The sequence below is a fragment of the Loxodonta africana genome, chromosome 5 (genome assembly GCF_030014295.1).
Source record: "Loxodonta africana isolate mLoxAfr1 chromosome 5, mLoxAfr1.hap2, whole genome shotgun sequence".
NCBI classification, from domain to species: domain Eukaryota; kingdom Metazoa; phylum Chordata; class Mammalia; order Proboscidea; family Elephantidae; genus Loxodonta; species Loxodonta africana.
Window position 1 is genome coordinate 159,822,002 of NC_087346.1, and position 71,640 is coordinate 159,893,641.

Consider the following 71,640-nt stretch of genomic DNA (forward strand, 5'->3'; position numbering starts at 1 on the left):
GTGTCCATAGCTCTCTGACTATCAATGGGGTTGATCTGAATCAGACCTCTGCTCAGACCTGCCGCTAGGGGTTGGACAGTACAGTCAGCAGCTGATTGGTCACCTCTACTACAGGACTTGAAGGATCCGTGTGCTCAGCATGGAAGAACTCCATGGATCAGATTTTTCTGGCTCCGGTCTTAGTGTTCGGGAGTTGCCGTGACAAATAACACAAAAAGGGTAGCTTATAAGAACAGAGATTTGTTGTCTCATGGTTCTGGAGGTTGGGAGTCTGAATTCAGGGTGTTAGCAGGGCCATGCTCTCTGTCTGCTCCAGGGGGAAATCATTCCACATTTACTTCCAGAGACTTCCTTGGCTTGTAGATGTCTCTTCACAAGATATCTGCCTTCCCCCTGTGTGTGTCCATTTGTGTCTGTCCTTCTCTTTTATAAGACACCTCTCAGAAGGGATTAGAACCTGCCTGACTCTGGTATGACCTCATTACCTTAACTGAGAACATCTGCAAAGAAACACCCTATTTCTAGAAAAGGCCATGTTCACAGGTGCAGGGGTCAGGACTTCAACATACATTTTTGGGAACACAATTCATCCATAAAAGGAAGGATCTTTCCATGTCTCCTCTGGCTTCTGGTGGCGCTGGGCATTTCTTGGTGTTCCTTGGCTTGTAGACAGATCCTTACACGGTCTTCCTGGTGTGTGTCTCTATGTGTCTACTCTCGCCTTCCGGAGACACCTCTTAGAGGGGATTAGGACTAGGACCTTCCCTACTCTGGTGTGACTTCATGTGAACCTAACTGATAAGATCTTCAAAGACTCTATCTCCAAACAGGAGCACATTCACAGGTACAGGTGTCAGGACTTCAACATATCTTTTGGGGGAACACCATTTGTCTTAGTTATCCAGTGCTGCTGTAAGAGAAATATCACAAGGATGGCTTTAACAAGCAGAAATTTATTCTCTCACAGTCTAGTAGGCTACAAGTCCAAATTCAGGGTGCCAGCTCTAGGGGAAGGCTTTCTCTCTCCATCGGCTCTGGGGGAAGGTCCATGTCATCAATCTTCCCCTGGTCTAGGAGCTTCGCAGTGCAGGGACCCTGGGTCCAAAGAATGTATGCTTCTGTTCTTCTTTCTTGGTGTAGGAGGCCCTCTCTCCTCTCTGCTTGCTTCTCTCTTTTATACCTCAGAAGAGGTCGACTCAGGATATAACCTAATCCTGTAGATTGAGTCCTGCCTCGTTAACATAACTGCCTCTAATCCTGCCTCATTATCATCATAGAGGTAGGATTTACAACACACAGAAAAATCACTTCAGATGGCAAAATGGTAGACAATCACACAATACAGGGAATCATGACCTAGCCAAGTTGACACTCATTTTGGGAGGACACAGTTCAATCCATAAGACAGCTCAATCCATAACAGAGTACTTGATACATTTTCCAGAAAATATCTTTCTCACTTAAAAATGAAGCTGCCCCTGAGAGTTGCTGTCCTGGGCCAGGTGGCCCCTGCTTTGTTGAGGAGGAAGGCTGCAGTCTGCTTCTTGAGAAGTGGGACCCCAGCCTGCAATGGGGGACAGGCAGCCCAGGAAGAGGCCCCGGAGTTCATCCTGAGTTCACACTTCAGTGGCATGTGCCTAAAAAGGTCTTGCCAGGCTGGGGTGCTCCAACCCCAACCCTGACTGTGGGGGAAGAGGGAACAGTGCCCCTTTCTTAAGGAATCTCCAGAAGCTTCTAGAGACTCTGATGTTTGAAATGACCTGTATTGGCCTGAGGCGGCAGAGTCTCAGCCAGTGATGAGATGGGTGGTTCTGGTGAAGCTGGTGGAGGCAGAAGGGCCCGAATCTCCGGTGAGAAGGCCATTCATTGATCAGAAATGGAAGCATGTATTTATTTGGTTAATGTTTACTGAGCACCTACTATGTACCAGGCACCACTGAGAGGTGGCCCAGCCTTGAAGGTGCTCAGTCTTCTGGTGGAGGCTAATGAGGTGGCCTCACATGTGATCTGTGCAGGGGCTCTAAGGAGCCCTTACTGACCCAACGGGGAGGTGAAGAGACTTTCTGTGTGCTGGCCCTTCTCCCCTGTCTTTGTGAAAGGGACAGGGATCCAGCAGGCAGAGGGCTTTCTCGAAGGCACAGCTTGTGAAGTAGCATGTGACTTAGGAGAACTGACAGGGAGATTCGATCATTGGAATGAAGAGTGTGTGTGCATGTGGGTGAGCATGTGTGTGTGAGCATGTGTGTATGTGTGTACTGCATGCATGTATGTGTGCATGTATGCATGTTTGCACGTGTGCACGAGTATGTCCATGCATGTGTATGCGTGTATGTGTGCGCTGCACGCACATGTGTGCACATGTATACATGTGTGTACCTGTGCACATGTGTGTGCGGTATGTGTGCATGTGTGTGTATGTATGCATGCATGCGTGCCTATGTGCATGTGTGTATGTGTGTGGAGTATGTGCGAGCGTGTCTTAGTTACCTAGTGCTGCTATAACAGAAATACCACAAGTGGGGGGCTTTGATGAACAGATAGTTATTTTCTCACAGCTCAGGTTAGAAGTCCAAATTCAGGGCGCTGGCTTTAGGTGAAGGCTCTCTCTCTGTCCACTCTGGGGGAAGGCTCTTGTCTCTTCACAGCTTCTGTTCCCTGGCTCCTTGGTGGTCTTCATGTGACCTGTGTCTCCCCCTCTGTCTGAGCTTGCTTGCTTAATCTGGCCTTCTATATCCCAAAAGAGATGGATTTCAGACACTCCCTACATGATATTTATCCTACACTAATACTGCCTTATTAACGTAACAAAAAAACATTCCCAAACGGGATTTTAACCACAGCTACAGGGGTTACGACTTACAACATATATTGTTGGGGTCACAGTTCAATCCACAGTGTGTGTGTGTGTGTGTGTTTGTGAGTGCACACAGGGTTGGTGATTCCAGATGGATTGGGGAGCAATGTTTCTCTCATGTAGGACTTTATATGCTAAGCCTAGGCCTTTTGAGAATTCCTAAAAGAGTTAATACAATTAAAGCAGGTCAGTTGGCTGCTCTGGGGCTCAGCGCCAACCTTCAGCCCCCAACAGGCCCCTGGTTTACTGTCTGTGCCTGGAACGCAAGCTGGGCTCTGGCAGCTCCAAGGCTCTGTGTGTCTAGGAGAAGAAAGGGCACGGCAGCGGCCGCCCACACATCCCCCACCCCCAGAACCCCATGTGAGGCTCTGGCTCCTGTGGGGCCTCCAGCGAGTTGGCAATGTGAGCTGGTGGAACAGAACCCTGTGTAACGGGACCCCGCAGCGCACCCAGTACAACACCAACAACAACCTCGCCTTTTAATTCTGCAACCAGAGAGGGGGTGGCAGGGACTCGGGCCTCCCCAGGGGGGTCTCGGGTGATATATTGATCCTTTGATTACAAATGTTGGTGACCCTGGGTGAGGGGGCTCTCAGCTGCCAGGCAGTTTGTCGGAAGATGATTCTAACTGCTGAGATACACAACCACTCTGCATAGCCAGCCCCTACTGCGCTGGGGAGCAGAGTGGGAGAAATCACCTCCTGTGTTCAGAAGCAAAGTGCGCAGTAGTTCTTGGTGGCGGTGGCGGTAGCTGCCCTGAAGTCGGCCCCCAACTCACGGCTTCCCGGTGCGCGATGGAGCAAAATGCTGCCCAGTCCTGTGCCATCCCCATGACTGGTCGTGGATTGGACTGTTGTGATCCATAGGGTTTTCATTGGCTGGTTTTCGGAAGTAGATTGCCAGGCCTTTTTTCCTAGTGCATCTTAGCCTGGAAGCTCCATTGAAGCCTGTTCAGCATCACAGCGACACCCAGATGGGTGGTGGCTGCCCAAGTAGGTGCATTGGCTGGGACTCGAACCCAGGCCTGCTGCGTGGAAGGTGAGAATTCTACCACTGAGTCAGCACTGCCCCTGCAAGTGTTCCTGCGTCACTCTTTAGAGGAAGGGTGGTGTGACGATCCTTCTCAACTGGCCAGAGACCTTCGACATCTGACCACTCGGGTGCCACGGTACTTGTGGTCAAGCCCAGATCTCCCTACTCCGTGACCCTAGGCGGTGTAGGTTATTTGTGGTCCCGAGCAGAGAAGACCTTGGCTCACATTTGAAGTGAGACGGTTATATATAGAAGGTTGACCAGGCTGACGAAGGCCCAGGCGGAGAACGGAAACTGCCGTGGTCCTCAGGCCCTCCTCCTAATTGCCGCGTGGCCCTTGGCCCCACGGCTGGGGTCTGGAGGAGCCGTGCTGGGTTTGAGCAGCTCTCTCCCTCTCTCCGTGATGCAATTCACCCACGAGCAGGGGCCAGCCGTGATACCACGTGAGAGTTGTTATGCAGGGATTCTGGGCCCAAACCGCCTCTGTCACTGCCACCGTTTGGGGATTCCAAGCCTTGGACTGTGGTGTTGGCAGAGAATATTGAATACACCGTGGACTGCCAGAAGAAGAAACAAATCTGCTCCTTAGAAGCAAAGATGGCACGACTGCACCTCACTGACTTCGGACACGTTCATCAGGAAGGACGAATGGATCGATTCCGTGGTTGGTAAAGTCGAGGGTCAGTGAAAACAAGGGGAACTCTTCATGACATGGGTTGACACAGCAGCCGCAACGATGGACTCAAACATACCAACAGTCGTGACGAGAACGGCACAGGTGCAGGCCGCGTTTCCTTCTGTTGTGCAGGTGGCCGCCGTGAGCCGGAACCGACTCGAAGGCAACCGCCAACGACAAGGCTCAGGAGCGTGGCCGCTGTGGCCTGTGGGCACTCCTTTCTGTCCCCCACTCAGCTGACCGGATTTGGCCCTGAGCCAGGTGCAGGCCAGGCCTGGAAGGCTGGGGAGCCTCTGGCCCAGCACGTGCATTTGGAGATGGGGAATCGAGACCAGCTCCAGAGGGAGGCTCCTGGGCCTTGCAAATTCCTGGGCTTAGGACACAAAGAGGCAGTGTGAGGGAGAGGCAAGTGCTGCCTCTCTTAGCCTTGGTTTCGTCATCTGCGAAATGGGGATGGTTTGCCAGCTGCAGGTGAACCCCCCCCAGGTTCCATACAACTGCTCCCATAGCCTGGCCTCCTTCCCTCCTCTCCCCTCTTGACCTTCCAGCTGTGGTCCTGGGCTTGCTCCACTTCCCCAGGCCTCCTGCCACCAGCCACGGCTCCCCCTCCTTCCTGAAATCCCACCCCTGCGGAAGCCCCAGGAGCACCTTTCCTGCCACTCTCAGCCAGCCGGCCAGCCTGGGTTTTACAAGGTTGGCAATTCTCACGCTGTCGTTGAACACTTACAATGTCCCACCACTGCACAGCGTACCCAACACCAGCCCCGCCTCGTGGCTTCCCCTGGTATCTTTTGCTCGGGGACACTAGGGCCCTGGGCTCACGTGGACCCATGCTGTGTCCCTCCATTCCCTATGGAAAATGGCTGCGGTTCTCCAGACTGGAGGCCCTGGGGCTTGGAGGAGGTGTCCGAGCTCGTGTGACCCTTTATTACGGGATGGGGCTCGGGGAGGCACTACCGTGTGTAAGGCTGATGTCGTCAACCATACAGCTAAAGCGTTTGGTCACTGGACACCTGGGCTGTAGGCGGGCACACACCTGGGACTTGGAGAAGTAGTGTGTCCTTAGGTCAACCTGCTTCTCCCTGGAGACAGGCAGGGACGGGGCGCCTGCTGGTTCCCAGGGTGCGGACTCTCATTCGTCAATGGCAGTGTTGTTGGGTGCTGTCACGTCAGTTTCAACTCACGGTGACCCTCTGTGACAGAGCAGAGCTGGCCCGTAAGGTTTCCTGAGTCAGCGGCAGCGCACCGCCACGCCTGTAGGGTTGCGGTGAGTCAGCGGCAGCGCACCGCCACGCCTGTAGGGTTGCGGTGAGTCAGCGGCAGCGCACCGCCACGCCTGTAGGGTTGCGGTGAGTCAGCGGCAGCGCACCGCCACGCCTGTAGGGTTGCGGTGAGTCAGCGGCAGCGCACCGCCACGCCTGTAGGGTTGCGGTGAGTCAGCGGCAGCGCACCGCCACGCCTGTAGGGTTGCGATGAGTTGCCATCGACTCGATGGCAGTGGGTTTGTTTTCTTTTTTGGGGGGGCCACCATGTCTTTCTCCCTTGGAGCTGCTGGCTGGGTTTGAACAACCAAACTTTCGGTTCGTGGCCAAGTGGTGCCAACAGGCCTTCTGGCGCAAGGTCAAACCAAAAAGACCAAACCCGTGGCTGCGGAGTCAATTCTGACTCATAGGACCCTATAGGGCAGAGTAGAACCGCCCTACAGGGTTTCCAAGGCTGTAATCGCTTCAGTGGCTGCAACAACGGGCTCAAATTCAACACCGATTGTGAGGATGGCACAGGACCAGGCAGTGTTGCGTTCTGTTGTATGTGGGGTCACTATGGGTTGGAGCTGACTTGACAGCACCTAACAACAACAACAATTGCTACAGAAGCAGATTGCCAAGTCTTCCGTGGAGCCGCTGGGTGGACTTGAACCACCGACCTTTCAGTTAGCAGCCACTTGCTTAACCACCGTGCCACCGTGGATCCTTCAATGGCAATAGGACTTCTGATTTGTAGCTGGGCCCTCGACCACCTGAATAAAGACCACGTTCCCCCAGCCCCTGCTTTCTTATCTACAGAGCGGGACAGAGGTCTTGGGAGCCTGCTTGGTGCTCAACAAGTGTGAGCCCCCCCAGGCCCCACCCCTCTTGAGGCAGGGCCTGCCCAGACCCCGAATGGCCCCTCCAGACCCCAGCTGTCCTGGGGCAAAGCTCCCCTGGACTGATTGTCCTGAGACAGGGCCCACCAGGGAACCTCAGGCATCTTCCGAGCCCAGGTGAATGACGGAGGCCTCGGTGCACCCGTTCCAGTTCAAACCTTTGACTCCTTGCGTGTCTGCCTTGGAGGCACCGGTGTGTGAGCACAGAAGGAGAAGCCTGGGAACCTTTTCCAGGCCTCTGCCCTCCAGCTGGCAGAAGCTGTCACTGTGTCCCCTCCTGACCTCGCCAGAGCCCAGGCCCTCTGAGCTGTCCTTCCCTGGGATCAATAGCCGAGCCGATCAGCTGGCAACGTGATACTAATGGAGGCAGAATTAAAACACGGCACGGAGGCGAGGCCCGTATTAATCTGGACAGCCGAAGGGGCCGGGGTGGGGCCAGCAGGGGTGGGGGGTGGCCTTTAATGGAGCCGTATTGACCAGTCAGGGACCACAGTGTGGATTGGATGTCACTCTGCCACACGGAAATTTGAGGTTTATGGATTTCAGTGTTTTATGGGTTTGAGTTAAAAAAAAGAAAAAAGTGACCTCTCTTCTCCCCCAGATCAATATACTCTTTTCAGCTGAGCGCAATCACCAATATTCCATCAGCGTGGCCCCAGGGGAGGTTTGTAAATATCTGTGTTGGAAATATTAATATCTGATCGTAAGCAGAGCCTTGGTGACACCCAGGGCCCATCAGTCCCCACGCTTGTGCTGGGAACAGGTTCAACCTCACTGCCTTCCGGACCCCTCCAGCCCCAGGCAGACGCGCCCTGTGCCAGTGTTGTCTGCTCCTTTTGGGACAGTTTAAGTCCTTAAAAAAAGGCAAGCCAGCTTCTGGCCACCAAGGGCTCCAGGTGGCGGTATCCACACAGCCTCCCACTTCTAAGGGACTCTGCCGTCTGCACCCTGCATGGCCACCCTGTGAGGGAGGCCGGCTGGGACCCCTGCTCCATGTTTCAAAGGGCGTTCTTACGATAAGACATGTGCAACCAAAACATTTGCCACTTCAGCTGTTTTTACGTGTACAGTTGAGCGGAGTTAGCAACATTCACCATGTACAGCCATCACCACCAGCCGTTTCTAGAACTTTCCCACCTCCCCACCCAGAAACTCCGTGCCCCTTAAGCGGTAACTCCTCTCTCCCCTCTCCTCAGCCCCTGGTGACCTCTATGTCACTAGGCATTTGCTGTGCTAGACGGTTGGTATAAGTGGGACCAGGCAGTATTTGTCCTTTGGTGACTGACTTACTTCAGTCAGCATGATGTTTTCAGGGTCCCTCCGTGCTGTGGCGTGCATCAGGACTCAGTTTCTCTTTATGGCTGAGTGATATTCCATCGTCCGGATGGGCCACACTGTGTACACCCATCCGTCGGCTGGTGGACGCTCGGGTTGTTTCCACCTTTGGGCTGCTGTGAATAGCGCTGCAGTGAACGCCGGCGTGCAGGTTTCTGTTGAGTCCCCCCTTTCAAGCGTCCTGGGCGGGTGTCTAGGAGAGGAATCGCTGGCTCCTACGGGAACTCGATGTTTAGCTTTTTGAGGAACCACCACGTTGTTTTATGTTCCCACCAGCAGAGGATGAGGGTTCCAACTTCCCCACACCCTCATCAACGCTTGCTGTTTACTGTTTTTCTGATAGTAGGTATCTTAGTGGTGGCACAAGAGGTTTGCGCTCAACTACTCACTGAAAGGTTGGTGGTTCAAACCCACCCAGAGGTGCCAAGGAATAAAGGCCCGGCAATCTGCTCCCATAACTATTACAGCCTAGAAAGCCCTATGGGACAGTTCTACTCCGTCACGTGGGATTGGCGTCAGTTGAAATCAGCTCAATGGCCATGGGGTTTTGGTTTGGTTAAGTGGGGGCGCTGTCACCCCATTTTAAAGATGAGGCCCAGGGTTCATGGACAGGCTGCCTGGTGTGTAAATTCTGGGGCTGTGATGAAGAGCAGGGGCTGTGAGGCCGTGTCGGCTCCAACACTGACTGGGAGAAGCTCCTGGAAGAGTCTCTCCTTCCTGACACGGGCTAGGAGGTGGGCTCGCTGTGGCCTGCGTCCAGCCTGTTTCCTCATCTCTGCATGAGGGTGGTGAGGCTAAGAAGTGAGGAAAAGGGGGCCTCAGACACTCTGAAGTGCTGTGGCAGAGGCCCCTCCTATGTGCTCTGCCCACATTCCCGCCCTCCGGGGCCGCCTCATCCCTCCGGTCATGATTCAAACCCAGGCCTGCTACCCCCAGGGTGGGTGTGCATGCTGGACTGTGCCCTAGGCAGGGGCCTGGACAGCTCAGGGCTCTGCTGTGAGCTGGTCCCCCACCCACAGACAAGTCCTCACCACCGCTCCGGCCACTGCCCTGTCTACTCTGTGATGTCCCTGCCCAGGCTACAGCCCAGCCAACCTCTCAGGGTAACTCCTGGGTTCCTGCCGGGCCCCTGCTGGGCTCTGCTCCAGAGGGGCAGTGACCCTGCCTGCCCCATCTCACCCAGAGCCTGGTCACACACAGGCTTGGAGCGGGGGGACATGTGGGGACAGACGGGGGGGACGGGAGGCAGTGGGAAGGGGCCACACAGTGTGCAGGGTCAGGATGAAGAGGAGACAAGCACGAGGAAGTACTGAGAGGCAGGGGCCAGACAGAACGTTCCAGAAATGGGGAGGACAGTGCCCAAGGAACCAGGGTGCTGGAGTGAAGCAAAGGGAGGGCACTGGCCCCCTCTGAGGCTCTGTGGGGGTGCATCCAATCTCTGGCTGCCAGGGTGTTCCTGTGCTGTGTCCATTTGGGGCCTGGCCACTCCAGGCCTTGGGCTCTCACTTGCCCTGGGCCAAGCTGCCTGGCTGTCTCTGCTGCCCATCCCACCCTCTCTTCTCCCTGTGGAGGGGCTGTGAGTGGGTTCCTGCTTCGTCTTCAAGGTGCACCCAGCCCACAAGGCACGCCTTACCCTCTGTGCTGTTCTGGAAATTTAAGTCGTGTTCAGTAAGCCAAGGTGGCAGGCAGTGGGTGCCGGTTCACTCCTGAGGGACACCCCCCACACCCACCCCCTCAGAGTGCCCAGGTGCCTCAGGCCCTGCCCCCAGGAACCACATACAAGGCCGGGCTCCCTCCGTGACCAACGGTCAGCGGCTTTACTTTTAGGTTCTGCCGGCAACTCCGTTCCATCTTGTGTGTTTCTGTGCCGTGTGCAGATACAGCCAGGGAGGATTCAGGCAGCAGGTCTGTGTGGGGACCACATGGCCCCTTGAAGCCTGCAGGGAGGGGACCAGAGATCCTTGAAGGGATGAGGACTGTCCTTCACCCCCAGGCCCGAGCCCCCTGCAGCCTGCTGTACCCGCTTCTCAGAGAGCATGTCAGAGGCAAGTCCAGGGGTCCCAGTGGCCACCACTTTGTAAGTGGGCTCCCACAGGACCCACTGGCTGAGCTCTGCCCCAGGGGGCCATGGGGACAGGGAAGAGAAGGGGCAAATGTGTGGCCAGGAGTAGGGCTTTGTCTGCCGCCTAACCCCCTTGCTGCGTCTCCGACCAAAGGGTCTACACCACTGACTGTGGCCACGTGTCCCGTTTGTGGTCATGTAGACAGGGTGGTCCTGGTTTCTAGCTCAGTGGGTGAGGGCGTTGAAGCCAGGAGAGCGATCATGAACCACAGCACGACCCCTCCTGGCTGCGGGACCCTGGATGAGACTCCATCTTTGGCCTCAGTGTCCCCGTGTGAGGGCCAGAGAGGTCTGTTTCTATGGCGGTCTAGGCTCTATCGTCTGGCCACCCTCCGAGTCAGGCTGTCCGCTCCCTCCCGTCTGCTAGCAGTTAAGTGAGTGAAACATGTTCGACACTGAATAATTAATTTTCATTCTGCCATAAAAACGTTGTCAATTGATTTACAACCCCTCCCGGCAATAAAGCTTTTCGATGGAAACCTGATTCTTAATTATTGTCCCAGGCCTGCCAGGAGGTGTGTCCAGCTGTGCAGAGCAGCCCAACTGTTCCCAGGCCTGCCTGGGTGTGGGGCCAGGTGCTGTCCCAACCACTCGCTCTGCCGTCCATACGTGATGGCACTGGTCACTGCCCTGCCCAGTCCTTGATCAGTGACTCTCAGGCCCAGCCTGGCCACTGGATGGAAACAGGTCAGGGAGGAGAAGTCCCTGGAGGGGATGGCACAGGGAGGGGAGCTATTGTCACCAGTGTGGTGGGCAAGGAGGGCCAGGCTCAGTGCAGACGTGGTGCCCAGGTGAAGCTGGCCAAGGGGGAACTGGCTTACCTCCATGGTCAGCCTGGCCATGGAGAAGGGGTGCCTTGGAGAAGAGATGCCATGGAACAGGCATCAGTGGTCTCTTGCATCCGGGAATGCTGGAACCCCTGTGCGTGGTTCTCACGTTCCCCATTCCTTCCCAAGCAAGGGCTGCAAGATGGACCCCAAGATGGGTCCTCACCTCGAGAGGGCATGGTTCTCTGCCCTTCACCTGCCAGGCACCAAGGGCATGTGGTACCTGATCTTTTTCCCTCAAACCTAGCCAGCGTGGAGGATGATACTCTCCTCCTAGGGTACCTGCACAGGTGGCGCTTAGTAAGTGCTCAGCACACAGGAGGTGCTCAGTGAGTGGTCAGCACACAGAAAGGGCTCAGTGGGTGCTCAGCACACAGGAAGGGCTCAGTGAGTGCTCAGCACACGGGAAGAACTCAGTGGGTGCTCAGCACACGGGAAGGGCTCAGTGAGTGCTCAGCACACGGGAGGGCTCAGTGGGTGCTCAGCACACAGGAAGGGCTCAGTGGGTGCTCAGCACACAGGAAGGGCTCAGTGGGTGCTCAGCACACAAGAAGAGTTCAATGGGTGCTCAGCATGCAGAAAGGGCTCAGTGGGTGCTCTATACACAAGAAGGGCTGAGTGGGTGCTCAGCACACAGGAAGGGCTGAGTGGGTGCTCAGCACACAGGAAAGGCTCAGTGGGTGCTCAGCACACAGGAGGTGTTCAGGGAGTCCTCAGCACACAGGAGGTGGTCAACGAGCACTCAGCACACAGGAAGGGCTCAGTGAGTGCTCAACACACAGGAGATGCTCAGTGAGAATTCAGCACACAGGAGGAGATCAAGGAGATGCTAAAGCTATGAGATGGATCTGGTCCCCCAGGCCTGGTGTGGAAAGTGCAGAGGTCAGAAGCACAAATCCTGGGGTGCTGTGATGTTGAGAAGTTGGGGAGAGGAGGAGGCCCAAGTCTGGGTGAGGGGCAGGAGCAGTGGTCATGAAGCTGAGTCCAGAGAAGCAACACCACCAAGAGTCCGGTAGGACCTGGAGTTGGCCCTGGATCCCTGGTGACCTCTACCTTTGTGGTTTCAGCCGAGTAGTGGGGAAGAGAGCCTGGCTGAAGGGGTCCAAGAGAGCATGGAGGTACAGGAGAGGGTGGGGCAGAGATGGCCATTCCCACTGGAGGTGCAAAGACCTGGGGGAGCTGGAGGCAATGTGAGGCCAGGAGACACCAGGAGGCTGGAAGCCAGGGTACTGAGGGACACTGGGCAAAGGGTCTAGGTGGGGATGCAAAAGGGAGGGGGACGGGCCACTAGGTGGACTCCAGGCTCACACTGCCCCCCTGAAACTTTGGCCTTGCCCCAGGCAGGTGACTTGGGTTCTCTGTGCCTCAGTTTCCCAGTTTGTCCTGCATGAGGGGTGCTGTGAGGAGCAAGCAAGGTTGGCGGTGATGGTGGCCCCCATCAGAGCCCCAAGGGTGGCTGAGGAATGATTCCTGACACCTCCTTCCACCCTTCCACCAAGTATCAACCCTGGTTAGCCCCCTCCCGGCCTCCTCTTGTGTTTGGCCAGAGGGACACCAGAAGGCACCGTCCACCTTCAGAACCTTGGTGCCTTACTGCCACAGGAAGATAGTGCCCCCCTCACAGCACATTTGGAGACCCCCCCTTGGAGCTCAGGGCTGAGAGCCAGCTCCAGGTAAGATGTTCCCTCCCAACTCCCTTCCCTGCCTGCCTCCGATGGCCAGCCCAGGGCCTTCCACCCTGCACTCTGCACCCTGCGGGGAGCCCTCAGTGTCAGGGCCTTCCACCCTGCACCCCGCTGGGCCCTCGGTATCAGGGCCTTCCACCTTGCACCCCCCGGGACTCTCAGTGTCAGGACCTTCCACTCTGCACCCTGCGGGGGGCCCTTCAATGTCCCTGGTGCCATCCTTTCACCTTCTGGGTCTGAGTTGAGCGCCCCTGCCCCAGCTTAGTCTCCCTGTGTTCCACCCCAGCACTCATCACAGCCTTTCTTACTCTCAGACCCCCAGTAGTTCCGGGGCGCCCACCCCTATGTGTCCTAGCCAGTGTCTGGGGACCTGCACAGCCTGAGTTGGCCTCAGCCAGAGCCTGCAACCCCCTGCAGCCCTCACTTCCCCGGCTCTCCTGCAGTGAGTGAGGCTGGATGAGACCTGACCAGTCCACTTTCCAGGATATTTTCAAATGTCTGTATTGACCTGGCCTGGAGCCTGGGGCGGGGGAGTGGCTAATGGCAGCAATTAGCAGATTTCCAGGAGGGGGTCTTGGTGAGGTCCTGGGGGAGGGGTGCCAGCTCTCTGAAGGACTCCTGCCAACCACCTTGCTCAGAGGTGGGGGGCACAAGGGCCCTGATGCCTGGGGGTTTTTGTCACCCTGGTGTCCCCGGCTCAGGGAGCTGATAGGGGCTGTGCAGGACTGCCCACATCCATGAGGTCCTGCTTACTGCTCACCTGCTGGACTCTACCAGGGCGGACTTCATCCATGCTGGGCTCTGGGTGGGGTGTGCTGAGGGGAGCTGGGACGGCTGGTCTGGGGACACTGAGGCTGCCTGTGTGGGGGCGTTTGTCCCAACACCACTCACCAGCCTGGGGCTCAGGGGGGTGAGTGACGCCCTCAGGCTTCAGGGTCTGCCCAGCCCAGCGCTTCCTCTTTCCATGAGGCCGTTGACCTGGAGCCTCATTCCCGGGGGGCCCTGAAACAGGAGCCAGTGACAGGCCACTTCCAGGGGCCCCACAGGACCCCAACCACAGCCAGGGACAGCAGAGAGCAAGTCTGTGCCCCTTGGGGGAGCTCGCACCTCCCTCTACCTCCCTCCACCTCCCTCCTGGGAGGCAGGAGCAGGTGGGGGGAGAGGGAGGAGGGGGGACAAGGGCTGGGGCCAGGGAGATGCCCTTCCTAGCTGGAAGACTTCAGTGGGGCTGTTCTCTGCAGATGGTGTCAGGGACACTTTCCTGAGGGGCCAACTAGGAAGCAGTTCATACCTAATGACTGCTCCCTGTGGCCAGTGGTCATGGTTCTCCCTCTCTCTGGGTCCTCAGGAGCTGTCTCATCTCAGAGGGGCTGGTCAGCAGGCTCGGGGCCACGGGTCCGGACAGGAGGCTAGGCTCCTCGACCCAGCACCCCCCACCCGGCACACAGTTAGTGCTGAATAACCTGCACCTGCTGTTATTTTCCAGGGTGCGATTTGGCGGGCAGAGCAGGCCTGGGCACCCAGAGATGCCTCGGAGGAAGGCCTGGCTGGCCGTTATCATCTGAGAGATCACAGCTCACTTCTGCTCCAACACACGTGGGGGAACCATGAGTCGGGGTTGACTCACAGCAACTGGGTTGTTTGGTTCTCTTCCCATGAAGAACCCAAGCCAGACCCTCCTCTTAGATCCCTCACCCATTGGGCCAGGCCAGACTCACCTGTGCCCCCCAGTCAAGGTCACACCCACCCATACCTGCCTCCTTAGAGGGCAAGCTCTAGACTCAGCATCTGGCTCACGAGTGGCCTCCTTCCTCCCTGTGGTCAGGGGGCTCCCTGCCACTGGTACATCCCCACAGTTCATGCCCTGACCTTGTGGGCTCTCCCTCTCCCTGACCTCCCCTCACTCGTGCCAGGTGCACACAGTAGGAGCTTGGAGAAGGGCTGTTGAGTCGTGTCCACACCAATGCGCTTACCCAGCTTTGCCCCCACGCCCACCATCCCTGTAGGCCTGGCCGAGTGGGTACCACCAAGTCTCCTGAGGGATTATTAAGCAACTGGCCTGCAGGTGTGGGGCAGCCCCCTCCTTGGGCACCTGCGCTCTCAGAGGCCTGATCCTGTTCCAGGTGTTTCTTGGCCGCCCAGTCCATCACCCAGCACCCCTCCCCTCACAGCTCCCCCAGTCCATCCACCAAGCACCCCCATCCCCATTGCTCCCACAGCCCATCACCCAGCACCCGCTATCCCCACTGCTCCCCCAGTCCATCCACCAAGCACCCCTCCCCACACACAGGCAGGACTGCCAAACCAGTCACACCGATGACTCTGCTGGCTGTGAGGGGCTACCTCATCCCAGTGCTTCCTCCTCATCCAGGTGCTCCCTCCTCATCCGGGTGTTCCCTCCTCATCCAGGTACTTCCTCCCCATCCCAGGTGCTTCCTCCTCATCCAGGTGCTTCCTCCTCATCCAGGTGCTTCCTCCTCATCCTGGTGCTTCCTCCTCATCCAGGTGCTTCTTCCTCATCTGAGGTGCTCCCTCCTCATCCAGGTGCTTACTGCTCATCCCAGGTGCTTCCTCCTCATCCAGGTGCTTCTTCCTCATCCCAGATGCTCCCTCCTCATCCCGGATGCTTCTTCCTCATCCAGGTGCTTCCTCCTCATCCAGGTGCTTCCTCTTCATCCAGGTGCTTCCTCTTCATCCAGGTGCTTCCTCCTCATCACAAGATGGCTGAAGAGATGGGGCCATGGGAAGGGTGCTGCAGCCCAGGGCCACTGCCATTCCCCCTCCCCCGCAGGTCAAAGCAGTCCCCCGCCCTCTACCACCTTGACAATCAGAGAATACAGGACTGGGGGGGCATCAGCAAGCAAGAGCACAAATGGGAAACTGAGGCCAGAGGGTGGAGGGGTGTGTCTGGTTTGCTAATGGTGGGCAGGTGTGCCACAGCTGCCCCCTCCCTGGATAAGCACAGGAGCCCTCACAGCTGCCTTGAGGGGGATATTGCCCCCATTTTACAGATGAGAAACATGAGGCAAAGAGTGAGTGACACCCGAGGTCCTGCAGCACGGACTGGGCAGCAGGGTTGACTCGGTGACCTGCTCATCTCCCTTCCTGAGCAGCTCAGCCTGGCAGTGGCCAGGGGCACAAGGCACTGGGGAGTCTCCAAGAGCAGACGCCTTTCACCTGGGGTGCTCACTGTGGTGGGTGGGGACCGGTGTCCAGGGCTTCAGTGGCCCCCACCTCCACAGGGCAGCGGGGACCGGAGGAGGTATGTGCGGAGCACCCTGCCATCATCTGCACATCATCGAGGGCTGGGGGCGAGGAAGCAGGGGTCTCCCCAAAGACCCCACAATAGTGCTGCGGCTTTGGGCTGCCACCGCGGACCAGAGGAAGCTAGGAGCAGGAGACTGTGCCAGAAAAATGGTCCTAAAGTGCTTTGGGTCCCCCGAGGCCTGGAAAAAGGGGAAGCTGGGGAGAGTGGCAGAGGACGGGGGTGCTGGCGGGGGAGTGACTGAGTGTCGCTTTCCTCCACCCCCTTCCACAGACCCTCTTGGCCCAGGCATTGACAAATGCCACGGGGAGACAAATGCTGGGGCTGGACCCAATCCCCTTCTAAAGGTCCTTAGGAGGAGCAGAGGTACAGGGGGAGAGGGCAGGTCAGGCAGACCAGTGGGGACAGGGGTGTGAGCAGCAGAGGCCTCGAGGCCACGTGCCCCTCCAGCTCAGGACCTTTGCACATGCTGCCCCATCTGCCAGACACACAGTCCCTTCTTCTCCCCCACCCAGTGTCCCTGCATCAGGGGACGCCAGAACCTGCTACACCCTCCTCTCTGGGCGAGACATCTCTCTGCACCCTCTCTGGCCCTTGTCATGGAGTCAGCACTTACAGTATGAGTGTAGGAAAATAAATAGATTCCTGGGGCGCAGGCATCTCACTCACTCACCACAGTGTCACTGAGGCCCGGGCAAGGCCAGCTCATAGCAAGCACCCTCACCACTTGCTGAGTGAATGAATGAACAGATGAATTCAGTGTCTGACTGCAGGCAGCCAGGTGCATGTGGCAGCCCAGGTTTGCTGATAACACACACAGATGCAAGGTGTCAGGAACAAACAAATGCCTTGCTCCTGACCTGTCTGCAGACCCGTTCCGTCTGCCCAGACACAAGGGTGCTGCGAAGGAAGATGCTTGAGGGTGGCCGGAGCACATGGGGGTGGCCTGTGCCCCACCCTGCCCCCACTTACTCTCTCCCAGCAGGCAGAGGGGGAGCAGGATGGCCCCTCTGCCTCCTGGGGCCCCAGTGAGTGGGCTCAGGGACAGGGATGAGCCGGGCCCGCCTGCACTCTCTGCTCTCAAGACCATGGCAGGCCCTGGGGGCTTTGACAGGAGTTAAGTGACCTGCCCAGAGCCCCATGGGGCTGCTCCTGAGGCCGGCAAGGCCCCAGCCACTGGCTGCAAGTCCTGTTTTCAGACCTGTGCTGATGGCTCTGTCTCCAAGGGATGGTAATGAAATAATGTTGGTGTGACAGGGTTCTTGTCGCCTGAGAGTGTCTAAGTGCTTTATAAACAATTAATCGGTTCTCGCCCACTGGCTGAGCAATAGCCCAGAGGCTCCTGGGGCAGGAGGGCCTCAGGAGGGAATGGGCTCACGATTCTGAAGCCAGGCCTTGAACACACAGGACAAGATTAAAAAAAAAAAACCCTCCAAAAAACACCAAACCCGTTAGATTCTGATTCATAGCGTCCCTATAGGACAGAGTAGAACTGCCCCATAGGGTTTCCAAGGAGCAGCTGGTAAATTCAAACTGCCGACATTTTGGTTAGCAGCTGAGCTCTTAGCCACTGTGCCACGTGGGGAAAATGTGATGACCCCTGTCACTCTGGGAAGTTCAATAAAATAATGTAGCGGAGCACCTCGGACAGGCTGCATACAGTAGGTGCTCAATAGATAGTGTTTCCTACCAAAAAACACAAAAACAGTTGCCATGCAGTTGATCTCGACTCACGGCACCCCCGTGTGTTCAGAGTAGAGCTGTGCTCCGTTGGGTCTTCAGTGGTTGATTTGTCAGAAGTATACCACCCACCTGGCCTTTCTTCCGAGGTGTTTCTGGGGGGACTCAAGCCTCAACCTTTGGGTTAGCAGTCGGGCATGTTAACTGTTTGCACCGCCTGGGACCCCAGCACTGAATGTAATGCTGTAGGTGTCTTCATGGCACCTGCCTGGTCTCGTGGGTCTGGGCATCTCCAGTGGGGTCAGCCGACGGGGTGTGGACAGGAGCACAGATGACCAGACCTGTTTAACGGGCACCATGCAGAGGACTCGGGATTTTAACTCGGATATAAGGGAATTGACTAAACTTTTAAAAAGCACTAGCCAAAGTTATCCTTTATTTTGTTAAATTTCCCTGGGGCAGCTCATGTACTTAGGAAGGTTTTCATGTTAGGAACGTACCAATGTCCTGACAGGCATTTGAAGTTCTTGAAAACAAACAAACAACTAAAACTATTATTTTTATAAATGCAATTTAAAGGGCTTAATCGATTAGGCTCGTGGACTGGGCTAAGCATTTACAGGAGCGCAGAGGGTTCATTTTGAGCATCTCAGACAGTAATCAAAGACACGTGAACTTGTTTTCTTACTCAATAATCAGCGTCTTTATGAATAATACAAGGATACTTGTAAGTTGAACTTAAAGATCTAAGGGAACTTGGCTTTGGAATGTGTAGTATTAATGTTAACTTTAAAAATCTTTGTATTAATGTGAAATCCAATGACATTAGAAGTACCCGTCCTTACCTGGACGGCCCTCCTTACCTGGACGGCCCTGCTTACCTGGACGGCCCTCCCTGCCTGGATGGCCCTCCGCCCAAGCATCGGAGGACTCTGTCCCCTGACAAGGTGGGTGCTGAGTGTGAGGGCGTTTGCTGGGTGGAGAGTGGGCAGAGCTTCCTGCGTGGAAAGGCAGTCCCAGCCCAGATGGGAGAGTCAGAAGGGAGCGGAGAGAGAAAAGCATCCTGGGCAGAGGGAACAGCAAGTACAGGGTCCCCAAGTGGTTGGAGCAGACTGGGAGGGGGGAAGGGGAAGAGAAGTGGAAGGTGGGGTAGCAGCACCATCCAGGGCCTCCTGGGTAGGGTGAGGGCTCTGTTCTCAGTTCTGAGGGCCATCCCCCTTCTTGCCAGTGAGGGACCAGTGGACACCTCTTCCTCATCCTTTCCATCTGGTGCTGGCTTTCCCCTCCTCGGAAGGAAGGTCGGCCTCTTCTGACTCCTGTGCGGCCTCAGCGAGGGGAGGGCAAGGCTGACGCTCCCTAGCCGCAGTCCTACACAGAAAGGGCACTTGGCAATGCTTGTCCAAGATGAATCAGTGGTCCATTCTCTTTGGCACTGGTGGCCCCACGCCGTGGGGATGTGGTGTGGTGGACAGCATTAGGGAGTGTCCCTGGCCCCTGGGGAAGACCCTGTGCCTGGAGGCAGACGTCTTCAGGACCAGAGCTGTTGGAGAGAGGGCGCTGCTCCCAAACTGGCCCTGACTGAGGTGGAGCAGGGGGCCATGGACTGAGGGTGGGCCCCTGCAGACCCCCTCTGTCCAACCCTGGCTGAGTGTCCACAGCCTCACCCAGCAGGCTTGTGCTCTGGCCCCTGGGCTGGGTGCTCCTGAGGGCTGACCAAGGCATCTCCTCCAGGGCATCTCGTCCATGGCCCCAACCATGCCCAGTGGATCTGCCAAAGGAATGAATGAAGCATGAGTGAGTGAGCGAATGAATGAGTGAAAACAGGCAGAGTGAGGGCTGCCCCGATGCTGTCAGGAGCGACCGACCTTTGGAGGCCAGCCCTGTGCTTGCCTGGCCCAGAGCTGGGGCATGGCTCGCACCCTTCTTCTTACCCAAATTGCAGCAGCTGCTCAGCCCCTTGGCCACAGAGAACAGGACAGGTGGGTCCTCCCCACACCTCCATGCCCTACCCCAGATGGTCACCACCCCTGTGGGCCCCCGGAGACAGTGTTCCCTGGCCTTGCTGCAGCTTGCCCCCATGGCCGCTGTTTCCCCCGGACCAGGGTCCCCTGGCTGTCTGGCTGCAGGACCCCTCTTCCTGATGGCCTCTCTGGCAGACAGCAGGGACCACAGCACAGTGGGGACTTGACTCACCGGGCCTGCCCCCCACCAGCCGTCCCCCACCTGCTGTTTTAGCCTTTTGTGCAGCATCCTTTGTCGTTGGGAAGACCCCCAGGAAAGGGGGTCCTGGAAAGCCTGTGGGTCAGCCGCCACTTGGCAAGTCTATATGGCATGTGGGGTCAGAGTGTGGCCTTGCGGGTGTAGGCATGTTCTGACTCCAGGCTGCCTCCGTCTGCCGGAAGTGGCCGGGCGGTTTTGGGGCTGAACAAGACATGGAGTTCAGGTCCAAGTCCCACGTCAGACACAAGGACAGCCGCCAGTGGAGGTCACTGTGCCACAAGAATGCTCACTCACCTGTGCCCTTCCCGGTACTCAGCAAGCTCTGCGTTCATGCCATAGCAGGGTGCATCTCCGTCCTACGGCCACTCATCCCGCAGCGCCCTCGGAGGCTGCAGGAAGGGGGACCCTGACTCATGACGACCCCTCGTGTGTCGGGGTAGAACCACAGGGTCCACAAGGGCTGATTTTTTGCAAGTAGATCTCCAGGCCTTTCTTCTGAGGCACCCCTGGGAGGACTTGAACCTCTCACCTTTCAGTCAGCAGCTGAGTGTGTTAACTGTTTGCATTACCCAGGGACTCTGAAGGGAGGAAAGGGCCAGAAAAATGATAGCCCTGACCCCTGGCACTGGAGAATCCTCCAGAATTCCTATGACCAATCTGGGCCCCTTATTGAAGAAGGAAATTGACACCCAGGAGCCCCATGCCCTGACCCAGGGTCTCTCCACCTTGGTACTACTGACACCCTGAGCCAGGCAGTCGCATGCTGGGGTCATCGTGGGCGTTTAGCACCCACTCCATGCCGGCAGTGTCCCGGGTTCCCACTGAAGACATTTCTGGACGTTTTCTGGGGAGCAAATTCATCTCTGCAGAGAAGCGCTGCTCTAAAAAGTGCACGACCTGGGTGCATCTGGTCGAGAAAGGAAGGTTCTGGAAGGTGGTGCTCTCTCAAGCACACAGCTGCCGGGGGAAGAGTCCTTCCACGTGGGGCCAGAGACACAGGTGAGACAGCACGTGTCTAAGTGTCCTGCGGCTGCCAAAACAAAACACCACAAGCTGGGGGCTTAGGACAGCTGGAATGGATTGTCTCACAGTCGTGGAGGCCAGTCCAAACTCACGGCGTCACCAGGCCTCGCTCTGTTAGCTCCAGGGGAAGTGCCCTCCTGGTCTTTTTCGGCTTCTGTAGCCTGGGGGCTCCATGGCATTCTTCAGCTCGCAGATGGTCCCTCGCATGGCACCCTCCCCCTGTATGACTCGGTTTCCACATTTGCTCTCCCCCCCCCCTTTTTTTTTCTATAAGGCGCAACTCGGAAGGACCTAGGACTTACCCTACTCTGGAGTGGCCTCATTAGCTTAACTGATAACATGTGCAAAGAAAAACCCTGTTTCCAAACAAGGTCACGTTCCCAGGCACAGGGGTTAGGACTTTAACCTGTCTTCTGGGGGGGACACAACTCATCCATAACCACAGGGGAGGTGGAAGGCAGCATTTGGTACAACCTGCTGAATATACCATGGACTGCCAAAAGAACCAACATATCCACCTTGGAAGAAGTACGGCCAGAATACTCCTTAGAAGTGAGGATGGTGAGACTGCGTCTTACATACTTTGGACATGTTGTCAGGAGAGATCAGTCCCTGGAGAAGGACATCATGCTTGGTAAAGTACAGGGTCAGCAGAAAGAGGAAGACCCTCAACGAGGCAGCTTCACACAGTGCCTGCAACAATGGGCTCAAACGTAACGATTGTGAGGATGGCGCAGGACAGGGCAGTGTTTTGTTCTATCGTACACAGGGTCACTATGAGTTGGAATGGACTCACCAGTACCCCACAACAACAACAACAACAAAAGAATTGTTTGAAATACAAGCTAGGTGGTCCCTAATGGGGGGCGGGAGTCCTAGGTGAGTGGAGACCCCTTCACAGGTATGCCACCTGCGACTTGCTCCCGGCCTTGTGCCATCTTGTTTGAGGTTGGGTGGGCAGCTCTGTGATGCTCGGGGGTGGTGCCGGCCCCCCGGTTTCTGGCCTTGGCCTCCTTTCAGATGGCTGCTCCCCAGCTGGACATCGATCCTTTTTTCCTTGAGAACACATTATCTTCACGGCCTTGTGTTAATGTGAGTGGGCTCATTTCCGCATCCCAGCTGCACCAACGCCCAGCACGTTCTCCCCAGTCCACAGGGAAGGCACTCATCTGGGGAAGGGGTCATGTCTCCAAAGGGGGTCACCTCTCCAAAGTGCTCAGAAGTGTCCAATGGCTCCCTGGGGACATCAGCTTCCCTGCTAAGTGTCGCACAGGTCCCCAGCGTGCCAGCAACAAGTCTGCCGAAATGCCCTGTGAGACCCCAGGCTGCCAGTCTCCGAAGTGCCGGAATCTTGGCCGGGAGGGGGCTGTGGGTTTGACTCCCGGCCCGGGGCCAGCTGTGGCCTTGGTCTTGGTGTGCTGCTGAGACCTCCCACCTCCCGCCCCTCACCCATCCGAGAATTGAATGCAGACCCCCTCTGGCCTCAGCACCCCTCATCTCCTTGTCCACGGCCCTCCAGCCTCCTTGAAGCTGCTCTGCTCCACATTCAGAGATTTGCCTAGAACATTATCTTAGCCTAGAACCTTCTGACCAGGCCTTCATCATGTTAATAAGATCATACCCATGTAGTTGTTGTTAGTGGCTGTTGAGGCTCTTCCGACTCATGACGACCCCATGTGTGTAGGGTAGATCTGTTCCATATGGTTTTCAAGGCTGTGACTTTCCTTTCTTCTGAGGCATCTGTGGGGGGCGGGGGGGGGGGGTTGAAACACCAGTCTTCCAGCTAAATAGTTAAGTGCTTAATTGTTTGCACCACCCAGCTGCCTCCGCCCAGGTCTCTATACTGTCTTCTCCTGGTCATTCAGGGCTCACACAAGCTGGCTAAGACCACTCACCCTTTTCTGCCTCGCACCATGTAAGACAATGGCAGGACGTGCACGGAGTCCCAGGTAAGACGGAGCTGACGGAGGGCCTGGTGACAAAGGCGTTACTTACTGTCTCGCACGATTACTTAATTGCGGTGAGGGAACAGATAGTTACACGTATTAGATTTGTATAAAACTCCCAAGCAACGTTCTACATTTTAACAAAACTTGACCTTGCGACATTTAATGAGAAACTTGGGCCATTTTTATACTGCGTTTTATGCCCTGAAAGGCATGGAGTAATTCCCCATCAGAACTTTTAAATCATTGTTTTCGAACTCCTGATGGTCACTGGTGATGAGGGTTTGTTCACACCGACAGGGGGCAAAAAATGTAAAGCAAGCTCGGCAACCACCAGAAGTGTGTAGGGACCACAGTGCCACAGTGTTTACCTGGGGCAGGAGGGGAGGGAAGGGGAGGCCGTTTCTGGGGCGGGGGGTGGGAGGCGCCGAATGTCTGTTAAAAAAAAAAAAATCTGTTAGGGGCGATGAAAATGTTTGGAAGTGGCTAGGGGGGATGGTTCCACAACTTGAACGTAATTAATGTCACTGAATTGCTCACGGAAAAAAGCTGAAATGGCAAATGTTTTGTTACGTATATAGACCCACTACAATAAAAAAATGTGCAGCGCTTGGCACTACGTTTAGACTGACACTCTTTCTTTTTACCTGATTGTCATGGATCGAATTGTGTCCCCAAAATATGTGTCAAAAATCCTCACCCCTATACCTGCGGCTGGAATCCCACTTGGGAATAGGATTTCCTTTGATAAGCGAAGGAGGCCTGTCAGGGCAGGATGTGTCTTCCGCCAATCACTCAGAGGCGGCATTAGGGGGACGTGGGGGCATGGGCCCCATAGGCTGACCCTGTCAGAGGGGATGACACCAAAATGACTGTCTATAAAATTCGTGTACAGCGTCTTAGAAGAAATTTATTATTTTTTAATAAAAGCATCCCTGTAGTTAATTATAACAACGAAAACATTTTTTGTGAGGCCAGCTTACACGTCTCAACATGCCTCCAAGGCCAAAACCCTGTGCTGATTTATTTTTTGAATCTTCTAGTGCGCTCCGGTCAGAGCTGTCACCGTCACCCAATTACAGTGACGCTTCGGGTCACGTGGTCTCATCCGCACCCTCTACAAGGGCTGTTGTTTTTGATGTTGCCTGTGATTTTATAGTTGACGCGTTTGTCCAATTTTCTGATGTTTTAGCTACAACGTCATGATAATTAGCATTTGTGAAACCGTATCGATAACTTTTTTGAGAATGAAGTAGTAATTAGAGGAAAAGGAGGAGTGATGTACAGGGGTTACGATTTACAAGTCGCATTAGTCTAAGAACATGACTAAGGATTCTGTGTGGCCTGGTCCCGGAGGAGGTCCGTGGGGGGGTGTGACACCATGAGTTACCACACCGGGCACGCCAACCCCAGGGGAAGGCAGATGCCAGGTGAAGGTCGCCAGGGAACCCAGGAAAGGGGCCTGAAAAGAGACAAGGACCTTCCCCCAGACCGGACAGAGAGAGAAACTTCCCCGGGAGCGGGCACCCTGAATTCGGACTCGGAGCCTCCTAGACTGTGAGAAGATTAATGTCTGTTAAAGCCATTGTGGTATTTCTGTTAAACCAGCAAAAAGAGACTAAGATAGTCATTGACAAATGTCATTGTGCTGTGTCCTGCGATCATGCAAACAGATTTTAGATGCAGTCTTAGTCACCTAGTGCTGCTGTGACAGAAATACCACAAGTGAGTGGCTTTAACAAAGAGAAGTTTATTCTCTCACAGTCCCGTAGAAGTCTGAATTCGGGGTGCCGGCTCCAGGGAAAGGCTCTTTCTCTCTGTCGGCTCTGAAGGAAGGTCCTTGTGATGAGTCAGTCTCCCCTTGGTCTGGGAGCTTCTCAGCAGAGGAACCTCAGGGCCCAAGGACGCGCTCTGCTCCCAGCACTGGTTTCTTGGTGCTATGAGGTCCCCATGTCTCCCTGCTTGCTTCTCTCTTTTATATCTCAGAGGAGAGTGGCTTAAGACACCACCTAATCTTGTAGACCTCGTCAATATAGCTGCTGCTAGTCCATCTTATTACAGCATAGTGATGGGATTCACAACACATGGGGAAATCACGGCAGATGACACAATGGTAGACGATCATACAATACTGGGAGTCATGACCTAGCCAAGTTGGCAGATACTTGAGGGGGGGGACACAATTCAATCCATGACAGATGCTGTCAGATGTCCTCACGTCCAGGATGTCTACTGACAAGGTTCTGATCTCCGGGACACTCAGGTGCGGTCAGCGCAGCAGCCTGTGGCTTGGATGCCCACGGAAGGGGCCTGGAGCTATGTCCTACAGAGGCCGGCAGCCTCCCATCCCCCTCTGTGACCAGGGCCCCTGGAGCCCTTTTCCTGGCAGCCTGGGTCCTGATCCCGATGGCCTGGGCGTTGCTCCGTGGCTGTGAGTCCTTGGCCAGGAGGTGGAGCTCCCACTTGCTCACAGCACGTGTTCTTGAGCTTGGGGGCAGCTGTTGGCCTTCGTGGTTGCCATTGACAGGGGCACAGGGCTCAACCTCCGACCCCACCCCTCAGGCACTGTCCAAGGAGCCCCTACCCACATCTCACCTCCTGGCAGGACTCCCAGCCCTTGCCCAGGGTGGAGGAGATTGACATGTCATGCCCCACTTGACAGTGACCTTGTCAGTGACTCTAGTCCCCCAGGACCCTCAGCCCCTGCCCAGGGCACAGGAGACCAGCGTGTCATGGCCCGCCCTTGTCAGGGACCCCACCCAGGGCAGCCCAGGTGCCCGAAGCACAGCCGGGCTCTCCTGTCACTATCACAGGTGAGTGTTCTTATGAATGTCCTAATTTTCCATTTGTTTCCTTCCTGTCTCCCTGGAGAGAAAATGCTCAGGAAGGGTTTGGCTGCTCCCTGGTGTCTCAGGGTCCGGGGTAGAGTCGACATCTATGGTGCTTGGTGAATATGTGTTAATTAATTAGTGAATGTCCACTGCAGCCTGGCCCACTCCCAGCCACCCCTGACCCCAGGGCAGAGTGGGGCCCAGAGACTCCTGACCTTGGCACAAGCAGCCCCGGTTCTGTCCCGGCCCCACAGTTACCTGCCCTTCCCACCAAAGAGCCCGACTGTCCTGGCTCCTTCTTGAGGGGTGCTGGAGGACCCCATGAGAGTCTGGAGACATGTGCCCAAGTGAGGTTTCCCTTAGGTGGGTGTTAAGGTCCCTTCTGATCCTAAACGAGGTGCCGTTGAGTTGACTCCGGCTCTGGGCAACTCCACGTGTGAAAGCAGAGTTGATGATTTCCTGACTGCTGTTTCCATGGGCGTCGATTGTGAATCCAAGTAGAATGAAAGCCTTGACAACTTCGATCTTTTCTCCGTTTATCATGACTGAGATACAAAAAAGCAGAATAGAGCACAAACAGGGAAGACAGACGCATGTGAAGTTTGCTAAGGAACCAAGGAATGCTGGGGCTACAGAAGCTGAAAGAGAAAAGGATCTTCCTCCAGAGCTGAAACAGAGGGCGAGCCTTCCCCAGGAGCTGGTGCCCTGAATTTGGACTTCTAGCCTCCTAAACTGTGAGAGAATGTCTGTCCTTTAAATGCACCCATTTGTGGTATTTGTGTTATAGCAGCTCTTGGAGACTGAGACAAACCACTATTCCGAAACAGGGTCACAGTCATGGTACAGGGGCCAGGACTTCTACGTTTCTTTTTAGGGACACGATTCAATCCACAACACCCTGGGTTTGACACTCATTGGCCAAGCCCACTCTCAGATGCCCCTGTGCCCTGGCCATCTGTGTTGGCCTGACCCAGACCCCTCCCTCCTCCTCTTCGTGGTGAACATGCCTGCTGGCCTTTGGGAACTGCCCCTCTCTCTCTCTGACTGGTTCCACTGGGCTGTCAATCATTCTTCCCAAACCCCTGGAAGACAGGCCACATGACCTGGCTGGGCCAATCGGAAGCCTTCCAGGGGATTTTACATGCGGGCACTCGGGAGAGAGGAGCCTCCCTTTCTGTGGCTTGTGAGCTGTCAGGCATGACCAGGAGCATTTGGTGGCCACCTCCTCTGTCATTTGGAGAGTCCAGGAGAACGAGGCCCTCTGACTGTCAGATACAAGGGCCCTGGTTTCCATCCAGTTGGGGGCCTGCTGTATGCCCACCTTCCATATATGCAAGCCAGCTAGCTACCCAGTTGCCATGGAGTCAGCCCCAACTCGTGGTGACTCAGCTCACGTGTGTCAGTGGAGAGCTGTGCTCCACAGGGTTTTCAGTGGCTGTGATTTAGAAGTAGATCCCCAGGCCTTTCTTCTGCGGCCTCTGGGTGGACTCGAATCACCAACCTTTCAGTTCTCAGCAAAGTGCCACCCAGGGGCTCTATGTCAGTCAGAAGCTCCCCTTTCTGTCTGGAATAAGCCTGAGGCCACTGAGGACTCAGACCACAGCCCTGGTCCCTGCTGCTCTCTCTCTGTTCCCGGTTGCTTGAAGCCCCAGAGCCTGTGACGTTCACTCCCAGCAGCTGCCCTAGGCTCAGGGGCTTGGACGCCACCACAGCGTCCCCTTGGGCAAGCAGGAGAACAGGCTGGTGACGGGAAGGGAAGGAAGGATGCATCCCTTAGATAGTAAAGGCGGGGGCCATGGTGTGGGCCTGGCCTGCAGCTGCCCTGACAAAGCACCCCAAAGCGGGTGACTCAAAACAGAAGAAATGTGTTCTTCCTCAGTGCTGGAGGCTGGGGTTGAAAATCAGTGTCACTGGGTGAAATCAGGGCGTGGGCATGGCCGTGCTCCTCCAGAGGCTCCAGGGGATGGTCCTTCCTTGTCTCCTCCAGCATCTGGGGGCTGCTGGCAGTTCTGGGCTGTGGCTGCATCACTCCATCTCTGCCTCCGTCGTCACCTGGCGGTCTCCCCTGTGCGTCTCCCTGTCTCTTTGTCTCTTTTCATCTTTTATAGGGACACCACTCCTATAGGAAGAAGCTCTGGAAACGCAATGGTTAAGCACCCAGCTGCTAACCAAAAGGTTGGTAGTTCAAACCCACCCAGTGGCTTTGCAGGAGAAAAACCTGGCAATCCTCTTCCACAAAGATTACAGCCTGGGAAACCCTGTGAGGCAGTTCTACACTGTCACATGGGGTCGCTAAGAGTCCAAATAGACTGGACAACACCCAACAACGACAGCTCATATAAGGTAAGGACTCACCCCGCTCCAGTATGAGCTCATGTGAACCTAGCCGATCACATCTGTGAAGACCCTATTTCCGAACAGGGTCACGTTCACAGGTATGGGGGTTAGGACTTGACCCTATCTTTTGGGGGGCCACGATTCAGCCCACATGTGGTAAGAAGGCAGGAGGCGCCCCGAAGATGGGGCAGGGAGCCCCAGGAAAGCTCTGTGCGCGGAGGTCTGTGTGTGCCGAGTCCTAGCTGGGCATCATGGGCGGACACGCCTCCTCCCACTCTGGGTGCACAGGCCTGTGGTGTGGCCGCAGCTACTGCCGTCCCAGAGCCTGTGTGGCCTGCTTTCCCACCTCGTCAACGGGGCCGAATCTTATGAGTGCTGAGAGCTTCCCACTCTCAGCTCCTCAACCCTGCCTGTCTGTCTGTATCCCAAAGTGGGGTTTGAGTTGTGCAACCTTCCTCATGCCCCTTTTCCACATTGTTCCTCCCCCATTTACATAGACCGACTGCCCCTAGGGTTCCTGTCTAATCTTTTAAGTTGGTGTTGTCACTTTGATCCCATGTAGATAGTTCTTAAAGAGCGTAATGGTCAAGGCAGACATTCTTCACTAGTCAAGCTAAATTATGGTGTGGTTTGAAGATGGCTTCCAGTTTAAAGTTCAAAGGTTATCTCAGGGTAATAGTTTCAGGCGTTCATCTAGCCTCTATGGCTCCAGAAAGTCCGGAGTTTGTGAGAATTTGAAATTCTGTCCTGCATTTTCCTCCTTTTGATCAGGATTTTTTTTTATAGGATCTTTAATCAAAATGTTCAGTATCGGGCACCATCCAGGTCTTCTGGACTCATGGCAAAGGAGGCAGCTGTTCATGGAGGCAATTCCCACACATTCCACATCCTCCTCCCGTCCCTGACTGTCCTCCTTCCTCCGTTGCTCCAGGGAATAGGGATGGCCGCTTGCAAGCTTTTAAGACCCCAGGTTGCACTATGCAACCAACTAGGAGATAGAACAGAAGCACTGAATATGTTATTAGGCCAATTAACTGCAAAGTGCCGTGAAACCATGACCCTAAACCTCCAAACCAAGGAACCAAATCCCGTGAGGAATTCCTCTGTACTTGGCTGCCTCAGCAGCTCCCCTGTTTTGTTTTTTTTTTTAATATATCACACATTTGTCAATTTTGCTTCTTACAGGTGTACATCTTATTGACATTTTATATATTCTTGATATCAAATGTGTGATTTGCAAATGCTTTCCCCTACTCTGGCTTGTCTTTTCATTTCCTTAGGGATATTTTTCTCAAAGCAAAAATTTTTAATTTTGATCAAGTCCAAGTGATCAATTTTTTAAATTACGGAGGATCAAGTTTTCGTTGAAGTAGCTGAGAAAACTTCTTTTAATCAGACTCCAAGTATTTTCTTCTAAATGTTTTACCATTTTACACTTCACATTTGGGTTTTAGAATCCCTTTTGAGTTAATTTTTGTATAAGGCAGCAAGTCTAGAAGGCGGTTTCCAGTTTGGCATCTGGTTGTCTAATTGTTCCAGTGCCATGTGTTGGAAGGGCCACCCTTTCTCCACTGAATCACCTTTGTCCCTTGTCAAGAACATGTCTTTATGGTCTGGAGACAGACCACGCCCTGAGGAACTCTGCTTTCAACTGATCGATTATATTAAACTACCGTATACTACATTACAGAACAGCAACTGGTCTTGTGTGGGGCTGAACCAACAGGAACCACGGCCTCGCTGAGTCGACACATCACCGGGTGTACAACTAGGAAGGGGGGCTGAGGACACGCACCGTCAGTGTTAGGAGATGATGCTAGATTGTTTTCCAAAGCTTGTACCGGTTTATATTCCCGCCAGTGGTGTGAGTCTCAGAGTCCCCATTGCTTCACGTTCTTGTCACATTGTCCCTCACTGTTAACTTGTCATGTCCAACAGGAGAGCCAATATAGGTCATCTGGCATCACCAAGAAAAACAAGAGCAAGAGAAGGGAACCTGGCTGTCTGGTTTTGCAATGGCATCTGGTGCCAGGGCTCAGGACGCAGGTTCTGTTTGTGGTGGACGGGCCACCGGGTCCTCTAGGCTTTCTCATGGAGATAGGGAAGATGGTTTGGGAACGACGTGTGTCAATGCCACTATGCAGAGAGGCGATGGGCATTCTGCCCCACCTGTGGAGAGAAATGCAGTGTGTCGAGGGTCTGGAATGATAGGCTCAGGTTTGTCTGCACAGGTGTGGGCTTGACTCAGTGTAACATGGTCCTCTCTGCTGCCTGCACACGGCCAGGGAGCTGCAGCCCTCGCCCCAGGGCACCGGGACAGACACTGAGGCTCAGAGGGCTGGGCCCTGGTCCTCATTAGCTTCTTCTCTGTGCCGCTATGATGCTGTTAGGGATTGAATTGTGCCCCCCCCAAACATGTGTTAGAATCCTAACCCCTATACCTGTGGATAAGGAGCCCTGGTGGCACAGTGGTTAAGCACTTGGCTGCTAACTGAAAGGTTTGTGGTTTGAACTCATCAGCTGCTCCGAGGGAGAAAAGACCTGGTGTTCTGCTCCTGTAAAGATTACAGCCTTGGAAACCCTGTGGGGCAGTCCCACTCTGTCCTATAGGGTTGCAATGAATCAGAATTGACTTGACTGCAATGGATATACCTGGGGAAGTAGTGCAATGTAATCACCTTTTATAATGAAATCTAACGTAATGTGATCAATCGGGTCAGTCGAGGTCAAACCAGTACAGGGTGACTCCTAAGTCTACTCACTTCTGAGAGACGTAAAGGGCAGCGTAGACTCAGAGGCAAGCACACGGACTCGGGGAGACAGGTGCTGTCTGACAGGGGTGGACACAGACTCGTTCACAAGCCCGGGACCTTCTAGAAGCTGAAACTGAGGAGCCCTGGTGGTTAAGCACTTGTTTGCTAACTGACAGGTCGGCAGTTCGAACCCACCAGTGTCTGGCTCCCCAGGAGAAAAGACCTGGCGACCTGCTCCTGTGAAGATTACAGCCTAGAAAACCCTGTGGGGCAGTTCTGCCATTACAGGTGGGGTGGTTATGAGTCAGAATCAACCCTACACCACCCAACAACAACAGCCCCCTAAGCCGTGAGAGCAGTCCTTGCGTGGTGTAAATGGTTAATGCGTTCAGCTGGCAACCAAAAGGCTGAAGGTTCAAGTCCACCCGGGGGTGCCTCAGAAGAAAGGCCTGGCTATCTACTTCCCAAAAACCAGCCACTGTAAAAACCCATGGAGCACAGTTCTACTCTGACACATAGGGAGTCGCCATAAGCCGGGTCGAGTCTCTGGCAACTAGCAATGGTGGAACTGTGAGAAAGTAAGTTTCTCTTCTTTAAACGGCTCCCCCCGCCAACTTGTGAGATTTCTGTCTCAGCAGTACCAGGAGACTAAGACATATGCCTATTTTCAGGTGTGGAAACCAAGGCTTAGAGGTTTAGGCTCCACACGAAGGTGGTGTTCCAGGACAAGCCGAGTCAGAACCCTGTCTGCCCAGCCCCGAAGCCCTGCCTTTTCCTCTTTTATCGTTTGTCCAGGGAGAAGTGAGAGGCAAAGCCATTCCAGAAATGGGACCAGGGTCTCCCGCCCCCCAGCCCCAGCAGAGGAAGCGTGCGTGTGTTGTATGTGTGTGTTCGGTGTGCCTATGCATGTGTGCATCTGCTCGGGGAGGTGACCTGTGTGTGGAATCTGCTGCCGGTTCAAGGATCCTCGATTTTCCTCCTGGTCAGTCACTCCCCAGGCTGCCCGAGGCTTTGGGCTGGATGAGCCAACCCCTGCTCTCTCCCATGGATGGACTGCTCTGGAGCGTCCAGCTGGGAGGTGGGTCGCTGACTCCAGGAGGCGCATGGGATCACCCCACACCGTTTCCCATGCCTCCTCCAAGGTCTGTGCTGCTCAAAGAACATGCCTGCATCCCCGGCTTCCCCCAGACACTGAGGCCCGTGTTGCACAGGGGCCTGGGTTAAAGCGTCCCCAAATGAGGACTTGGATGTGCTCAGGGCCACGCTGCTGCTTGGCCAGAAAGTGTCCGGAAAGGGAGTTTCTTCTGCATTTTGCATGGCCGCGGGGCCTGTTCCTCGCGCCTGTCTGGTTGCATCATGTCAGGGAGGGTTCTTGGGGCGGCTGGTCGGCTCTGAGCACAGCCGGGGTGGCTTTGGCCGCACAGCTGCTGCCCAGGACTCCCGATGGAGGGGCTGGGTCTTAGCCCCCGGGAGGGTGGAGTGGTGTATGGCCGGCACGGCCTTTGAACACGGGCATTTACCATGTCATGCCAGTGGAGACAGGCAGCATGGCCAGCCGGAGCTCATGGCTTGTCTCCAGGGATGGACGTGGGGGAAGGGCTGGAGGTTGTGTGAGCAGTATGAGGCCTGGCACTGTGCGTCCATGTGTGTGTATGCATGTACGTGCGTGTGTGTGTATGCATGTACATGCGTGTGTGCGTATGTGCACAAGTGTGTACGGATGCTCGTTCACGTGTGCATTGCCTAATGTGTGTGTGCGTCCTCATGTGTGTGGTGTGTGCATATGTGCATTTGTGTGCAGGTGTGTGCTATGTATGTGTGTATTGTATTGTACGCATGTGTGCACACATGCACACATGTGTGTGTCCGTGTGTCCACATGTGCAGGAGCACAATCTGCATGTGTATGTGTGTGTTATGTGTTGTGTTGTACGTGTGTGCGTTGCACATGCATGTATGTGTGAGAGAGAGACCACAGCCCCTGCTGGGTATGGTCTCATGCAGAACAGGACCCTGACATGTGACTTGATGGAAAGGATGAGGTTTGGGGCTCATGGTCCACTACCCAGGCTGCCTGACAGGGCGTCACACAAGCTGGTGTTCACCGCAGAGGCCTGCATGTCCGGTTCCCAATTTATTAGGCTCCATGAATAGTTTTACTGCTTAAGATATTCAGAGTATGGATTGTGTTTCTCCCACCTTAAAGCCGGCTCCCTGCAGCCCCTTAAGACAGGGTTGAGATGCCTTGGCTTGGCGTTCAAGCCCTCTGTGCAAAGCCCTGGTTTGTCCAAGCAGTCTCTCCACACTGCAGCCTCCACATGGCCTTGGGTGTGACCACATGCAGAGTGAGGGCACTTCCCTGAGCCTCAGTTTCCCTGTCCGCACAGTGGAGATCCAACGTGTTCCTCACCCAGCGAGAGGGATGAGAGCTGTACCACGTGACCAGGTTCCTAGGGGTGTCCTTTCTTCTGGTCTGCACATCTGACTCCTTGGGGGTGGGGGCCAGGCTCTCTCCTGTTTGTCCCTCACACCCTGGGCCTCACATGTAGCAGGCAGGCATCCCTTCCAGGAGGTGCAAAATGTCAGTGACGGCTCCAGCCACAAAAGAACGGCCTTGCCAGACACTGAAAACCGATGCTGAGAAATCTGCCCTGCAAAGGAGATACTTGCTGGGCCCAGGGCCTCACGTCCAGCTTGGGCCGGGGGCAGGAGTCCCGTCTTCTGTGGCTCTTTTTGCTCTGATAGCCGGGTTCATGGGCTGTACATGTAACAGGGAGCATTGGTAGCTATCTAATTAAATGTTAGCACATCATTAAAGCGATTTGCAGTAAGCACAGCTCACAGTTTGATGACTGCACTCCTGGCTGGCTCACGCTGAAAACAATCACTCCCGATCAGCCACGGGCTGCTGACGTCCGTGGAATGTGGGCGGCCGCGTGCACAGACTGGCAAATCGCATGTGCACCCAAGACCTTCCTCCAGCCGTGGGAGTGGGGACTGCCATGCCCGACATTGGTGCCCGGGGCGTGTGGGAAGGGCTGTGTGTGGACTTGGGTGCTGAAGTAGGGGAGTGAGGGGCAGTTAATTTCAGGAGTATTTTCTCAGCTTGCTGATTTCTGAGCGTGTCAACAGCAGCAAGCAGGCCCCGCATGGGATTAAGGAAGTACTGCTTTCGTCCTGGCTAAAGCTCTCTGATGAAGGTGGCCCCCTGGCCGGAGTCATGGCTGGTTAATGGGATTAATCGCCTTGTGCTCTGCACACCCGGTGATGTGGCTGGGGGCGTGGAAGCCATGTTTGTTTGAATATTGGCACAACGAATCGGGGGCAGGGGAGAGAGGGCTCAAAGGAGTAAAGAGGTATCTGCTCAGGGGAGGTGACAGCCTCAGAAAATACAGGACGGCCTGTGGCGAAGCTTTACATAAAGGACGCATGGCAGTGGCCCCTGCAGGCTGGAAGGAAGGGGCCTGCAGAGCTGGGGTGCTGCGAGACCATCTTAGTTCAAGATCCGGTTTGACAGCAGGGAGACTGAAAAGAGAGAGGCAACCTAGGCCGCTGGGAACACTAGTGCGGGGTAGGAGGTGGCTGGGGAGTGGCTGAGGCTGTGTCCGTCCCTGCCATCATCTGTGAGATGGAGTTGTCACTCCTACCTCCTAGGTGCCCTGCCCACCTCCCCCCTCTTGAGATGAGGCCCCGGTGCCGGGCGTGAGGACAGAGACTCAGGCTCCACCTTGGTTTACTTGTTAAGTGCCAGGTGTTACAGACTAAATCGTGTCCCCCCACCCCTCAAAATCCTGACCCGTGTACCTGTGGATGTGATCCTGTTCGGAAACAGGGCTTTCTTTGTTAGGTTAATGAGGCCATAGCCAAGTAGCCAAAAAACCCAAACCCATTGCCGTGGAGTTGATTCTGACTCATAACGTCCCTACAGGACAGAGTAGAACTGCCCCATGGGGTTTTCAAGGCACTACTGGTGGATTACAAACTGCCAACCTTTTGGTTAGCAGCCAAGCTCTTAACCACCGCGCCACCAGGGCTCTTACCCACAAATAGGATGGGTCCTAAATCTAATCACTTCTGCGTTATAAAAGAGCAGATTAGACACGGAGATACTCCGTCACTGGGAAGAACAAATGCCGCCTTAGAATGGTCTACAAGCCCAGGGACCAAGGAATGCCTGGGGCTACCGACACCGAGAGAACTGACCCAGCTCTGGCCCTGAACGTGGACTTCTAGCCCCTCAACTGTGAGAAAGGAAGTTTCCGTTCCTTCAAGCCACCCACTTGTGGCATTTCCGTTATAGCAGCACTAGGTAACTGAGATACTAGGTCACCAGCAAGTCCAGTGTGGTTCAAAGACACCTACCAAGCACCGCAACGTGCCAGCACTTAGGACGAGGAGAAACGAGACACTCTCCTCTTCAGACCCAACTCCCACCATCTCCTCTCACGCTTAGACCTGACCAGGTGAGTCTTTCAGCAGCTTGATCAGTGTCCAGATGTTCTCCCAGCCCTGGGACAGGACACACGTCGTCCCACTGCCTGGCACCCACCCCACCCTTGTCTCAGGACCTCCCACTCCCTCCTCCCGGTCAAAACTCAAATGCTGCCTCCTCAGAGAAGCCCACCATGACTCCCCAACTTAGGTTAGATGTCCCTGTTCTGCGCTTCTACAACCCCCACATGTCTCTCTCATCTCGCCTCCCCCTTTCACTTGTCAAATACAAGTCTTCCTTGCTGAAGCGTAAACCCCTGGGAAGTGCTCCTAGACATAAGACCCAGGACAAGTTACTGCTGGCGTCCCTGGCTTCTTTAGCTGTAAAATGGCGTTGTGGAGCCCTGGCGGCCCAGTGGTTAAGAGCTCAGCTGCTAACCAAAAGGTTGGCAGTTCGAATCCACCAGCCGCTCCTTGGAAATCCACTGGGGCAGTTCTACTTTGTCCTGTAGGGTCGCTAGGAGTTGGAATTGACTCAACGACAATGTTTTTTTTACCTGGTAGAGTTGTTGTGAGATTATATAAGTTCATATAATCTTATGGGAGGCACCCTGCCCACGTTAGTGGTTCTCACGTTTCCATTCTTAGCAGAGACGGTGTCTGTCAGGCTCTTTGCGCAACGCCTTCCCTGGTTGGAAATAAATTGACGCTCATGGTCCCTTCTCCGGAGGAGCCCCCACAGGAAGCCAGGACAGTAGGAGGACAGTGGCCACCGGTGTACAGTCCTGGCCTGAGAGAACCTGAATGGCTGGAGTACAGACAGGGAAATAGAAAGCTTTGTGCAGGTGTGTTCTCAGCTCACCTGGGCCTTCATGTGTGCACATATCTGTGTGTGTGTGTGTGTGTGTGCGAGCCTGTGTACGAGTATGTACATGTGTGTGCCCATGCCTGTGTGCGCATGTGTGTGTGCTCATGCCTGTGTGTGCATGTGTGTGTGCATGTGTGTGTATGTGCATGTGTGTGTTTGGAAAGGGAAACAGGGTGGGGGATATTACAGCAAAGGAAACAGCATGAGTAAAGACACCCTGATGTTTTGAATAGTTTTGAGTAGCTTTCTGGTCATAAAGTACAAGGAGGAAGAGAAGCCCTGGTGGCACAAAGGTTAAGAGCTCAGCTGCTACCTGAAAGTTTGGCAGTTCAAACCCACTAGTGTCTCTGCAGGAGAAAGGCCTGGAGATCTGCTTCTGTAAAGATGGTTGTTGTTGTTAGGGGCTGTCAAGACAGTTCTGACTCGTAGTGACACTACGTACAATGGAACAAAACGCTGCCTGGTCCTGCACCGTCCTCACAATCCTTGCTATGTTTCAGCCCACTTTTGCAGCCACTGCGTCAATCCGTCTTGTTGAAGGTCTTCCTCTCTTTCGCTGGCCCTGTACTTTACCAAGCATGATGTCCTTCCTCAGGGACTGACCCCTCCTGGTAACACATCCAAAGTATGTGAGACAAAGTCTCACCATCCTTGCTTCTAAGGAGCATTCTGCTGTACTTCTTCCAAGACAGACTTGTTTGTTCTTCTGGAAGTCCATGGTGTATCCAATGTTCTTCACCTACACCATCATTCAAAGGCGTCAGTTCTTCCATCTTCCTTATTCATCGTCTAGTTTTCACATGCATGTGAGGCGATTGAAAATAACATGGCTTGGGTCAGATACACATTAGTCCTCAAAGTGATATATTTGCTTAACACTGCAAAGAGGTCTTTTGCAGCATATTTGCCCAATGCAATGTGTCTTTTGATTTCTTGACTGCAGCTTTCATGGGCATTGATCGTGGATCCAAGTAAAATGATATCCTTGACAACCTCAGTCTTTTCTTCGTTTATCATGATGTTGCTTATTGGTCCAGTTGTGAGGATTTTTGTTTTCTTTATGTTAAGGTGTAATCCATATTGAAGGTATAGTCTTTGGTCTTCATCAGTAAGTTTCCCAAGTCCTCTTCACGTTCAGCAAGCAAGGTTGTGTCATCTGCATAACGCAAGTTGTTAATGAGTCTTCTTCCAATCCTGATGCCCTGTTCTTCTTCATATAGTCCAGCTTCTTGGATTATTTGCTCAGCATACAGATTGAATAGGTATGGTGAAAAGATACAACCCTGATGCACACCTTTCCTGATTTTAAACCATGTAGTGTCCCTTTGTTCTGTTCAAACAACTGCCTCTTGATCTATGTACAGGTTTCTCATGAGCACAATTAAGTGTTCTGGAATTCCCATTCTTTGCAATGTTATCCATAATTTGTTATGATCCATGCAGTTAAATCCCTTTGCATACATTGTCAATAAGACACAGGTAGACATCTTTCTGGTATTCTCCGCTTTCAGCCAGTATCTATCTGACATCAGCAATGATACCCCACTTCCATGTCCTCTTCTGAATCCAGCTTGAGTTTCTGGCAGTTCTCTGTGGATATACTGCTGCAACAATTTTTTATTAATCTTCTGCAAAATTTTACTTGTGTGTGATATTAGTGATATTGTTCATTAATTTCCACATTCTGTTGGATCAATTTTCTTTGGAATGGGCACAAATATGGATCTCTTTCAGTAGGCCAGGTAGCTGTCTTCAAAACTTCTTGGCATAGAGGTGTGAATTCTTTCAGTGTTGCATCCATTTGTTGAAACATCTTAATTGGTATTCCATCAATTTCTGGGGCCTTGTTTTCCCCTAATGCCTTCAGTGCAGCTTGGACTTCTTCCTTCAATGCCATAGATTCTTGATCATATGCTACCTCCTGAAATGATTGAATGTCAACCAGTTGTTTTCAGTACAGTGAGTCTGTGTATTCCTTCTATCTTCTTTTGATGCTTCCTGTGTCGTTCAATATTTTCACTGTAGAATCCTTCAATACTGCAACTTGAGGGTTGAATTTTTAATTCAGTTCTTTCAACTTGAGAAATGCTGAGTGTGTTCTTCCCTTTTGGTTTTTTAACTCCAGGTCTTTGCACATTTCATTATAACACTTTACTTTGTCTTCCTGAGCCGCCTTCTGTAATCTTCTGTTTGGCTCTTTTACTTCATCATTTCTTCCATTACCTGTAAATCTTACAGCCTAGAAAACCCTGTGGGGCAGTTCTACTCTGTCAGGTGGGGCTGCTATGAATGGATGGACTTGATGGCACACAACGACAGCAAAGTACAAGGAAAGCTGTGTCTCAGCAAGACCTGACAGGTGAATAAACCCATTGCCGTCGAGTCGATACCGACTCATAATGACCCTATAGGACAGAGATGAACTGCCCCGTAGAGTTTCCAAGGAGCGCCTGGGTGGCCTTGTGCCGCCAACCTTTTGGTTAGCAGCTGAGTGCTTAACCATTATACCACCAGGGCTCCTTCACATCATTTAATCATCTCAACAACTGCCCCGTAGGGTTTCTGAGGCTGTAATCTTTATGAAAGCAGACTGTCGTATCTTTCTCCCCTAGAACAGCTGGTGGGTTCGAACCGCTGATCTTTCCATTAGCAGCTGAGTGCTTAACCACTGTGCCACCAGGGCTCCTTACACAAGGAGTACTGTACAGGCAGGCAACAGGTGTAGTGCTCAGTAAACATTTGTGACTTGCAGTAATATCAATCCTGTTTAACAGGGAAGCTAACGAGGGCCAAGGTTAAATCACTTGAAATTAAATGAATTACTCGAACAAGGTTTCACAAGGGTAAAACCAGTGATTTCTATCTTGGGGACCGGAGGAACTTGGCTCAGTTGGGCAGAATACAGTGACTCTATGACACGTAATGGTAGATTTTGTTTTGTGTTTTAAACTGAGCCCCTGATGTTAACATGTTAACGTGTTTTTTTTTTTTTTTTAACATTGTTTCTTTCTTCTAAAAAATCGTTAATGGAATTAAAGGTTCTGATTTAGAGGCAAACTGAGATGCTTAATATATGGAGATCAATAACCTTACAATGGGTGGTTCAAAGCCAGTTTTTCATTAAGTACATCATGAAAGGATCCTGAGGCGCAGAGAGACGAAGGGACTTTCCCACATCACCAAGCAGGAGGTGGCGAGCCAACATCACCTGACACATAATTTACTGAGCTAACAGGTAAGGGCTTCCGCTTGGTGAGTTCTACTCAGGGGTGCTGAGGAGGGGGTATCTGAGCTGGGTTCTGAAGGGTGAGTAGAAGTTTGCAGATGAAGAAAATCAGGAAGGGCTCTTCAGGCAGAAGGGAGGGCGTGTGCAAAAGCCAAATGGTGAGTGCGTCCGTCTCCTTGTGCTGTTGTAACCGAATACCACAAGGGAGTGGGTTTAAAGAACAGAAATTAATTTTCTTACAGCTCAGGAGCCTGAAAGTCCAAATCAGGGTCTCGGCCATATCAACTCCTCTTTTCAGCCTCTCTTCTACTTCCTGGTGCCTGTGGGTGATCCTTGCCATTGGGTGTTCCTAGGTGTTCCTTGGAGTCTGTCTTCCCATTTGTGTCCTGTCTCTTCTGCTCTTTGTATATTCAGAAGTCATTAGGTTAGGATCCACTTTATTCTGGCATGGCCTCATTAGTATAACAAAAGAAACCCCCTATTTCCAAACAGGGTTGTATTTACAGGTACCAAACCAAACCCAAACCAAACCCGTTGCTGTTGAGTCGTTTCCAACTCATAGCGACCCTATGTTGTTATTGTTGTTACGTGCTGTTGCGTTGGTTCCGACTCATAGTGATGCTATGCACAACAAAACGTAACACTGCCCGGTCCTGCACCATCCGCAAAATCGTTGTTATGCTTGAGCTCATTGTTGCAGCCACTGTGTCAATCCACCTCGTTGAAGGTCTTCCTCTTTTCCGCTGACCCTGTACTCTGCCAAGCATGACGTCCTTCTCCAGGGGCTGATCCCTCCTGACAACATGTCCAAAGTATGTAAGATGCAGTCTCCCCATCCTTGCCTCTAAGGGTCATTCTGGCTGCACTTCTTCTAAGACAGACTTGTTTGTTCTTTTGGCAGTCCATGGTATATCCAATATTCTTCACCAACACCACAGTTCAAAGGCATCAATTCTTCTTCTGTCTTCCTTATTCATCGTCCAGCTTTCACATGCATATGATGCGATTGAAAATACAATGGCTTGGGTCAGGTGCACCTTAGTCTTCAGGGTGACATCTTTGCTCTTCAACACTTTAAAGAGGTCCTTTGCAGCAGATTTGCCCAATGCAATGCGTCTTTTGATTTCTTGACTGCTGCTTCCATGGCTGTTGATTGTGGATCCAAGTACAACGAAATCCTTGACAACTTCAATCTTTTCTCCGTTTATCATGATGTTGCTCATTGGTCCAGTTGTGAAGATTTTTGTTTTCTTTATGTTGAGGTGTAATCCATACTGAAGGCGGTGGTCTTTGATCTTCATTAGTACGTGTTTCAAGTCCTCTTCACTTTCAGCAAGCAAGACTGTGTCATCTGCATAACACAGGTTGTTAATGAGTCTTCCTCCAATCCTGATGCCCTGTTCTTCTTCATATAGTCCAGCTTCTCGTATTATTTGTTCAGCATACAGATTGAATAGGTATGGTGAAAGGATACAACCCTGACGTACACCTTTCCTGACTTTAAACCAATCAGTATTACCTTGTTCTGTCTGAACAACTGCCTCTTGATCTATGTAAAGGTTCCTCACGAGCACAATTAAGTGTTCTGGAATTCCCATTCTTTGCAATGATACCCATAGTTTGTTATGATCCACACAGTCGAATGCCTTTGCATAGTCAATAAAACGCAGGTAAACATTCTTCTGGTATTCTCTGTTTTCAGCCAGGATCCATCTGACATCAGCAATGACATCCCTGGTTCCACGTCCTTTTCTGAAACTGGCCTGAATTTCTGGCAGTTCCCTGTCGATATACTGCTGCCGCTGTTTTTGAATTATCTTCAGCAGAATTTTGCTTGCGTGTGATATTAATGATATTGTTCTATAATTTCCACATTCGGTTGGGTCACCTTTCTTGGGAATAGGCATAAATATGGATCTGTTCCAGTGAGTTGTCCAGGAAGCTGTCTTCCACATTTCTCGGCATAGGTGAGTGAGCACCTCCAGTGATGCATCTGTTTGTTGAAACATCTCACTTGATATTCCATCAATTCCTGGAGCCTTGTTTTTCGCCAATGCCTTCAGAGCAGCTTGGACTTCTTCCTTCAGTACCATCAGTTCCTGATCATATGCCACCTCTTGAAATGGTTGAATATTGACTAATTCTTTTTGGTATAATGACTCTGTGTATTCTTTCCATCTTCTTTTGATGCTTCCTGTGTCGTTTAATATTTTCCCCATGGAATCCTTCACTATTGCAACTCGAGGCTTGAACTTTTTCTTCAGTTTTTTCAGCTTGAGAAACGCCGAACGTGTTCTTCCCTTTTGGTTTTCCATCTATGGCTCTTTGCACATGTCATTGTAACACTTTACTTTGTCTTCTCGAGATGCCCTTTGAAATCTTCTGTTGAGTTCTTTTACTTCATCAATTCTTCCTTTTGCTTTAGCTGCTTGATGCTCAAAAGCAAGTTTCATAGTCTCCTCTGACATCCGTCTTGGTCTTTTCTTTCTTTCCTGTCTTTTCAGTGACCTCTTGCTTTCTTCATGGATGATGTCCTTGATGTCATTCCACAACTCATCTGGTCTTCGGTCACTAGCCTTCAATGTGTCAAATCTATTCTTCAGGTGGTCTCTAAATTCAGGTGGGATGTACTCAAGGTCATATTTTGGCTCTCAAGGACTTGCTCTGATTTTCTTTAGTTTCAGCTTGAACATGCATATGAGCAATTGATGGTCTGTTCCACAGTTGGCCCCTGGCCTTATTCTGACTGATGATATTGAGCTTTTCCATTGTCTCTTTCCACAGATGTAGTCAATTTGATTTCTTTGTGTTCCATCTGGCGAGGTCCATGTGTGTAGTCGCCGTTTACGTTGGTGAAAGAAGGCATTTGCAATGAAGAAGTTGTTGGTCTTGCAAAATTCTGTCATTCTATCTCCAGCATTGTTTCTATCACCAAGGCCACATTTTCCAACTACTGATCCTTCTTCGTTTCTAACTTCCGCATTCCAATCGTCGGTAATTGTCAATGCATCTTGATTGCATGTTCGATCAATTTCAGACTGTAGCAGCTGAAAAAAATCTTCTATTTCTTCATCTTTGGCCCTAGTGGTTGGTATGTAAATTTGAATAATAGTCGTATTAACTGGTCTTCCTTGTAGGAGTATGGATATTATCCTACCACTGACAGTGTTGTACTTCAGGATAGATCTTGAAATGTTCTTTTTGACAATGAATGCAACACCATTCCTCTTTAAGTTGTCATTCTCAGCATAGTAGACTATATGATTGTCTGATTCAAAATGGCCAACACCAGTCCATTTCAGCTCACTAATGCCTAGGATATCGATGTTTATGCGTTCCATTTCATTTTTGACGATTTCCAATTTTCCTAGATTCATGCTTTGTATGCTCCAGGTTGTGATTATCAATGGATGTTAGTAGCTGTTTCTTCTCATTTTGAGTCGTGCCACATCAGCAAATGAAGGTCCCAAAAGCTTTACTCCATCCATGTCATTAAGGTTGACTCTACTTTGAGGAGGCAGCTCTTCCCCAGACGTCTTTTGAGTGCCTTCCACCCTGGGGGTCTCATCTTCCAGCACTATATCAGACAATGTTCCACTGTTATTCATAAGGTTTTCACTGGCTAATGCTTTTCAGAAGTAGACTGCTGGGTTCTTCTTCCTAGTGTGTCTTAGTCTGGAAGCTCAGCTGAAACCTGTCCTCCATGGGTGACCCTGCTGGTATCTGAATACCTGTGCCATAGCTTCCAGCATCACAGCAACATGCAAGCCCCCACAGTACGACAAACCGACAGACACGTAGGGGAGCAACCCTATAAGACAGAGTAAAACTATCCCAAAGCGTTTCCAACGAGCAGCTGGTGGACTCAAAGTGCCAACCTTTTGGTTAGTAGCTGAGTTCTTAACCACTATGCCACTAGGGCTCCTTTCACAGGTACAGGCATTAAGATTTCAACATATATTTCGGGGGGATACATCTCAATCCACAACAGCAAGGAAGCCACGGAAGCTCAGCAGGACAGCAGGAACGGGCAGTAACATGAGGAGGGACAGGGTGGAAGGGAGGCCTGTGCACTCATTGTCCCAGAAATGAGCCTGACGGAGACAGGGAGTCACTCTGGGCTCTAAGGGGGTGGAGATGCGGAGTGAGCCAGAGCAAGAGAGGCAATGTCACGAAAGGTAGTCAGGTTCTGAAGGAGGTAATGCGGTGGTGGGGAATGGATAGGCCCAAGGGTACCTAAGGTCTGGCATAGGAGTCCCTGGGTGGCACAAACAGTTAAGGGCTGGACTACTAGCCAAAAAGTCAGTGGTTCAAATCCACCCAGAGCAGATCAGAAGAGAGGCCTAGCAATCTGCTTCTGAAATGTCACAGCCTTGAAAATCTGTGGAGCCGTTCTACTCTGCACACATGGGGTCACCACCAGCCAGGATTGCCTTGACAGCAACTAACGACATCAAGGGCTGACCAGTAAGACAGGGCACTAGAAAGGGGAAAAGAACCACTGTCAGCTCTCTGCTTGCGTCTTCTCTTACCTGCCCAGGTGCATGCTCCTAGAGGGCAGGTCTGCGTGGGCCTGTCCAGCCCGCATTTACCTGTCCCGTCACCCATCAGCTGCCAAGCATCTGTGCCATGTACTGGGGGCCCAGAAAGTGTGGAGCCCACTGAGGCATCCAAACAGGTCATCAGTGAGTGCTGATGGAGTGGCAAGGCTTACTGTCACCCCCAGGCTGGGACATGTAGACACCACCATGGGCACGCTAAACCTCCAGAGAGGAGAGCAGAACCCAGAAGTATGGGTGGAATTCCCCAGAGACAGGGAGCAGAGAGGCCAGCCCCAGGATTTGAGGGCATCTTGACCAGGGGGAAAACTATGTGTCTGTGAGCAGGGGGAGCCAGATCACAGCGGCCATGGGTCCCTTGGTCACGCCAAGGAGCCCCCTTCTTGGCATCCATGTTCCAGCTCTTTGGACGTGCAAGCACCTTTGAAAGGAAGAACCCAGGGCCGGGAGGGTGGCGCCTGCCGCGGTGGCAGGCTGACTGCTGGGGGCTCGGGGTGGGAGTCAGTATTGATCCGCTGCTGCGGTTGATGGATGGGCACTCCGGTCCCTCGGCTCGCAGGCACAGCATGCCCACGTCAGGCCACTGGCGCCAAAACCGTCTCAAAGGCCCGCCTGCCCCCGTAGATGGCGGCACCCATGTGCGTCTGAGCAGCAATTACAGAGCGAGTCATTAATTAAATAAGACCTGCTTTTTGCAGCCGTGCGGGCAGACGTGCTGCTGGTTCGCCCTGTTCTTCCTTCAGCTTCTCCTGCGCACGTGGTGTGGGAGGCAGGGGAGGCTCTGGAGGCAGCGACTGGGATCTGACTCCCCCTGCTCCTGCCAAGCCGAGCACCCAGGCTCCCTGAGCCCCCGTTACTCCCTACGCGGGGATAGCTGCACCCACTGCCCTGGTTGCTGTGCAGACGAAATGAGACAATGCAGCCCAGTGCCCAGTGCAAGGCTGGCACACAGTGCCAGGTGAATGCTAATTCGCATCCCTGGAGGGAGGAGCCCTGGTGGCCCAGTGGCGAAACGCTCAGCTGCTAACTGGTTTAAACCCACCAGCCACCCCGCAGGAGACAGATGTGGCAGTCTGCTTCTGTAAAGATTACAGCCTTGGAATACCTATGGGGCAGTTCTACTGTGTCCTACAGTGTCGCTATGAGTCAGGATCGACTTGCCAGCAGTGGGTTTGGCATTTTGGTTTGGGGTGGAGGGCAGAGATGAATGAGAGTTCCCATCTGCCAAGAGCTGACTGCAGCTCCAGAACGAGGCCCTGAGGGGACCCCCACACCCTGCAGACGAAGGGCTGCAGCAGGGCCAGGGGCTGGGATGCACAAGGACACCTGCAAAGCACACCTGTGTCTGCAGCACCATCTCGGCCCATTACCGTTGGGTTGACCCCGACTCGTGGCAACTCTGTGTGGGTCAGAGTAGAACTGTGCTCCATAGAGTTTACAGTGGCTGATTTTTCAGACGTAGATTGCTAGGCCTTTCTTCTGAGGTGCCTCTGGGTGGACTGGAACCTCCAACCTTTTGGTTAGCAGCTGAGCATGTGAACTGTTTGCCCCACCCAGGGTCTCCTGCCACCTGTTCTGTTGGTTGTTGTCAGGTGCTGGTTAGTTGATTTAGACTCATAGCGATCCCATGTGACAGGGTAGAATTGCTCCATAGGGTTTTGTGGGCTGTAATCTTTATGGGAAAAAATTGCCAGGTCTTTCTCCCTCAGAGCCCCTTAGTGGGTTTTAGGAGCCAACATTTCAGTTAGTAGCTGAGTGCTTAACCACTGTACCACCAGGGCTCTTTCTGCCTGTTCTACCTCCCTAAATCTCAGCATCCTGCTGCTCTGTCTGCTCCCATCACCCAGCCCAGGCTCCAGACCTCCCGCCCACCACCCACGAACTTGGCCCGCCCCACTCCCTGACCTTCCAGTGGGCACCGTGGGGTGGATCCAGCCCCCTGTGGTATGTCCACTCTGGTTTGCTGCTGCCTGGGGTGCTCGTCCTGTCCCGTGCTCCTCCCAGCTCAAGCCCTCCCAATGGCAGCGTGGGGAGTGGTCTTTCAAACGCAGCCCTCGTGTGAGGCCCTGTGCCCCAACTGGGGTGGGACGCCCACTCAATAGGGTTCATGCCCCTCCGGCTGTTCCTTCTCAACCTCCTTTCTGGGCTTTTCCACCTTGACCCACCACTTACATATCGGTGTCCACGGGTACTGTCACCTCCCTGTCTTTCTATGAACGTCTTTCTACTTCCTTCCTTCTTCCTCCTTTTATGCTTAGGAATTTTTTAATTCCTTTTTAAAAAACCCTTTAATTTGGTTAGCTCTAAATGAAAGAAAAATTAGGCGTGAGACTATGAAGAGATGTACTTGAAAACTTGGGAACAAAACCTAAATTAAGTTCCTAAATCCAGTATCAGCAGGTGAAACAACCAAATGCAGATTTTGAAAATTTTCTCCAGAAGCTGGTAACATGTCAGCGTGCTGCTATGTTTTATTAACTGAGGACAGACACACCAGGCAGGATGGAATTCAAGCATGATCTCGGCTGTTTCAATTCAGCAGTAAACACGAAAGGAAGCATTTATCTAACATCTTTTAGCTGAGTATCTGAAAACATTTACAAACATATATCTTATTATGTAAGCCTCTATAAAAAGGACCACCACCATCTGTCCATCTGTCCTACTGTAGTGGCTTACTCATTGCCGTGATGCTGGAAGCTCTGCCACCAGTATTTCAAAGACTAGCAGGGTCACCCATGGTGGACAGGTTTTAGCAGAGCTTCCAGTCTAAGACAGGCTGGGAAGAAAGGCCTGGCAATCTACTTCTGAAAATTAGCTGATGAAAACCCTATGGGTCACAACTGAACACTGTCTGATACAGTCCTGGAAGATGAGCCCCCTGGGGGGAAGGCCCTCACAATACACAGTGGCTGCAGCAATGGATTCCAGCATACCGACGATCATGAAGGTGGTGCAGGACTGGGAAACGTTTTGTTCTGTTGGGCATAGTATTATGATGAGTCAACTAACTCGACAGCAACAAACAACAATAACAAATGTAAAAAGGAGTGTAATACTGCTAAAAACTGCTTATGATGAAGAGAGGTGGGGGGTCAACTAACTCGACAGCAACAAACAACAATAACAAATGTAAAAAGGAGTGTAATAGTGCTAAAAACTGCTTATGATGAAGAGAGGTGGGGGGAAGCCAGGATCTATGAAGGCCTGTTTTATAAACACATAATGGGGGTTGGAAGCACTGGGGAGTTAGTGGGGAGCAATGCCGACAGTTGCAGTGAGTGAGGGCCAGGCCCTGCTCCCGATGAAGACGTGGGGAAACCACAGCCTTGCTGTGCTCCTGACTGAGTGTCCAGTGTTCCTCTGTGAAGCCTCCTCCAGCTCCACCCCGTCCTTACCCCAACTCAGTCAGGACAGGGCAGGTGTGTGTGAGGACAAGGACCCCCTGGCCTCACACTCACTGGGTGCTGTGCAGGCCCCGTGCCAGGCTCCAGGCATGCTGGAGAACAAGACAGGCAGCACTGTGCCCTGCTGGAGCTGCATGCAGGCCATGGGAGGGAGACAGGTAAGGAGTGAGTGACAGGGATGCAAAGTAGCCAGCTGTGACATGGGCAGCTGGACGGAGACTGGTGTGGGCCGGGTGGTAGGGAGGGCATTTCCAGGGCACCTTTCAGCAGGGTGAAGAAGACATGAAGAGCAGTGCATAGGGTGCTCCAGGTGAGGCAAGTGTGGGCAAGGCACTGGGGTGGGCATCGGCTGGAGTTAGACCAGCCCCCAAGCTCCCAGATTCAGCTGTCTGAGCCCGGGACCCTGAGAATGCCAGGTTCTTCCTGCAGCCCACTTGAGAAGACAGGGGAGGTGGACAGTGAGCTAACAGGTGGGGGTGGCCCTGTCACTTCTGGCCATGGCTCCTCCTGGCTTGATCATCTCCTGGGCTCCCTGTCCCAATGCCAGGAGGTGAGTGCCGGCTGAATGGAAGGCCTGCCCGGGTCTGTCTGCTGCTTGCCTTGTGTCCCTTCTGGAACCTCAGGATGTGGTCTTGTTTGGAAATAGAATACTTGCAGACATAATTAGTTCAGGTGAGGACATGCCGAAGCCATGGCATGTTCACTTGCCTTATATGCATGTGAAAGCAGGACGATGAATAAGGAAGGCTAAGGAAGAATTGACGCCTTTGAATTATGGTGTTAGCGAAGAATATTGAGTAAATCATGGGCTGCTAGAAGAACAAACGAATCTGTCTTAGAAGAAGTACAGCCAGAGTGCTCCTTAGAAGCCAGGATGGCAAGATTTCGTCTCACATACTTTGGACGTGTTATCAGGAGGGATCAGTTCCTGGAGAAGGACACCTTGCTTGGTAAAGTACAGGGTCAATGGAAAAGAGGAAGACCCTTAATGAGATAGACTGGCACAGTGGCTGCAACAATGGGCTCGAGCATAACGACTATTGTGAGGACGGCGCAGGGCGGGCAGTGTCTCATTCTGTTGCGCATGGGGTTGCAGTGAGTCCAAACCATCTCGACGGCACCTAACAAGGACAATGTCCTGGAGAAGGGTAGCCTTCACCCTCCGTGACTGGTGTCCTTATGAAAAGGAAAGAAGAGACACAGACACAGGGGAGACGCCACATGAAGGCGGAGGCGGGGATGAGTGATGTGTCTACAAGCCAAGGAGTGTATGCCAGACACTAAGAAAGGTACAAAACGTTCTTAATTAACGCCCTTACAGGCAGCTCTGCCCTGCCGACACCCTGATTCTGGACTCCAGCCACCAAGACTATGTGAGGATAAATTTTGGATGTTTTAAGCTGCCCAGCGTGTGGTACTTTGTCATGGTGGCCCTGGGACACTCACGTAGCCCGCCTCATGCGGCAGTGTAGGCTGGTGGTTTGGAGCAGGGTCTCTGGAACTACCCAGACTGCCTGGGTTTGAGTCCTGGCTTCTCCGCCTGCTCACGGGGAGTCTTGGACAAGGGCCTTAACCTCTCTGTGGCTTAGTTTCATCAGTTGCGGAATGGGGTTAAAGCCCCAGGGTGGGCATAGGATTCACCCAATCAGTATACACCAGGTGCTCCGCTGAGTGCCCAGCCAATGTCTGTGGATAAGTGAATGAGTGACAGAGTGGACGAGGATGCACAGCCCCTTGAATGAATGAATGAATAAACAAGTGAGTGAATGAATGAACAAGTGAGTGGACAAGTTCCCCTGACTGAATGAATGAGTGGATAAGGACCTGCAGCCCTTTGAATGAATAAACAAATAAGTGAGTGAATGAAGTAACAAGTGAAGGGACAAGATCCCCTGAATGAATGAGTGAGTGTATGAAGACCAGCAGCCCCATGAATGAATGAATGAACAAGTGAGTAGACAAGGCCCCTGAATGAAGGAATGAGTAAGTGAGCAAGTGAGTGAACGAGGACCTGCAGCCTCTTGAATGAATGAATAAGTGAGCAAATGAATGAACAAGGAACAAGGCCCCCTGAATGAATGAGTGAGTGGAGGAGGCCCCCACAGCTCTCTGAACGAATGAATGAACGAGTGAGTGGACAAGGCCCCCCTGAATGAATGAGTGAGTGGACAAGGCCCCTCAGCTCCCTGAGTGAACAAATGAATGAAGAAGTGGACGAAGCCCCGCACTCCCCGGCTGGTAGGTGGAGGAGCCTGGAGCCCTCTCGGTGGCCGGCTGCAGCCCAGCAGGGAGCCCACGTTTCAGGACAGCAGGCAGTGCTGGCAGCTGCTGGCTCCTCCACAAGGCCTGCCAGGGCTCACACCTGACCGGCTGCTCGGTGATGGCTCCCCAGGCACCATTACAGCAATTAGCAGCCAAGCGCTCCTTTAACCGTCCATGGCGCAAAGGGAGGCCGACGCTCAGGCCGTCTCGCCAGCCTGGAGCCCGACCCATCCAGACCTGCGGGCCGTGTGCTGGCGGTCAAGGCGGGGTCGCCTGGTTGGGCTGCAGGGCTCTGGCCACGATGGGTGGGTGCTGGCTTAGACCTGGATGCTGGGTCCCAGGGACAGCTGTCTTTGTGCACGTCACAGCCGCCTAGGCCCCCCTGATCTCCCAGGTACCTCTGCGAGGTAACAGCTGGGCTCCGTGCCCCCATTTCTCGGGCCCCCCAGCGAGCAGCCTGGGCCTGGGGTAGGGACCAGGCCTTCGGCCGAGAGTCCTGGTCTCCTTGAGCATATGGCGCTGCTCTCAAGGGTGGCTGAGGGCTCTGTGCCTGGGTCTGCCCTAGCGCCCCCTGGTGTCTCAGGGATGCTAGCCCCTGCAGACGCACCGACAGGGCGAACAGGATCGGACCCCTGAGGACAGCAGCTGGGCCCACAGCTACTGGGGCTGGGGAGAACCCTAGGCCCCCCTTAGCCTGCGGCTGCTGTGATTTCAGGATCCCCTGGCGGCTCAGGCCCCATGTGCATCTCTGTCATCCTAAAGGGTGACGTTTCTCTCCTAGGAAGCACCCAAACCCTACGTGTCCCCGGGATCACGCTCAGATGCACTCAGTCGGAATTCTCAGCTCAGGGAGGAAACGCTGTCATGAGAAATATGCAAATGTTTCCCCCGCTGCCCCACACCCCAGGCCCAAGCCCGGGAATGGTGCCTTTAGGAAATGGAATAATGATATGCAAAGCTTTTCAGCTGGCCTGCCGGGCAGTGGGGTTCACCCTGCTCTCTGCTGCCGAAATCTGTCTAGACGGCCTGTGAGAGGCCGGATGGACAAGTTCGCCAGCCGGCCCAAATAATTCAGAGAGGTTTGCAAAGCCGGCGAACACCAAGGTGCTGCCCGCCCTCTCCGCACAAATAGATTTCCTTTCAGAAGCGGAGTATGAATTAATAGCAGTCCAATTGTTGTTGATGACACGGGCAGGGCCCGGCTGGGCTCCCAGACAATCTCATTATGGGGAAAAAAAAAAAAAAAAGCCTTTGGTTTTTCCCCTTGGACAAATCTGTTGCTTAAGTTCTTAAAAGCAGCCCTGTCCATCCGCACTGGCCAGAGCGTGGCCATCATAATCGATGACTGTGTGGTCATTAAGGTTTGCAGCAGAGAAAGACCTCTCTACCTATATCACATTGTCCCTGGCCGTCCTGGAGGCTGTCCTGGGGGCGGGTGTCAAAATCCACTCCTTTCCCACCTCTCTGGCCCCCTGCCCCCTGGCCAGGCAGGTCCTAAAAACTGACCGGGAAGGGTCTGCCTCTTTTTAGGGGCTAGCTGCTCTTCAGCTTCAGAAAGAGCTGTTTCTCCGCCAAAAATCTGGCATGAAAAACTCTTTTTAAAATATTTTTTGTGGTAAACTTTATAAAACTAAAAACTTACCATTTTAGCCATTTTTAAGTGTATAATTCAGGAGCATTCATGACATTCACCATGTCGTACAGCCATCGCCACTTTTTCCGCCCAAACACAAACTCCGCACCCCATAAGCAATAACCTTCCATTCTCCCTGGCTCCGCAACCCCTGGTGGCCTCTAGCCTGCTTTCTGGGGCTTTGCATTTGCCTGTCGCAGACACTTCACGTGACTGGGACCGTTCGATGTTGATGTTAGTCCTTTGGCTGATTTCACTCAGCATGATGTTTTCAAGGTTCATCAATGTTGTGCCGTGTATCAGGACTCCACTTCTCTTTATGGCTGAGTATTATACCATGGAAACCCTGGTGGCGCAGTGCTTTACTGCTCAGCTGCTAACCAAAAGGTCGGCAGTAGGAATTCACCAACTGTTCCTTGGAAACCCTATGGGGCAGTTCTACTCTGTCCTGTATGGTTGCCATGAGTCAGACTCGACTCCACGGCACTGGGTATTAGACGACGCACTGCCAGAAGAACCAACAAATCCTTGTCTTAAAGGAAGCACTGCCAGAGTCCTCCTTGGAAGCGAGGATGAGGAGCCTTCGTCTTGCCTACTTTGGACATGTCATCAGAAAGACATCATGCTCGGCAAAGTGGAAGGTCACAGAAAAAGAGGAAGACCCTCAGTGAGATGAACTGACACAGTGGCTGCAACAACGGATTGAAACATAGCAAAGACTGTGAGGGTGGCGCAGGGCCGGGCAGGGTTTTCCTTCTGTTAACATAAGTTTGCTGTGAGTCAGGGGTGACTTGGCAGCACCTAACAACAACAGCAATATGTGTGCGTACCTATATATATATACACACATACATACGTACACACGTATGTTGCTGTACGGGTAGGTGTAGCCACTGTAGTTGTTAGGTGACGCACACCTTTCTTGGCTTTAAGCCACACAGTATCCCCTTGTTCTGTCCGAACCACTGCCTATTGGTCCGCGTACAGGCTCCTCATGAGCACAATTAAGTGTTCTGGAATTCCCATCCTTTGCAATGTTATCCATAATTCTTTATGATCCACGTTGTCAAATGCCTTTACGTAGTCAATAAAACACAGGGGAACACAGGTAAATGGTTAGGAGACCTGATGGAGCAGTGGTTAAGGGCTTGGGGGATAACTGAAAGGCTGGCGGTTTGAACCCACCAGCCGTTCCGCGGGAGAAAGATGTAGCAGTCCTCTCCCATAAGGATTATAGCCTTGGGAACCCTATGGGGCAGTTCTACTCCGTCCTGTAGGGTCACTATGGGTCAGAATCGACCTGACAGCAACGGGTTTTTTGTTTCGTTTTGTTTCACCATCTTTCTGGAATTCTCTCCTTTCAGCCAAGGTCCACTCGTTCCACATCCTCTTCTGAATCTGGCTTGAATTTTTGGAAGTTCCCTGCCGATGTATCACTGCAACTGTTTTTGAATTATCTTTAGAATACTTTTACTTGCGTGTGATATTAACGATATTGTCTTATAATTTACACATTCCATTGGATCACCTTTCTTTGGAATGGGCACATATATGGGTCTCTTCCAGTCAGTTGGCCAAGTATCTGTCTTTCAAATTTCTTGGCGTGGACGAGTGAGTACCTCCAGAGTTTCGTGCCTTTGTTGACACATCTCCCTGGATATCTGTCAATTCCTGGATCCTTGTTTTTGGCCACTGCCTTCCAACACAGCCTCTGCCTGTTTCCTGTCTTTGAAGACTACAATTTGCCCCCTCCCTCCCGTGTCAGCTCTGCAGGGTGGCTGTGTGGCTGCTCTATTCTTGGATGCATTTTAAGCACCCAGCCCAGGGGAACTTGATCCATATTTGTTGAATGAATGAATTGGTTTATATCATCCTAAAGAAAGAAATAGGGGCATTAGCTGTTTAGGGTTGGAATTCTCACCTTCCATACAGGAAACCTGGGCTCATTTCCCAGCCAGTGGACCTCATGGGCAGTCACCACATGTCCGTCCATGGAGGCTTGGGTGTTGGAGCTTCCAAACTAAGAAGGACTCAGAAGAAAGGCCTGGCCCTCTGCTTCCAAAAATCAGCCAGCGAAAACCCTGCGGATAACAGTGGTCCAATCGCGGGGATGGTACGGGATCGGGTAGATTTCGTTCTGTTGTGCACGGGGTTCCCGTGAGTCAGGAGCTGACTCGATGGTAGGTGACAACAGTAACAACAGAGAAAGAAAACTCTGTTTTTCTACACAACCAGCTAAGATAAAGAGTACAGGCCGGGGGAGCCCTGTGGTTACAGCTGGTCTTGCTAGTCGTGCTCTGAAGGCATTTGTTTATTTAATCTCTCGGTACTCTTAGGGGGTTGGGCCCGTATTATCCCCCCTTTAGAGATGGGGGAACTGAGGCACGGAGAGATGCCGTCCTTTGTCCTCCTGCCCTAGGTCACAGGCTGGTACAGGGTAGTGGGGCTGCAGGCCTGCACACACTCCTGCACCGTCCACCTTTCCGGGTGGTGCCGAGCACCCCTGAACTCCCCTGGGGGCTGCACATCCCCGAGTACGTGCCACAGGCTCCTCCTCCTCCTCCCCTCCAGCTCTTGAACTCGGTCTCAGGTTCAGTGCCCAGTGGTCTGAATTCTCACCCTGACGCCAAGCTGGAGCCCCTGGCTATCCAGAGGGTTAACGCACTCCACTGCTCACTAAAAGCTGGCAGTTCAAGTTCACTCGGAGGCCCCTCAGAAGAAAGGCCTGGCAATCTACTTCCAAAAACTCAGCCATGGAAACCCCCACAGAGCACAGTCCTACTCAGACCCATACGGGGTCGCCACGAGCTGGGGTCAATATGACAGCACCTGGTTGGATCCCGGGCAGGCTAAGGGTACCTATTGTGCACCCAGCAAAGGGCCCTGTTTCCTGTCCCCGTCCTGGCACAAGGGAACGGCCCACCCTCTTTGGGCATCCCTTCTGCCCACCCTCACTCAAGCCACACCAGGGCTGGCCTGGTCCTCAGGCTCCCCAGGAGATGAAAGGCCAAGCCTAACTGTGCCCCTGCCCCTCAGGGGGGCCTGGATGTCGTACACGGCCCATCCCCCCAGTTCTGCCCCCAAGGCTTCAGCATCAACAGACCTAACCCAGAAGGCCACCGCCCTTCCTCCCCACAGGCTTTTTCTGGACCCTCTCCCTCCGCCCGTGCTCCCTAACTCTCATCTCCCTCATCTGACCAACTCCCACTCTTCCTGGGACTCAGTGTGGGGCATCACCTCCTCTGGGAAGCCTTCATGGCTTCCACCCTACCAGGCCCAGGTCAAGGCCCCACCTCTGTGTTCGGGATGTGGCCAACCCTGAGCCTGTACCCCTAAGCCCCTGAGGCTCTCCCCAAGTGCAGGTCGCAGTCTGGTAGCGCATCTGTCAGCTTGAGTGTAGACGGTGGGACCCACTTTGCAGCCATAAACCCGGAGAGGTGGTCGGCAGGGTCAAGCCAGCAGTTGACTTTCTGTGGCCTGTTGAGAGCTTGAAGCCTGCTAAATGCTCATTTGTAAACACGTTCACTACCGGCCCTGGGCAGAGGAGAGTTAAGGTCTAATTACTTCCAGGAAGTGGCTCGGCCACCGCTCACCTCGGAATTCCTGAACGGCTGAGAGGGAGGGACGAGGCCCTGGGCCCCCAGCTGTGTGCTTAGTCTGCGAGCACCGGAACCTCCCCCCAAAGCTGGAAAACAGGGGGGAGTGGGCTGGATGGTGTCCCTCACATCCTAAGCCCCAGAACCTGTGAATGTGACTGTTACGGATTGAATCGCATCCGCACATATTATGTGTTGGAACCCTAAGCCCCTACACCTACACATGAGGAGCCCCGGTGGCTTAGTTAAGTGCTTGGGTGCTAATCGAGAGGTTGGTGGTTCGAAGCCACCAGAAGCTCCATGGAAGAAAGACCTGGCAATCCACTCCTATAAAGATTACAGCCAAGAAAACCCTAAGGGGCGTTTCTACTGGGTCACTCGCTCTGAGTCAGCATTGACTTGGTGGCACCCAACGATACCTGTGGCCCTAACCCTGTTTGGAAATATGGTTTCTCTGTTACTTTAATGAGGCCAGATCCGCGTAGGGTGGGTCCTAAACCTAATCCCTTCCAAGCTGTAATGAGCAGAATTCAGGTAGTCCCCGGGTCCCCAGTGTCTGACTTACGTGTAACTGTAGTTACAAACCAACCCCCTAATGCCTATTGGGAAAAAGCTGCCTGGAAAAAGCTGGAAAGGGACGAAGGCGGGGTGGTTGAGAGGCTGCAGTCGGGCTCCTCTCTATGGCCCCCGCCCTTGCCAAGGCCAGAGCTGCCAGGCTCCTCGCTATTGGATGCATGGCCTCTCGTAGGCGGGTCCTCAGTTCCCGGGGTGCTCCTTGGCCAGGCCTGCCCTGCACAGCGGAGGTGTTTGCAGCCAGGGGACCTTGGGGCAGGCCCTTTCCAGACTTCAAGGGAGACGGGTGCTGTGGGCCTTCTGTTTGCTGCTGCAGACACGGCTGGGTGCACCATGGTGCATGGCCCGCCCGCCACCTGTGGCCACCCAAGGGCCCACTGCAGCACCTGCGCACCCAGGAGAGGTGCTGGCTGGTCGAAGAAGTCCAAACACCGTGTACCTGCAGGTGGCATTCATCCACTCATCCGTTCACTCTTTCACTCAGTATATAGTCATGGAGTTCCCATAGTTTTAGGAGGCCTGGTGGCACAGTGGTTAAGTGCTCGGCTGTTAAACCAGAAGGTCAGCAGTTTGAAGGCAGCAGCCACTGTGTGGCAGAAAGATGGGGCGATCTGCTTCTGTAAAGGTTTACAGCTTAGAAAACCGTACGGGGCAGTTCTTCTCTGTCCTACAGGGTCGCTATGAGTCAGAACTGACTGGAGGGCAGTGGGTTACCTGTGGTTTGTCAGCAGTGATTCCAGTCTTTGGAATCACGTGATACCAGGTGAGTGCCCCCCTCCCCACACTGAGCTCCATCCCTACATGGTCAGGACCAGCAGGGTGACGACAGGGGTAACAGAGAGGCAAGGCCCAGGGGAGCCCAGAGCAGGCGCCTCACAGCCTGGGGGCATCAGGGAAGGCTTCCTGGAGGGAGTAGCCCTCAAGAAATTACCTTTGTGTCTTTGAACCTTTTCTTTCTTTTGGTTAACAGAGGCGTTTTGAGCTCAAAACAACTCTCAAATCCCACTGGAAGAGCAGTAAATGGTCACTCTGGAAGGACTGGTTATTTGTGCCATCCAGGGCTTCCTTGATTCAAACAGAGCCTCCTCAGCGGGGTCCCTGCACCTCCAAACAATGAGCTACCAGCATCACCCTCAGGAGGAGGGGGCCCCGGTCTGTGGAGGAGGAAGAGAACAGGGGTGAGAAGCCTCTGCAGGGCAGGTGGGCCCTTGCAGGAGAGGGTGGGGGCTTACGCAGGGGAGGGTGGGGGGCCCTCACAGGGGAGGACGGAGGCGCTCACGGAGGGGTCGAGGGCCTACACAGGGAAGGCTGGGGACCCTCACAGGGGAGGTGGGGGTTCCTTTAGAGGGGAGGGTGGGGGTCCTTCACATGGGAGGGTGTTGCCTCTTTACCTTCCATCCTCCCTGAACCTTTTCAGCCCAGGCTCTTCCCAAGGTCAACGGTGACCTCCATGGTGACCTCCACAGTGACCTCCATGGTGACCTCCACGGTGGCCTCCACCGTGACCTCCACAATGACCTCTAAGGGACCATATCCCAGGTCAGCTCTCCCTCCTCCATCTCCTCAGTCTCTCAGCTGCACTCAGCACAGACACTCCCTTCTATAAGATTCCTTTCTTGGCGTTTAGGACCCCAGGCTTCCTGCCTGCCTCCCAACACTCAGGCCTGGCTCCTGACCTTCTCTAGCCCCTCACACACCTGGTGACCTTCTCCACGTGTGGCCTTCAAGAGCCACTATCCCGACAGGGCCTCACACTTCTCTCTCCAGCCCCAACTGTCCAAGTGGCCCCAGGCCACATGTCCCGCCTCCTCCTCGCAGGATCACACAGATCAAGTCTGTGAAGCTGTCAGTTTATCTCTGACCTGGTACAGGAACAGACCCTAGCCCCCACAGCCGTGAAGGCCTCAAGGAAGGGGTCCACTCGAGGACTCCACCAGCTTCGCGAGAACTTCCAGAGCAACACCACCCAGCTGGCAGCCCCTGGCCGGGGATGGGGAGCCACTGCCCGCTACAGACCAGGGGACCACGCCATGCCAGTGGTGACAGGGCAGGGGAAGCCGGCCCACCACACTCCACCCCAGCTGATGACACCAGTGGATGGACAGACACTGCTTCTCACGATGTATCCCCCTGCCTGGGGTCCATGCCCAGGGGTCTCAGCTCTCAGGGTCTGTACTGCAATAACGCAGAAAGTTGACTTTGAAGCTCCATTTTTTCAAATCAAGAAAAGCAACCAAAATAAAACAGAGAGGGAGTGGTGGGAAGAGGAGAGAGAGGAGGGAAGAGGAGAGAGAGGAGGGAAGGGGAGGAGAGGAGGGGAAAGAAACGGAGCCTCATCTCTGATCCAAGGAGGGTGATTTCAGGCTATCTTGGGGTGCCATTTGACTCCCATGGGCTGCTCCCAGGGCTCCCAACAGCCTCAGGACAGAAGACCTGGTTCCAGAAGTCTGCCAGACAGTGTGGTGGCCAAAGCCAAGGACTGTTAAGGGGTTTTTCTCATCCTGAGTGGGTGGTGTTGGGTATGTCTGCAGGTTTAAGGAGCCTTGGTGGCTCAATGGCTGAGTGCTCGGCTGCTAACCGACAGGTTGGTGGTTCGAATCTGCCATCTGCTTCACAGGAGAAAAGACCTGGCAATCTGCTCCTATAAATATTAAGCCTTGGAAACCCTATGGGGCAGTTCTGCTCTGTCCTACAGGGTTGCTGTGAGTTGGAATCAACTCGGCAGCAGTGGGTTTGGGGTTTCTTTTTTGTAGTGGTGTGTTTGTTGTAATGTTAGGAAGCGGAGCACAGGGCCATGGGGCCCCTCCCGCAGCTCTGGGGCTCTTGACTCCATTCTGCCCTGTGGTGGGCGTGGTGGTGGACAGATGAAAGGTGACTTGGAAAGGGAAGGGGTGGCCAGGCCAGGAAGCGGCTGTGGGGGAGGGCAGGGGTCCTGGGAACACTTAGGCCCTTATCGCTGATCAAAGCCTGGAGGGGCCGCCCGACAGGCGAGGTGTGGCCCCACCTGGCTCTCGTTAGTGTCGGCCCCTTCTTCCTGAGGGTCTGCTCTTGCTCACAGACCCTCCGCGTCTGACTGCCCATGGCGGCTGGGCCCCTGCACCTGGCAGGAGGGCCAGTGGGCCAGTGCTGGGCACGCCGTCAAGAGAGTCCCAGCCCTGCACACCGGCCAGGCGCCTGGCTCGGTGGCCTCTCCCCACACATGGCCCCGGCCCAGCCAGGCGCCCAGCACTGGAAAGGATCCCACCCCACACAAGGCCCCCAGCCCAGTGGCCTCTCCCCACACACCAGCTCCAGCCACACTGCCTAGGACAGCCCCTAGCATGCCTGCCGTTTTTCCTGCTTCAGGCCTCTGCACACACTGCTCTTCCCCAAGGAGGCCCTCCTTCTCCCTGGCTGTCCTCAGGCTTCGCTCCCCAGCCCCCTCTGCAGAAGCCTGTTCATGGGGTGGGGCTGCACAGTAAGGCTCAACCTGACATCTGGTGAAACCGGGACAGCTTCGAACAATCTAACCACAGTTCCCTCCCACTCTGCTCCTGTGGATGAGGTCCTCGAGCCAAACAACCCTCCTTGTTACAGGGCCAGGCACAGTTCCTGCTGATCCCTGAGCAGAGAGCTTCATTCTCTGCCAGCTGTGGGATTGTTCAAACAAGCTACTCACAACCCCCCGTGGGAATGGTGACACCCCACTCTCTTGTTACTAGCAAGCCTGCCTCTCACAGCCCCTGCTGTTCCCTCTGCTCCAAGTGCACCCCCACATGGCCCCATATGGCGTGCAGTGTCCTCCCTCCTACCCCGGGCTGTGAATATAGGGACTGGTGAACAGTGTCAGGTGTATCCAACCATCCTCGTAACCCTCAGGTGGGAATCCCTCCCATCTCACACAGGTGACGAGGAGGCAGCTAACAGATATATGTGGAAATGCTCACAATCATTAGCCATTAGAGAAATGCAAATCAAAACTACCATGAGATACCATCTCACCCCGACAATACTGGCACTAATTCAAAAACCACAAAATAATAAGTGTAGGAGAGGTTGCAGAGAGACTGAAAGACTTATACACTGCTGATAGGAATGTAAAATGGTACAACCCCTTTGGAAATCAATTTGGCACTTCCTTAAAAATCTAGAAATAGAAACTCCATACAACGCAGCAATCCCACTCCTTGGAATATATGGAGAAATAAGAGCCATCACATGAATAGATACATGCATACTCATGTGTATTGCAGTACTGTCCACAATAGCGAAAAGATGGAAACAACCTAGGTGCCGACCAACAGATGAATGGATAAATTATGGTGTATTCACACAGCGGAATACTACTCAACAATAAAGAACAGTGATGAATCCATGAAACATCTCACAACATGGATGAATCTGGAAGGCATTATGCTGAGTGAAACGAGTTAGTCATAAAATGCCAAATACTGTACGAGACCACTGTTAGAAGAACTCAAGAAAAGGTTTAAACACAGAAGAAAACATTCTTTGATGGTTACGAGGGTGGGGAGGGAGGGAGAGGGGAATTCACTAACTAGATAGTAGACAAGAATCATCTTAGCTGAAGGGAAGGACAACACACAATACAGGGGAAGTCAGCACAACTGGACTCAACCAAAAGCTAAGAAGTTTCCTGAACACAACCAAACACTCTGAGGGACAGAGTAGCAGGGGCGGGGTCTTGGGGACCATGGTTTCAGGGGACATCTAGGTCAATTGGCATAACAAAGTTTATTAAGAAAATGTTCTGCATCCCACTTTGGTGAGTGCAATCTGGGGTCTTAAAAGCTTGCAATTGGCCATCTAAGATGCATCAATTGGTCCCAATTCATTTGGAACAAAGGAGAATGGAGAACATCAAAGACATGAGGAAAATATTAGCCCAAGAGACAAAAGGCCACATAAGCCAGAGAATCCATCAACCTGAGACCAGAAGAACTAGAAAGTGCCCAGCTATCACCAATGATTGCCCTGACGGGGAACACAACAGAGTCCCTGACAGAGCAGGAGAGAAGCGTGGAGCAGAACTCAACTTCTAGTAAAAAGGCCAGACTTAATGGTCTGCCTGAGACTGGAGGAACCCTGAAATCCATGACCCCCACACACTCTGTTAACCCAGAATGAAAACCTTTCCCAAAGCCCACTCTTCAGACAAGGATTAGGCTGGACTATAAGACAGAAAATAATACTCATGAAGAGTGTGCTTCTTAGTTCAAGCAGATATATGGGACCAAAAAGGCAGCTTCTGTCTGGAGGCAGGATAAGAAGGCAGAAAGGGACAGGAGCTGGTTGGATGGACACAGGAAACCCAGGGAGGAAAGGGGGAGTGTGCTGTCACTTTACAGGGATTGCAACTAGTGTCACATAAAATGTGTGTATAAATTTTTATATGTAAACTTCCACCTAAAGCACAATAAAAAAGAAAGAAAGAAAGAAAGAAAAGCTGCCCTGGGCATTTCTGTCCCCTCAGAGTCTGGACTGTGGGTGCTTACTTCAGCACCCCACACGGAAGGGGCTCGAAACTGTGCAGCAATGGCAGGAACGCAGGTAACCATCTACTGGGAGGAGCACTGGGCAGCGAGTCAGGAGACTGCAGCTCTAAAAAAACTCTAGTCCTGGCTTTATTAACTGTCTTAGTCTCCTGTGGCTTCAAAACAGGAACACCACAAGTGGAGAGCTTTAAAGAGCGGGAGTTGATGTCTCACAGCTCAGGAGGCTGGAAGTCCAAATTCAGGGCACCAGCTCTAATGGGAGGTCCTTCCTTGTCTATTTCAGCTTCTAGTAGCTTTTGGCAATCCTTGTACATGCATCTGTCTTTGTTGTTGTCTGTCTTCCTCTTCCCCTGTGTGTCTCTGTGTCTAATTTGCTCTTTTTCTAACTCTGAAGGGATTAGGTTTAGGGCCTACCCTATGCAGGTATGACCTCATTAACATAACAAAGTGGAAATCATATTTCCAAACACGGTCATACACCCACTCCTCACTTACTGACATGGTTAGGTTCCAAAGACCAGGTTGTTATTTGAAAATTGGCAAAAATGGACGATGACCACAACAGATCATAACAGGCAGAATGACTACATCATTACATAACTGTCAAATTATATCATTACATAATGGCTAAACCACTGAAAATCGTGGCCCATCCAAGTTGACACATAACCTTAACTACCACAGCCAGCCTTACTCTTGCCGTCCACCCCAGCATTTGTTACTGCCAGACGTAAGCCGCAAAATAACCTGATTGTAGGTTTTTTACTTTGTCGTACATGCGAAATGTCAGATAATGAGACAGTTGATAAGTGAGGAGCAGGTGTATTTACAAACCTACTACTCATGTACATTTATTTGCTGGGCAAATAGTCCCAGAAGCTGGACTATACGAAGAAGAACGGGGCATCGGGATTGGAGGAAGACTCATTAACAACCTGCGTTATGCAGATGACACAACCCTGCTTGCTGAAAGTGAAGAGGACTTGAAGCACTTACTAATGAAGATCAAAGACCACAGCCTTCAGTATGGATTGCACCTCAACATAAAGAAAACAAAAATCCTCACAGCTGGACCAATGAGCAACATCATGATAAGTGGAGAAAAGATTGAAGTTGTCAAGGATTTCATTTTACTTGGATCCACAATCACCACCCATGGGAGCAGCAGTCAAGAAATGAAACGACGCATTGCATTGGGCAAATCTACTGCAAAAGACCTTTTTCAAGAGTTAAAAAACAAAGATTTCATTTCAAGGACTAAAGTGCGTCTGACCCAAGCCATGGTGTTTTCAATCAGCTCATATGCATGCAAAGGCTGGACAATAAATAAGGAAGATCAAAGAAGAATTGACGCCTTTGAACTATGGTGTTGGCAAAGAATGTTGAGTATACTATGGACTGCAGTCCCTGGAGAAGGACACCATGCTTGGCAGAGTACAGGGTGAGCGGAAAAGAGGAAGACCCTCAACGAGGGGGATTGACACAGTGGCTGCAACAATGGGCTCAAGCATAAAGACGATTGTGAGGATGGATCAGGACCGGGCAGTGTTTCGTTCAGTTGTGCACAGGGTCGCTATGAGTCAGAACCGACTTAAGGGCACCTAACAACAGCAATGGACTGCCAAAAGAACGACCAAACCTGTTTTGGAAGAAGTACAACCAGAATGCTCCTTAGAAAGGAGGATGGTGAGAATTTGTCTCACGTACTTTGGACATGTTATCAGGAGGGATCAGTCCCTGAAGAAGGACATCATGCTTTGTAAAGTAGAGAGCCAGCAAAAAAGAGGAAGACCCTCAATGAGATGGACTGACACAGTGGCTGCAGCAATGGGCCCAAGGGTAACAACGATTGTGAGGATGGCGCAGGACCGGGCAGTGTTTCGTTCTGTTGTGCACGGGGTCACTGAGTGAGAACCCACTTAACAGCACCTAACAACAACCAAGTGTGTTTATAGATACAAGGGTTAGGATTCCAACACATATTTTGAGGAGAAACGATTCGATCTATAGCGTTAACTCACACCTCTGCCCCTTGGGTTATGTCTCCCTGACGACCTGTTAACAACCTCTCGCAGCTTCCTCTGCTTTGTCACCCTAGGATGCTGGCACGACTTCAGGGAGCTCTAAGGCAGAGACAGACGGTCGCATCACCCTGACCCCCATATCTGCAGGTGTCATCCCCTCCCACAGCTGTCCCCAGAGGCTACGCAGAAGTTCCTTGGTGTCACAGCACTTCAGGAGCCCTGGGAGTTGGGCTGTTTGTTCTAGAGTGCCCACTAGCGGAGCTTTCATACGGGGTTGAAGAAGGTTAAGGCGATTGCCTTGAGTTTGAGCGCAGCTTGACCTGCTGTGCAGCCTTGGGAAAGTGGCTTAGCCTCTCTGGGCATCAGGATCATTTATGCATTAAATGGGGCCCTGGTGGCACAGTGGTTAAGAGCTCAGCTGCTAACCAAAAGACAGTTTGAATCCAGCAGCTGCTCCTTGGAAGCCCTACGGGGCAGTTCTACTCTGTCCTATAGGGTCACTATGAGTTGAAATTGACCCCATGGCAACAGGTTTTTTTAAGGCACTGAATGGGAACTGTGTATTTGAAGGTAACGTTTCATACATGAACGGAAATTGTCATTACTCTTAGCAGAAGGTTGGAGTCTGAGGAACACCCTCCCGTTTTTCTGCCTTTCTCATTGTGTCTGAGTCCCTGGCTGGCTCTTCATCTCTGACTCCACAGCACTGTGGGCCTAGGCTGCAGACAAGGCCCTTTCCTGCAATGGCCCACCCACGGTGCCCACCCCATGTCCCCCGGCACTCCCTGAGGGCCAGACCCCCAGGCCCAGCCACCTACTCAGAGATGTCTCCCCAGCTGCCCAAGGCATCTCAAACATGAAACACGGCTGCTCCTCTACTCCATCCAAATGACCCCTCACCTTCCCCACGGCAGGATGGGGGCAGCCGGCTGCCCACGTGCTCAGGCCGAGAACCTCTCCCCGCACCCACACACCCTCCATCAGCAAGGCCGCAGCCTCTGCCTACCGTGGAACGCAGGAGCCCCCTCCCCACCCTCCTCGGTCCACAGGCCTCCCTCAATCTCCTCTCTCCAGGGCTCTCTTCCTCTCTGTCTCTGACTCTGTTTCCTTCTCTCTCATCCCGTGACCCCGGGGCAGGAAGCTGTCCTCATCTGCACACCCTGCCCTGAGGATCCTGGCCCCACCAGGCCCCTTTCCAGGATCTCCTCTGAACCTGGCTGTCCCGCTCTGTGCCTCTAGGTCCCTCCAAATCCACCTCTCCTCCATCTTCTCTCTCTGTGTCTCTTCCGCTCTTCTCTCTCTCTCCTTCCTCCTCCTCCTCCTGGACCTCCTCTCTCTGGTTCTCTTTTTGGAATATTCTGGAATGACTCCCTAAGGAAGGTTCAGTTTTAATTTGGGTTTGGTCTCAGATCCCCTCTAAAAGTTCCTCCCCTAAAGGCTCCTTCCAGCCTGATTCCAACAGGAAGGGAGGCTTCAGGGCCCCTTCTTCCAACCTGTAGCAGGGTAGGAATGCAGGCAGGCTCTCGGGGTACGGACAGGCTTTTGGGGTGCAGGCGATCTGATATGTGACTTAGGGGGGCAGGCGATGACCACATACCTCAGTGTCAGATCTGCTCCAGCATTGCGGGGAGCTTTCTGTGTCTAGCGCCTCCATGAGGGGTTCCCCAGGACTCCCCCAGCAGAGCCACAGAGGACCCAACACAGGACACCGGGTAGGTGGGAGGTCACTGGGAGCATGCAGTTAGTGCCTATGGGACAGGCCCAGGCCCTACCCTCCCTGCCTGCCCCAGCCTCAGTTTCTGCCTTTGTAAAATGGGCACCCAAGCCCTGCTCTGCACACCTGAAGGGCCAGTTCTCCTGGCTTATGGACAAGAATGCAGAGGGTCAGCAGGTCAAGGAGTGGGCCTGAGTGAAGGGCTCAGCCCAGCGTGGGTTCTCTCTGGGGTTCCTTGGCGCTTGGAAGCCCTTCTGGTTGTCATGACTCTGTCGTGGGGCCTTGACGCCCAAAATTGCAGACTGAGCTTCCCCAGTTCACACCCACCTGTCTGCTCTGTCAGTGTCTCCCCTTCCCAAACTGCCCCACTGGCTGGACTCTGGTTTGGAGGGGCGGCCCTCATCCAGCCATCAGTGTCTCAACACCTCGTATCTAAGTCCCTCTCCTTGGGCATGCAGGCTAGTCGTGGGGGAGGCTTTCAACCTCCTTTCCCCAGATCCCTGGGGCAGGTGGGAAAAGGAGGAGTTTTGGGATCGCGTGTGGTCCTACCATTGACAGAAGGCAACGCGGCAGGCGTGGCTGAGCCTAGTGAAACCACTCACCTGGCAAGGCTATTTCGAAGAGTGGTGGCCAGGCCAGGTATGAGGTGACATTGTGGGGGTGTCCCTGAAGCTACTGGTCAACAGAGGTTGACTCTTGTTTCCAGAAAGTATGGGAGGAATGACCTTGGTGTGTCCAGAGTCTTAAGCGGGCCAGGCACCTCCCCTCAAGTTCTCCTCCAAGAGCCTGGCTAAGGTCACCCCCAGACGAGGGGTGAGGAAAGGCCAACACCATCATTCCTTCAGCATTTGGGGGCGTGGGGGGATACAAAGACGAGTCAGAGAGAAGTTAGGAGTCAATCAAGGTCATGTCTACTGACAGGGAAGCCTCAGCCCACGTTAACAACCCAGTTTCCAAAGCTCACTTTAATGGAAAGAAAACAAAAAAACCCGAATAAGTTAACTTTTGTTGTTCCAATTCTGAAGCTAGTGTACACTTGCAGTATAAGCAGGAGGAAGAAACCAACCTCCACTAGTCAGAGTCTTCATGAAACAGGCATTTTAGCTTTCCTTCCAGACTTTTTCTACACAAAATTTTTTACATTACAATAGATGCACAGTTTGTAACCTGCTCAAGCATTTGTTTTTTGTTTATTTGTTTGTTTCCTGCTATACAAATGTAATTTGAAATGGCTGAGTAATTTCTGTCATGAGGACATTCTATACTGTGAAAGCTATTTCCAACTGTGTTCACTATTGTGACTAATAGTCTAAGGAAGTAACTTGTTTTCCAGGTTTTGGTTTATATTCCTAAACAAGATTTCTCTGTGAGTTATGGGCCAGTTTTGTGACCTCAAAAGCAAAAAAAAAAAAAAAAACCCCATTGCTGTAGAGTCAATTCTGACTCCTACCAACCCTATAAGAGAGAGTAGAACTAACTACCTCATAGGGTTTCTGAGGAATGGCTGGTGGATTCGAACTGCCAACCTTTTGGTTAGCAGCCAGCTGCTTAACCACTGCTTCTTCAGGGCTCTGATCTCAGGGCAATGAGAGATAAATGGACAAATTCAACAACTAAAATTTACAAACAATAATAATCAACCAGCTGACTGGCCAGGCAATTCTGTTTCTTTACAGAAACCTGGAAGATAGGTCAAAAGCGATTGCCAGACGCCCTAAGCTATTGATCAAACCACTTCTTTTCAACCATCACTCACTTCAGGTTCTTGAACTTGCAGTTTCCAGATAGCACTGAGCAGGCCAAGGGATCCTAGCATTTTAGGAAACGCCCGTATCAGCACAGTCAGAACTGGAAAGCTTCTCACACAAGCAACAGTTACCAAGAAATAGGAACAAATGTTTGGTGTTAAGGGGGTTTAAGTTATGAGAGAATTTCATATGTTATGATTTATGCATCCGTCATTCTAGTCATCTTAAATAAGAAAAATGTTGGTTTTCAATTGCCACCGAGAAGTATCTGGTCTCTTTTAGATGAAGATTAACTGCTCAGAGTGACGGCTCGGCTCTGCAGGCAAAGCTAACACTTTTCTTATTATGTAACTGATAATTCAGACAAGATTTAATCAAACAATCCATTTCTAATACCCATTTGGTATTAGCTTTCTGTTTTGAATTTGCTTGGATACACACAATATCCAGATAGACTGTCTTCTGTTAAGTGCTTTTACGTTCCATATTTTCAATTTAAATACAGAGATAATCCAATAAATAGATTTAAACCAGTGGAGATATATATATATTTATATATATACATATAAAATGCATAATATATACTGTATATGCATATACCATATTTTTATGTAAATAATGTATGCCTTCTGTATTTCTTTGCCTGCTGTGCCCTCCTGTCTGCCAGGTATTTTTGTAAGTGTGCTATACTCACTTTTTTACAGCAACACACGGAAGAGGATTGGCGTGGTGGTGCTTGTGAAGGTGTCTCTCAGGGGAGGGGTGCAGCCGGCAAATAAACACAGAAGGCGTGCGTTATTTGTGTAAAATGGTATATCATATTTGTAATAAGAAATAATAAATTTGTTGTGTATAACAAATCTATTAAATATACATACATATGTATTTGTTATACATGTTTGATTTACACCCTAACATAAAGAAAACAAAAATCCTTGCTACTGGACCAATAAGCAACATCATGACAAAGGGAGAAAAGACTGAAGTTTGTTGAGGATTTCATTTTACTTGGATCCGCAATCAACACCCATGGAAGCAGCAGTCAGGAAATCAGACAACGCATTGCATTGGACAATCTGCTGTGAAAGACCTCTTAACAACAAAGATGCCACTTTAAGGACTAAGGTGCGCCTGACTCAAACCATGGTGTTTTCAAACGCATGCAAAAACTGGACAATGAATAAAGAAGACCAAAGAATTGATGCCCTTGAATTATGGTGGTGGCAAAGAATATTGAATATACCATGGACTGCCAAAAGAACAAACTTGGAAGAAGTACAGCCAGAATGCTCCTTAGAAGCAAGGGTGATAAGATTTTGTCTCACATACTTTGGACATGTTGTCAGGAGGGATCAGTCCCAGGAGAAGGACATCATGCTTGGCAAAGTAGAGGGTCAGTGAAAAAGAGGAAGACCCTCAATGAGGTGGATTGACACAGTGGCTGCAGCAACGGGCTCAGGCATGACAACGATTGTGAGGATGGCGCAGGACTGGGCGGTGTTTCCTTCTGTTGTGCGTAGGGTCGCTGTGAGTGGGAATCGACTTGCCGGCACCTGACAACAACAGGTTTGATTCATGTTTGTTTATACAGGTAATCCCTGACTTAAGACTGGGTTCCATTCTGACAATTCTGTCCAAAGTCCGTTCTGATGCAAGTCGAAAATCTCATTTTTTTTTCTTTTTAGTTTTCATTATTATTGCCTTTTATTATCAGTATCTTTATAAATCCAATCTTTATTTGTCTTTGGGGGATAGAAACATTTTATATATAAGCTTACAGATATATTTTAACATTGTGTGTAGCGCTTATTACTAACAATAAGCTGTATATAAAAAAAAACAACAACAGGTAGTTCTAAGTGTGGTTATCCCTAACTCGAATACCTTGTAAGCCAGGGACTGCCTGTGTATATATTGGTTAATATCATTTTATTATTATATTTTATGTGGCAGTAGATTTGGGGCAAAACTTAGTTTTATTACAATTTTTAATATTCACTCATTTTTTGTAAAACAAAACATATTTCTATTCAGATTTGTGAAAACTTTTGTAGTCTAAACTATATTTATTTAATGTTCAACTCTTACCTTGAACCAAGTCCTGGCTAAACACTGATTCTCAAATATGAAAAACAGGCCCGTATCTTCTCGCCTTCCTTGTGAGAGACCTGGGTTCGATTCCTAGCCAGTGCACCACGCGTCGTCAGTGGAGGCTTGCTTGTTGCTATGATGCTGAACGGGTTTCAGTGGGGCTTCCAGACCAAGACAGACTAGGAAGAAAGGCCTGGTGACCTGCTTCTAAAAATCAGCCAATGAAAACCCTGTGGATCATAGCTGTCAGCTCCACAACTTACCGGGTGATAGTGCGGGACTGGCCAGCATTTTGTCCCATTGTGTATGGGGTCACCGTGAGCTGGGGCCTATTTGATGGCAGCGAACAACAACAACAATGTCTTCTGCCACTCGCGGACTAGTGGCCTGGATGCCAGAAAACAGGGTCATTTCAACCCCCAGAAAAGTGTGCTGGGGTTTCTGTGCTATTGTTTACAAGGTAGGGGTGGGGACTGAGCCAGCTCAGGTGGTCCAGGGGCAGTGCCCTCTGAGCTGGTTTCTAAGGATGAGAAGGAGTTTGCAAATGAAGGTCCCGAAAGCTTGACTCCCTCCACGTCATTAAGGCCAGCTCCGCTTTGAGGAGGCAGCCTTCTCCCAGTCGTATTCTGAGTGCCTTCCAACCTGGGGGGCTCATCTTCCAGCACTGTTTCAGACAGAGTTCTGCTGCTGTTCAGAAGGTTTTCACTCGCCATTTTTTTTGAAATTAGACTGCCAGGTCCTTCTTCCTAGTCTTAGTCTGGAAGCTCCCCTGGAACCAGTGCACCATGGGTGACCCTTCTGGTATTTGAAATGCCGGTGGCAAGGCTTCCAGGATCACAGCAACATGCGAGCCACCACAGCAGGACAAACTGACAGAGGCGTGGTGGTATTTGTTTAATGAGGCCTATCATATGCCAGGCATCAGGACCAGTCCAGGTCCCAAAGTCCCGAGGCTGCAGAAAGAACACTGCGGGGAGCCTAGGAAATGGAAGTTAAGAGCTGGCCATTTTTAAAATGCGATAGATATCATCCTGCTTTTTAAATCATTTTGAATCAGTTAATTATTCATTCATCTGTTGCTTCCTGTTTTTATTCATTCATTCAAAAATATTTGTTAAGTGACAGATGTTAATAAAAAAGAAGAGCTGCTTCAAGCTGGTATTATATCCTGACAAGTTTCTGTGTCTAGACACAAGTCTCCAGATTTGAATTTCCAGGGTGGAATCCTCCATTAAGGTCTTTGTTGGAACTCTCCCAGTGACAGAGACAAATGAGAGGCTGGGTTTTATGGACAGGGAATATTCACTGCAGGCTCCAGGACATCTGGCCCGTATTCTGTCTATCATGAACACCTCGAGAGATGTGGGAACACCTTTGGCTATTTTAAAGCATTTTTTTTCCTGAAATTTTTTTTAAGAACTGGAGCTACTGAGACAGGATGCTATGTTGGCCCAGTTGGATCCAGAGACATTCCTGTGGCATTTCCAATCGCATTTAATCCAAGAAGCCCTGGATAACTTTTCCCAGGGTGAAGAGGGGTAGTTACTATTTGGGAGATCTGTGTATTGGGGTTTGGGGGAAAAGTGTTTCTATCCCTTTCTGCTTGACCTAACTGGGACATCTGGTGACAGACTCCACTCTTGCTCACCAAACATTTGTTCAAAATCCACATCCCCCCAATTTGTTCTGACATGACTTCAATTGGAGATCAACTTAGGGGATGTTGGGACCATCTAGTGACACAGTGTCCCAAGTTTTGGATTCCACACGTTGCCAGCTTTGATGTGGAATGCTAATTATCCCTGGTTTGTGGGCCTGCCATATTGTTCCTGAGAGACCTGCTGTTCGGTGCTGCCTTAGGCTGGATTCCCTAGAGAAGCAAAACCCAGCACAGCATGTAAACATATTGTAAAAACGGAGTGGGGGCGGTGTCTGACCTGCTCTAACTTCACAAGGGGGAAAGAGAATTAAGACTAATAGCCCAAAGCTGACTCCCAGGAGGCGGGGGTCAGACACACCTTCTCTTTCCACCATCTTTACAGATTCTGACACCAACCGTCCCTCCCACTGCACTCCCTACTTCTCTGCTGGGGTTCAATTATTCATTGCGATGGCCACACAGAACTCAGAGACCTCACTCATGATCATGGGGTTTATTAAGGAAGTAACAGTTACAATCCAGGATCAGGAACACTCAGGATACAGTTCTTCCATCAGGACAGCCTCTCCCCAGCTGTGCTTGCAGGCACGCCTCTCCCTGGCCTGGGGCCTCTCCCCAGAGGCACTCAGCTTTCTCTCTCTCTGGGCCAGGAAGCCCATAGCGCCGTTGCCTGGTGCCTGGTCTCTGCTGCAGGGTCTCTCCTGCTGTCTTGCCTTCCTTAGTGGTGATGGGCTCTTCCTCCCTGCTCTGGAATTGGCTCCCTTTTAAGGCAAAATTGATCAAACCTTTTGGTAGGCCACAATTTCCCTATCACACAGTCCCGCCCAATCACCTGGGTGGAAGTTACCAGACCATGGCTAGAAAGTCCATGCATAAAAATAAATTCACCACCGGCTGCCCCCTGGCTCTTCTAGCCATGGTTCTTTCATACTTACAGGATTCCTTCCCCCTCCCAATCATTTTACCAGCCCAAAAACGTCATTAACAATTAGCCTGTCAATAGGGCAAAGAGTGCACAGGGTGAGGTTACACAGGTACCAGCCATCCAGGTCTGCTGCAGGTGTCCATCTGATCTGGTCAGGTTCTCCAAGCCGCCTCATCTTTACCCTTTCTGCCCTCTAATAAAATTAACTGAGAGAAGATTATTCCCTTCCTCTGATCCTCACGAGTCATCAGCAGAGCAAAACCTTTAAGGGGCTTTAGGTTCGGCCTCTGTGCTCAAGTCCAGCAGTGCCTCCCCCTTAGTCTACACGCTCACACTCAGATTCTGCGATTACAGGTTTTACGATCACAGTTAACCTGTTCACAATCAACACTCGGGGCTGATTCATTTAATCCTATCAGCATCTTCTCCCTCCCACCCCCCTTCCCCAGACCCATCAGGAAAACAGGAATCTATTCAGTGGAGATCCTCCCTTGTCCCCTTGTTTAATGTAAGCACACTCATGAAATCGTGTAAGCCAGCCACTTCATGCCTTTATCTGTCCCCTGTTTTAGATAGTCAATGTTTAAATTGCCCATCCCTATCTAACCAGTACTCTGAGGAGACAAGCATGTTCCTTGGTCTTGGAGAATCTTCTGTTCCGGTTGGGACTTTGAGCACCTGTATCCACAGGCAAAGCTCA